The sequence below is a fragment of the Apium graveolens genome, chromosome 7 (assembly GCF_009905375.1).
Source record: "Apium graveolens cultivar Ventura chromosome 7, ASM990537v1, whole genome shotgun sequence".
NCBI classification, from domain to species: Eukaryota; Viridiplantae; Streptophyta; class Magnoliopsida; order Apiales; family Apiaceae; genus Apium; species Apium graveolens.
In genome coordinates, this window is record NC_133653.1 from 209082419 (window position 1) to 209154507 (window position 72089).

At 33.8% G+C, this 72089-nt stretch overlaps 2 protein-coding genes across 2 annotated transcripts; both read left to right on the forward strand.

The window, feature by feature from the left end:
- The first annotated feature begins 15282 nt into the window (after window positions 1-15282).
- Window positions 15283-40727, forward strand: LOC141671765 (alpha-N-acetylglucosaminidase). Its single transcript, XM_074478105.1, has 19 exons — window positions 15283-15645; window positions 15771-15844; window positions 16556-16770; window positions 17672-17793; window positions 18387-18472; window positions 19497-19591; window positions 33796-33877; window positions 34053-34159; window positions 34501-34531; window positions 34618-34735; window positions 35442-35492; window positions 36196-36305; window positions 36574-36676; window positions 36938-37036; window positions 37411-37521; window positions 38468-38709; window positions 39409-39646; window positions 40212-40290; window positions 40414-40727. Exons 1-19 carry the CDS (start codon window positions 15433-15435, stop codon window positions 40647-40649), a joined length of 2412 nt encoding a protein of 803 aa, XP_074334206.1. The 5' UTR covers window positions 15283-15432; the 3' UTR covers window positions 40650-40727.
- Window positions 40728-41624: 897 nt separating this feature from the next.
- Window positions 41625-43354, forward strand: LOC141672275 (putative ribosome biogenesis protein C8F11.04). The gene has a single exon (XM_074478835.1). It carries the CDS (start codon window positions 41746-41748, stop codon window positions 43096-43098), a length of 1353 nt encoding a protein of 450 aa, XP_074334936.1. The 5' UTR covers window positions 41625-41745; the 3' UTR covers window positions 43099-43354.
- The last annotated feature ends 28735 nt before the right edge of the window (window positions 43355-72089 follow it).

Consider the following 72089-nt stretch of genomic DNA (forward strand, 5'->3'; position numbering starts at 1 on the left):
TAGTTTCTGGATTGATCTAAGCAATTTGAGATTCAAAGTTCACGTTTCTGGATTGATCGTGTTCTTTTGAAATATCCTCTTCTTCTCTTATCCCTTTTCTTCTTCTTCTTTTCTTTCTTTGTGGAGAGATCCACATCATACACCGCATATAAAATTATTGCCAACATTATTTTAAATAATAATAAACATAGACTGATTGATTTAACACATAACAAAATAACTATATAATATTATTTTTGAATATTTTCCCAGTTCACTCGATCCCCAACTTGTAAAATGAACTCAATTTGCCGATATTAATTAAATGTTCGGCTTTCAAATAAATTTTGAAAGAAGTAAAAATAATTAAGTACTTTTACAATAACGGCATGGATCGATACAACATATCAACTAGCACGTTAATCCACTTAAAGACACAAACTCAATATCATGAATAAAATATCCATAATTTTATTACTTTCAAATCGGAAAATTACATAAACATATTCAAAGAATAATAATAATTTATTCTGAAAAATACGTGATATCACAAACCCTATCAAAAGAAAAGGTTTTATGATTACACATAAACTGTCTACAAATTAAATATATGTATATTTACAGAATCCAGAAATCCAAGCTAATCGATTAAGGTATCGAATCACGATTTATCTGATAATTTTAAAGAAAATTGAATATTTATCAGCAAATTATAAATCAATCAAATATTTATAACTGATTTATCCATAATAAATATGTATTTAATAGAGCACGCAAGAGCTCCAAAGGCCATACACAAACTCAGTAACATCTTGAATGGGGGTGTAAAAAAAAGTGTCAAAATGTCATGTGACATGACACTCTCCTACTCATTGGAGGCTTAGGGGTGCCAACTAAGAGCAAGTCCATGAGATGCCTTAAAACATGTCCTAAATCAAAATTTAGGGTAACTGACAAAAATCAGAGCTCCAACAGTGTCCTAAACATGTCTTAAAATGCTAGGACATCTTTCAAGTGCCTTATTTTTAGGGCATCACAATACATGCCCTATTTCATTTCTACCGATAAAAAATTTGTTTACCTCTTTTTTTACACATCTCTCTCCGCTCATCTTTACTCTTCCCTCCAATTTTAATTCAAATAAATTATTATTTTAATAATAAGGCATGGCTATAAGGCAAATCGTTGGAACTGATATATCAAATTAATGTCTAAAATTACTAGGACAACATTATTTATTATATTTATAAGGTATATGTTAGGATATTGTTGGATTTGTTCTAAGGTAGTCAACTTTTGGGGCACCTTACGCCCTCTTAAAATGGTAACAATATCATATATCCAACTAAAAACGTGTACTTTAATATAATTTTTAAATTATATTTATATATGAATAATTTAACAATTTTGAGTGCTAATAATTGAAATAAATTTTTATAAAAAGACTGCAAAAAGTATAATTAAAAAAATAATAATATATTAATATTATTAGTGAGTTGTCATAACTAGGGGTGAGCAAAAAATTTCATAACCGTTCAATCCAACCGTTTCAAACCGCCCAAACCGAAATTTAATGATTTATAACGGTTTGGATCGGTTATGGTTTCATTTTTCCAAAACCCGAAAAATAACGGTTTGGTTTGGATTTATCTTTTATACCGCCCGTTATATCCAAACCACCCGAGTCTATTAAAATATTTTAAATATATATTTTGAGGATACATATATTAGATAAATTATTAATTGTTAGGTCACACACACACTGTAGAGGGGGTGAATACAGTGTATAGTACACTCAAATCGAACTTTAAGAACTTAAGTAACAGAAAACAAACTTTATTGAAACAATAAACTCTGTTACAGTATGGAACTGTTACCTCTCAGTGATAAACAAATATCACGAGAGCTGCTAGGGTTACAATGAATAATCTTTTCTAATAATGATAACACTTTTTAGTGTAAACCCTATGTCTATGTTTATATACTACACAGTTACAAGATAATCGCTAATTGATATGGAATATAATTCTGCTTCCTAAAATATATCAATCAGATATCTTTTCTTCCAAGTATTCCATTCTTCACGGAATTCCTTCTTCATGCATATCTCTTCTTATGTTTATCTCGATCTTCTTTCCTTTAATCAGCTACTGTCCTTATCTGATTGTCCTTCAGCAAGTAAGTTCTGATATCTATCTTCTGATGATTATCTCCTGATAATACAAGTACTGATATCCTTAAGTCCTGACTTCCAGTATAAGTACTGATCAACAGTTAAGTACTGATCTATCCTGTTCACGCAAGATCTGAAAGCTAAACATAAAACATATTAGCCATGACATTATCAAATATATCTAACAATCTCCCCCAACTTGTAAATTAACAAAATATACAAGTTTAACAGATATTTGATGATGTCAAAAACATTAAGTACAAATGCATGAGAAATAGACTAGATAACTACAACTTACAGTCCTTAAAGTTTTTACCAATTTCAACTTCTGATAACAACTTCAATCTGTATAAATATCAGAATTTAAGTAGTTGTAGATCTTCGACTTGGCTTCTTCATTTTCTGATCTCTCTGATGTCAGGAGTTGTTCTGAGATAGTTCTTCAACAAACATTTCTCAGCATATCTTAGTTCATCAATTATTCTCCTTTTAACATCCTTAAGCTCTGCAGTATCTTCACCAGTTTGAAAGATTACAGCTCTGAGATCATTAATCTTTGCTTTTCTCAACTCCTGATCTAGTCTTATGACATAAGCTTTGTCAGACTCAAGATTGAATTCAAGTCCCTTAATACCAAGATACGTTCTGATCTGTGCAGTATTAGGCTTCATATCAACAATATCACCATTGTAATCTCTGTACTTTGGAACATATCTGCTGTCAGACTTAACAGAATAAAGCTTTTTCTGTTTCTGAATTTGTCCTTTCAAGAAGTTTGCAGCAGTCTCTGTTATTCTGTCATCCACTTGAAGTAAGAAAAGTACATGCTCCAATTCTTCAAAATACTTCAAAGGAATGGCATTTTGTCTTATATGATAAACCCTACCATCTGTCATGAAATACAACATGATGTATTCTTTCAAGTAGGTATGGTAAACCATCTGTACAGATTCCAGTTGATTCAATCTCTCAGGAGTTGCTCTAATACCTGGTTCACTCAAGGAAGTTGGATCATCGGTAGTGTTGTGTACTCTTCTTTTATCAGCACTTCCCAATCCAGTTTTATCTCTAGCTTCCTTTCCAGTAACTACTCTTGCTTCAAAACCACTTACAGTAGTCTTCAAAGATTGAGTCTGTTTTACTTTAGTGAATCCTGGTAGGGATGTCTTTGATCTATTTTCTGATATCAAGTTAACTTGAGCTCTGTCAGAGGTTACTTGCTTCTTCTGAATATCAGAACTTACAATTTCTTGACTCTGAACAACTTGAGCCATGTCAGAGGTTGTTTTAAGAACTTTTCTTGAAGTCAGAGCAAGATCATCTTTTTCATCAGCAATTTCTTCTTCCTCAGGAGGTACATAAGCCTTGATAGGTTCACCAACCTTTTCTTTACCCTTGGATCTTGGATCTATCTGTGGTTATGATCTAGCCAATGTTGCTTCAGTATGTGTCCTTTCTTTGATCACAATGCCTTTAAGTGTTGGAAGTGACTTTTTACCAGAAGCTTCAGATTTAGATGTGACTTTCTCTGATTTAAGTCTGGCTTCTTCTTCCTTTAAACTTTCCAAGTCCATTCCTGGATTTTCTTGAAGAAACAACTGTCTTGACATTTCCTCATCAAGATCTAGAAGTTCATCAAAACTTATCCTTTTACCAGCAGCAGAACTTATTCTTTTCCCAGTATCAGAACTTGTTCTGTGACTAGCTTATCTTGATGTAAACCTTCTACCTTGACTATGACCACTACCCATTCCAGAGTTTCCTTGGTCATCTTTTCCATCATCCTTTCCTTGCAGTGTCTTGTTGGTTTTGCATTTGGACTTAATTACCTTCTCCCCCTTTTTGGCATCAGCAGGTAGTAGAAGAGAGAGAAGTAATTCCACTGAGGTCTGGATTTCAGTAAGTTGCGATTGTTGAGAAGCTTGATTTGTCAGAATTTGATCAATCTGAGCTTGTTGTTTCTCTTGAGTTTTCTCAATATAAGCAATCCTGTCAATGGTAGGTTGAAAGAACTTTTTCTTATCAATTTTCCAAACTTGTTCCCGTTTGATAAAGTTCTCCTGAATCTTGTGTAGCTCTGCATGAGTAGTTGAATGAAGACCTTGTAGATGTTTAGTACTCAATGCAGTGACTCTAAGCTGGGTTTTAAAATCATCAGAATTTAACATTTCATCAGCTTTAGTCGAGTGCTCAGCAAGATGTAAAGCATTTGGAACACATGAAACTGAGTTCCATTCCTTAGTCCACTCCTGACCTGCAGGAGTTTCACTCCAAGGCACTGGTGCATCCCCGGTAACAAACTTCTTAACCAGTTCAGACTTAGGAAGAGTCTGTTGAGAAGTATGTCCTGAAGGACCTGCTTCATCAGCATCTACAGTTGGAGCAGCTTCACCAGTATCTCCAACATTTGCAGCATCAGAACTTAAAGAATTAGTATCTTCTGATAAGACAACAGTATGAGTAGCAATGGAGGCTTCAGCATCCTCTAATTGCTGATCTGATACTAAGTTCTGATCAACAGCCATATCCTGATGCTCACCTAAAATCTGATCATCAGCATCTTGATGCAGAGAAGGTGTTGTTGATAACTCTGGAGTGTGAACAGCATCAGTAACATGTGTTGTGGAAGGATTATTTGCTGTTGGAGCTTCTAAGAAAAGTATTTCAGGCACAACCAGGTTCTGAATATCAATTTCAGCACTTATGCCTGGATCAACAGGAGACACAGATGGTGAGGGAGCCGTGTCAGATACAGCTTCCTGAGATGGAGTTGATGGAGAAGAAGTGACTGGAGCAAATTCCTTGTCTTGTGAGATCAGAGATTCCTGATCCCCTTCCTTAGCTGCTTCCTCTTCATCATCTGAAACTGGCCTTTGTGCCCTCTGTTTCTTATACTTCCTTGTTGATTTGGATTCCTTGGGAGTTTCAGGAACTGTCATTCGTCTAAGCCTCTTGAAAAGCCTAGAACCCCCAATTGCAGAATCCTTCTGAGAAGTTGCCTTCTCAGCTTCATCTACAACAGGTTCTGAAGAAGGAACCTGTTCCTCAGTATCAGATTCATCTCTCAGTACTGTCCTCCTCCTCTTTTGAGGTGTTTGAGGAATAGTTTTTGTCCTCTTTGGCTTGGAGGATGAGGGTTGAACAGTCTGGGAAGAAGAGAGATAGGATTTGAGATAAGTCCTGAGGGTAGGTTGAGTAGTATGAGTGGTAGGTGCGGAAGATGATGGTTTTTGGTTGTTTTTGGTTGGTTGGACATCAGAGTAAACAGATCTATAAGTATCAGGATCAGCATTGACTAGAATCTATTTTACAGACGGAGGAATCTGTAATGGTCTAACCACTATTTTCTTTGTATCAGCATTTACCAGATCATTAAAGTATCGTTTTGCAACTCTAAAAGGTGGGGTTGAGGAACTGACTAATGGAGGTTCATCAGTACAAAAAGTATATATAAGTTGACAGAATCTAGCAAAATAGACAACATTTCTATCCTCTGTCATCCTATCCCCAATAGAACCAATTATTCCAGTTGCAAAATCAAAATGAGTTTGATGGATAATAGCATACCCTATGTGCTGACTCAGAATTGGGATAGCATCAAAATTCGAACATTTGTTCCCAAAAGCTTTGGTGATGCAGTCAAAGAAGAAACTCCATTCTCTTCTGATATTAGCCCTTTTTAACTGCCCAAGCTTTGCCAAACTCTTTTCATATCCCAAATCAGCCATTAACTCCTGAAGTGCTGATTCCTCTGGAGTTGAAAAAGTACAATTGTCTGGGAGATGTAGAGCTTTGCGTATTGTACCAGGAGTGACTGCATAAGATGAATCACCCACTTCAAAAACAATACTGGGAGTGCCATGTTTACCACCATCATCAAAGTGCCCAGTCCGCCAAAACGTCAGAACTTGTTGACTTGAAAAGACTTCAGGCTGAGTTAATGCATACCCAATCTCACTGTGTGCAAGAAGATCTTGTACAAAATGCAATTCAGATGGAGCTTCAGCATGATCAAGAATTGCAGCATAGTTGTTTGGAACAAACTTAGCTCCATCAAAGATTAAATCCTTTGGTGCCATGTGAAAAAATTGAGAATTAAGTATGCCTGTTAGGTGTTTGATATAATGTCATTGGACACCTGTCAGACATGCAGTAATAACGATCAGTTACTGGGCTCGAGAAAATAGGAATCATTACTTACCCAGTTGCCTTGTTTCAAGGAAAAACCGTTCCATTAATCAAGAGAAACAGTTTTAATTCAAAATTTAAACCATTAGTACTGATTGAATTATTTTTCACTGCATCATTGATATTCTGAAAATACATCACATGAAAATGACCAAGATAAATTAGATGAGTAAGTGCTGAAAATGAATCAGAACTTAATATACAACAAAATATATATGGTCATCAGAACATCAATCAGGATTTATCAACATAAGATGAAATGACTCAGAGACAAAATCTTGAAGTAAAAACAACTTTCATTAATATATCAAGATAATACATTTATGAAATGGAAATTACATCAATACTTATACAAGATTTTTCCTAAGCTCCTAATCCTAACATCAACAGCTTTAGTCCTAGCTAAGAAGCCTGACAAAGCTGAGGATGAAGAAGAACAGGAAGAAGACAAGATTAAGTCATCTTCCTCTTCCTATCTTTGACGAACAAGATGGCGAGTTGTATGATTCGCTCTTGCTGACGGATAGCTTCCCGCCTTTCCTCCTCCAATCGCTCCAGATGGCGATGGTAATCCATCTCGAAGAATAGAAGGTGAGCCAGCACCTCCTGTAGGACAGAGTCCCAGATCTCCTCAGGAATGGCTGTTACATGCCATTCCTGCTGCCACTCGGCACAACTTAGCTCCATAGTGAAGGTTTGGGTGTTCAAAAACATGTTGTATCGAACCATTGTGTTTTTGACAGAAGAAGGAGGATAAGTGTGTGAGAAGAATGTGATGGAAAGACTGATGTGAAGTGGTTGCTTATATAGGCAAGAGAATGCCAAGAGACGCAAAGATATTTAATGCTGACAGGTAGAATTAATTCTACCTCGTCTCCCTAGACTTTGAAAAAGAATAACAGTCATTGGAAAGAGGAGTCATGGTCTAGACCACACAAGACACAAGAAACAGTGGACTGTTCAAGTACAAATACCATTAATCCTAATCATAGTGACTATTAATCTTCCACTTCAACATATTCTAGTTCGAACTGAGACTGTTATCAAATTTTATTCACAGATAAGCCAAGTAAAGGATTAGACTGAGAAATCAGAACTTAGACCTATACCAGAACTTAACAGTCATCAGAACATAATTTCTTAACTCGAAAAAGGATTGTGCCCATCTTAGTAAATCCTCATACAAGTTCTGAGTTATGGACGTCAGAACTTAATCATCAGAACGTGTAACTTAGAACTTGTCCTCAGAATTTGTGCAATAATGACACACTGACTGTTTATCTAAAATAACATAGACCACCACAGAAATTTTCATCATTCAGATGGAGTGATTAGTGTGTGCATTAAGCTAAAAACAGACAAAGAGTAAAGTCTGATTCACTTCAGTACATCTGAGAAATAAGGCATAACTAAAATTTTGTTAAAGATCTGTCATTGTCCTGAAACCTACTGATGAATGAGTTCATGCGTGAGTCCACCTCAACTGTTTTGTGCTCATTTTATGCATCTTTTGAAATTCTATTTTATAGTGGCTTCTCAGTGTAAGTGAGTCACGACTGTTTATCAGAATTTATGCTATTATCAGAGTATTTCTCCAGTAATCATAGAGTGTGAAAAGTCACCAAGAAAATATTTTGCTTTTCTAATGCATATTTACTTAATACCAGCAATGCACTTGGGTCGTCCCTTCCACATTTTTACTCTAGATCTCAAAGGAGTACCTGATTTTATTCTTTGATCTTTTTGCTTTTTCTTTTGATAAGTGAGGTTTATCAGCACTTAGTACATTCAGCAGTTTTACTAGTATCAGAACTTAACAGATGAGTAGCATTATTCTAATTTGTGACTTAGTAATAAGATATACAAAGTAAACTTAACTAAGCTCAATTATCAGAATTTGCTAGTGTCATAAGATTTCCACTGAAATAATTACTTCTTCCATGAAATCATTTGTTTATTGAAGACTACTAGGTTAGTTATCTAGCACAGTTATCCTCATAGGATTGATTAGGTACTAGAACAAACATATCACTTATCAGAGTTTAGAAACATATATCAGACAACAGTCAGTACTTAAAGACATTTATCAATTAAGCACAGAATATACAATGAGATTAATTCTGTAAATACTGAGCATAAAGTCTGATAACACAGAACAAGTCTAAGCAGATTTAGAGAAAGAACCTGAAACCATTCCAAGTTCATTTACCAATCTTGTAAAAGTAGCTTCACATAATGGTTTTGTGAAGATATCTTCCAATTGTTGATATGTGGGAACGAAATGCAATTCCACTGTACCTTCATCCACATGTTCCCTGATGAAGTGGTACCTGATGCTGATGTGCTTTGTCATTGAGTGTTGAACTGGATTACCTGTCATAGCAATAGCACTTTGATTATCACAGTAAATAGGGATTTTGAAATATGTTAACCCATAGTCCAGTAACTGATTTTTCATCCAAAGAATCTGTGCACAACAGCTTCCTGCAGCAATATACTCTGCTTCTGCAGTTGATGTGGAAATTGACTTTTGTTTCTTGCTGTACCAAGAAACCAATCTGCCTCCAAGAAATTGGCAGCTTCCACTTGTGCTTTTCCTGTCAATTTTGCAACCTGCAAAATCTGCATCTGAGTAACCTATTAGTTTAAAATCTGATTCTCTAGGATACCATAATCCCAGAGCAGCTGTTCCTTTAAGATACTTAAAGATTCTTTTTACAGCTGTTAAGTGAGGTTCTCTTGGATCTGCTTGAAATCTTGCACAAAGACAGGTAGCATACATGATATCAGGTCTACTAGCAGTTAGATAGAGTAGAGAGCCGATCATACCTCTGTAGTCAGTAATATCTACCGATTTACCGGTATCCTTATCCAGTTTTGTCGCAGTGGCCATTGGAGTGGATGCACTTGAACAATCTTGTATTCCAAATTTCTTTAGCAAGTTTCTGGTGTACTTGGTTTGACAAATAAAAGTGCCTTCCTCATTCTGTTTGACTTGAAGGCCCAGAAAATAGCTAAGTTCCCCCATCATACTCATCTGATATCTTGACTGCATTAGTTTGGCAAACTTCTTGCAAAGTTTGTCATTTGTAGATCCAAAAATGATATCATCAACATAAATCTGGACCAGAAGTAAGTCCTTTCCATGGTTGAGGTAGAACAGTGTTTTGTTTATTGTTCCTTTGTTGAATCCACTTTCCAGAAGAAACTGAGCTAAAGTCGCATACCATGCTCTAGGAGCTTGCTTAAATCCATAAAGTGCTTTATCAAGCCTGTAGACATAATCTGGATGTTTGGTATCTACAAAACCTGGAGGTTGTTCAATATATACCTCTTCCTCCAATTCTCCATTGAGAAAAGCACTTTTTACATCCATTTGAAAGACAGTAAACTTTTTGTGAGCAGCATAAGCCAAAAATTTCCTTATGGCTTCTAACCTAGCAACTGGTGCAAATATTTCATCATAATCAATTCCCTCCTGTTGAGAATATCCTTTTGAAACCAGCCTTGCCTTATTCCTTGTAATTATGCCATCACTGTCAGTTTTGTTTCTGAATACCCACTTTGTACCAACAACAGATCTATTCTTTGGTCTTGGCACTAGGGTCCAGACTTTGTTTCTTTCAAATTCATTCAACTCTTCCTGCATTGTTTGCACCCAATCAGCATCTTGAAGAGCTTCTTCCACTTTCTTTGGCTCAGTCTGAGAGAGAAAAGAATTGTATAGACACTCATTTGAAGTACCTGTTCTAGTTCTGACACCTGCATCAGGATTTCCAATTATCAAATCAGGTGTATGTGATTTTGTCCACTTCCTTGCAGATGGAAGGTTTTCTCTAGAACTGGATGCTCCCCCATGATCCATGCTATCTTCATTTTCATTTTCTGATGCTCCCCCTGAAACTATGCTCTCTGAGTTGGATTCTTCAGTATTTAGATTTTCAGCACTATCAGAACTTGGCTTATCAGAACTTGACGAATCAGAACTTGAAGAGCCAGATGCATGTTCTGATGTTTCTTGAGATGTGGTAGGATCTTGAGTATGCTCCCCCTGCTAGGTGCATCTTCCTTTAACGTAGTCACCACAGTTTCAATAACATCAGAGTTTAATCCATCAGAGTTTGCAGTATCAGGACTTAGACTGTCAGGATTTTCAGTATCAGAATATGAGTCTTCATTTTCAAATCTCAGCTGATCATGGTCAATGAAATCTTTAAGACCAGTGATCTTCTTGTCATCAAAAGAGACATTGATAGATTCCATGACCACTTTTGTTCTCAAATTATAGACTCTGAAGGCTTTTGTGGAAAGTGGATATCCAACAAAGATTCCTTCATCAGCTTTTAGATCAAACTTTGATAGTTGTTCAGGATGAGTCTTGAGAACAAAACACTTGCATCCAAATACATGAAAATATTTCAGATTTGGCTTCTTTTTCTTCACCATCTCATATGGTGTTTTTCCATGCTTGTTAATGAGTGTTGCATTTTGAGTAAAACAAGCAGTCTGCACAGCTTCAGCCCAGAAATAGGTTGGAAGCTTTGCTTCTACAAGCATTGTACGTGCAGCTTCAATGAGAGTTCTATTCTTCCTTTCAACAACTCCATTTTGCTGTGGAGTTCCAGGAGCAGAAAATTCCTGCTTTATTCCATGGCTTTTGCAGAACTCTTCCATTATCAAATTCTTGAACTCAGTGCCATTATCACTCCTTAAAATTTTCACAAAATCTTTGACCATTTTATCCAGCTGTTTGACATGATCAATCAAGATAGATGTAGTTTCACTTTTTGTGTGCAAGAAATACACCCATGTGTATCTGGTGAACTCATCCACTATGACCAACACATACTTCTTCTTTGCAATAGACATGACATTTACTGGGCCAAATAGATCAATATGTAAAAGGTGATAAGGCTCAAGAATCGATGATTCAGTCTTGCTCTTGAATGAAGATTTTCTTTGTTTAGCTTTCTGACATGAATCACAAAGACCATCAGGAGCAAATACTGTGTTTGGCAATCCTCTCACAAGATCTTTCTTGACCAGTTCATTTATATTGTTGAAATTTAAATGAGAGAGTTTCTTATGCCAATTCCAGCTTTCTTCAATTGATGCTCTACTTAACAGACAGATTGCAGAACCATCAGTACTTGTTGAAAGCTTAGCTTCATAAATGTTACCACGTCTATATCCTTTCCGGACAACTTTGCCTTTAGATTTACTCACAATTTCACAGTGTTCTTCAAAGAAATCAACATGATAACCTCTGTCACAGATTTGACTTATACTCAGTAGGTTGTGTTTAAGTCCTGAGACCAGAGCTACTTGTTTAATTATGACATTTCCAAGATTGATATTGCCATATCCCAATGTTTTTCCAATGTTGCCATCTCCATAAGAAACACTTGGGCCAGCTTTCTCCATAAAGTCTGATAGCAAGGCCTTATTTCCAGTCATATGTCCTGAACATCCACTGTCCAGAACTAGAATATTTTTCCTGTTGCCCTGCAATCACAAAGACCACTAATTATTAGTTTTAAGGACCCAGACTTGCTTGGATCCTTTGGTCTTTTTAAGTTTGTTAACATTTGCAGCGGATTTAGCATCAGAGTTTATGTTAACATTTTTTTTATCAGAACTTACACTATCAGACTTTGAATCAGAATTTACACTAGAAGGAACAATGGAAACTTTCTTCAAAGAAGGTTTTATTTGATAATAATCATAGTACAAACTATGATATTCCTTACAAGTATAAATGGAATGCCATAAACTACCACAATGAAAACAAGGATTTTGTGGTTTGTATCTAACAGACTGACTCTTAACTCCTGATTTTGAAGGTAAGGAGTTAATATTCTTATTCTTCCTGTAAAAAGAAGCCAAATGGTTAGAACTTCCACAGTTATGACATGTTTTTCTAGGAGCATCAGGAACAGGTTTATAATCATTGCTTTTATTCATACATTCCTTTCCATTCCTATTTTTCCTAGGTGATTTTACCTTGTTTGCATTCTTGACATCTTTCAGCTTATACTTAAGCTGCTTCTTTGTCATTAAGCCTATGTTTACTTCACCTGTCTTTTCCTGTTTTAGTTTGTCAGAAGTTAATTCCTCTTTAACTTCTGATTTCTCATTTTCAGACTTTACAGTTATAAACTTAACAGGTTTAAACTTTGGCTTTTGCTTAACAACAGGCTTAATTTCTTCAGTTCCTTTATCATTCTTATCTTCTCCATAACCTAAGCCCTCTTTCCAGTTTGCACTACTTAGCAAATTTTGAGTTGTTTTACCAGAGTTAGTCCAAGTCCTGATAATCTCTCTTTCCTTTTCTAACTCAGTTTTTAGAGATTCATTTAATTTTAGCACTTCATCCCTAACATAAAAAGCATCATCTCTATCATTCTGAGTTTGATGGAACATGACTAACTCTTTTTCTAAGAAATCATTCCTTTTCTTAAATGCAAGATTTTCAGAAGTTAATCTTTCATATGTTAAAGTTTGATCTCTATAGCTAACAAACATGGTTTTAAGATATCTTCTCAACTCATTAATATCATCAGTATGAAAAGCATAAGTAGTCTGAGGTACCTTTGTTTCAGCAGCTTCAGAACTGCTCTCAGCACTTTCTTTATCAGCATTTGCCATCAATGCATAGTTCTCCTCACTTTCAGAGTCTGAGGTGTCTGTCCAGCTTTTCTGCTTTGTGACAAGAGCCTTGCCTTTGTCACCCTTTACCTTTTTGCAGTCAGGAGATATGTGGCCTTTCTCACCATAGTTATAGCATTTAACATTGGTGTAATCTCCTCTGTCAGACTTTCCTCCTCTGCCTTCAGATCTTCTGAAATTCTTCTTATCAGAACTTATGCTTTTCCTGGAAAACTTCTTTCCCTTCCTGAACTTCCTGTATGCAATCTTTGTGATTCCTTTCACCATAAGAGCACACAGCTTCATCATCTCCTCATCAGCATCAGTCTCAGGAAAGCTTTCAGAATCTGAGTCATCATCACTCTCAGAGCTTGATGACTCAGTATCAGACTTTATGAAAAGAGCTTTAACCTTGTCTTTCTTTGAGGAAGCTGCTTTGGGGAATTCTTCTTCAGCCTTAAGAGCAACTGTCCTTGACTTTCCTCCTTTCCTCTTGCTTCTTTGTTCCATCTCCAGCTCATGAGTCTTGAGCATTCCATAGATTTTGTCAAGAGTTGTTTCATCAAGATTGTAGTTGTCTCTTATTGTCGTTGCCTTCAAGTCCCAGCATTCAGGAAGAGCTAACAGGAACTTAAGGTTTGAATCTTCTAGATCATACTCTTTATTAATCAATGACAAATCATTCAAGAGTTTGACAAATCTATCATATAAATCATTCAATGACTCATTAGTCTTTGAGTCAAAGTGTTCATACTCTTGAGTGAGTATTGTCTTCCTGTTCTTCTTAATTGTGTCAGTTCCCTGACACCTTGTTTCCAGAGCATCCCATATCTCCTTAGCAGTCTTGCAGTTGATTACCCTGTTTGACATTACATTATCAATGACATTATGCAGTAAGTGTCGTACCTTAGCATCTTTAGCAATTGATGTTATGTCCTTAGCAGTATAATCACTCTTCTCCTTTGGTACGGTCTTTGCTGCTTCACCTGCAACTGCAACAGCGAGTTTGGTTGGTTTGTGGGGACCTTCCTTGATTCTATCAAGGTATTCTGGATCTGTTGCTTCCAGGAACATGGTCATCCTTACCTTCCATATGGGATATTCAGATGGTCTCAGTATGGGGACTCTGATTGTCTCATACCGACTCTGAATTTGTGTCTTCGGTGGTTCCTCAGTTTTGGTAGGCTTAGTTGGAGTTTCTGTGTCCGACATGATTGTGTTTGGATCTTTAACTGTATGTATGTTAATAGATAGGCTCTGATACCAATTGTTAGGTCACACACACACTGTAGAGGGGGTGAATACAGTGTATAGTACACTCAAATCGAACTTTAAGAACTTAAGTAACAGAAAACAAACTTTATTGAAACAATAAACTCTGTTACAGTATGGAACTGTTACATCTCAGTGATGAACAAATATCACGAGAGCTGCTAGGGTTACAATGAATAATCTTTTCTAATAATGATAACACTTTTTGGTGTAAACCCTATGTCTGTGTTTATATACTACACAGTTACAAGATAATCGCTAATTGATATGGAATATAATTCTGCTTCCTAAAATATATCAATCAGATATCTTTTCTTCCAAGTATTCCATTCTTCACGGAATTCCTTCTTCATGCATATCTCTTCTTATGTTTATCTCGATCTTCTTTCCTTTAATCAGCTACTGTCCTTATCTGATTGTCCTTCAGCACTTAAGTTCTGATATCTATCTTCTGATGATTATCTCCTGATAATACAAGTACTGATATCCTTAAGTCCTGACTTCCAGTATAAGTACTGATCAACAGTTAAGTACTGATCTATCCTGTTCACGCAAGATCTGAAAGCTAAACATAAAACATATTAGCCATGACATTATCAAATATATCTAACATTAATATTTATAAGTAGTTGAATCCATGATATGTTAAGTGCACTTGAATGTTACATATTGAAGTTAAAAGATCCAAATTATTACATAATGAATTTGTTTAGTTGATAATTTATTAACTTATTAAATTTTTTACCTAGTAAATATATGTACATATTTTTCTTAACGGTTTAAACGGAAACCGCCCAACCCGAACCATTATAGTTTGGATGGTTTGGTTATATCAGTAACGATTATGGTTACGGTAATGGTTAAGTAAAATGTAAAACCGCTAAATTTGGTTCGGATGGTTATGAGCTCTAAACCCGCCTATTTCACGCGAAACTCACCCCTAGTCATAACTCATAACGTTGATGTAGCAACCCAATTGAAATTGCTCTAACCACCTTCTAGCTGCACACGTGTCAAAATAATCAAGTGGACCCCAGGTTGGACCCCTTTCTTGGCTTTTATGGGAGACCCTTGTTATTGGCGTCAGTCTCAAAGTTGTAGATAATCAACAAAAGCCAACACTTGCAGAACACAACACTGAGACGGTGCCTAAAAAAATTCAAACCCAAATTATGTATCTATACAAGTTACTGTATCTATTTTTTGCACTATTATTACCACCTATATCATCTTCATCATCATCTTTTGAAGCAATTGAGTCTTTAAGCAAACGTTTAGACACACAAAAATCATCTTCATTTGTTCAAGAACATGCAGCCAAAGCTGTTCTTGAGAGATTGCTCCCTACCCATCTGTCTAGTTTTGAATTCAAGATTATACCAAAGGTGCAATTTTTATTCTTGGTTTAAGATGCATTTTGTTAATTGTTGTGAAATTGTATTTGGGTTTTTTGTTTTTTATGTTTTGGATTGATTTTAACTGGAATTTTGCTGTTGACTAATGTTGATAGGTTGTTTGTGGTGGGAAAAGCTGCTTTTGGATTACAAATTATAAGAATTCGAGCACGAATTCTCCGGAAATAATGTATGTATACTACATTGACTGATGAATCATTGTTTACTTGAGGCCTTCTGAGATTGAGTGAGTGACCTACAATTTGAAAATTTAAACAGTGATTTTTAAAAAAAATTATGTGTTATGTAGCTAGATCGTAAAGTTGTTTCAAGGGTTTGATGTTTGAACTACTGTAAGTGTGGTCCTGTTTTTATTTTAGAAAAAATCATGAAACTGAGGTTTAAAGTTCAAAGTTTGTCTCTGTTAATTACCTAATCTTGAAAAGAGAAGAAGATTATACTAGAATTTGTAAGAAGATAAATTATTGTCGATGCAAACTTGGAGACTATATTTTGACGTGATTGCTTGTAAAATGCGATGGTCCTCGCTGGAAATGTAGGTTATTGGACAGTACATAATTTGAATTTCATAATAGAAAGCACATAATTTGTAATTTATAAATGTAGTTAATTTGATGCCACTTATTTCTTCCCTCCAAAACGCAAATATGATTACCTTTTGACTTTTGAGTAATCAACCTATTTATTGAACTAAGAAGGATTAAATGATTAAACTAGTTAAAATTAAATTTTGTTTGCTACCATCTTGATGAAGAAAATTAGAAAGGAGAACATATGCTATTATCTAAATGAAGGACTTAGAGGTCTAGAATTTTAATACAGGTATTATATCTATTCTAATGTCTGTGCTTATGTTTATCATAGTGTATACTTTGTGCAGTATTAGAGGCACTACAGCAGTTGAAATCACATCTGGACTACACTGGTATTTAAAGTATTGGTGCGGTGCTCATATTTCATGGGACAAGACTGGTGGAATTCAGATTGCTTCCATCCCAAAATCAGGAGCTTTACCCCGTATCTTAAAAGAGGAGGGAGTGATAATTAAGCGACCAGTCCCATGGAACTATTACCAAAATGTTGTCACTTCTAGTTGTAAGTATTGGATTTCATGAGTTTATTTTTTAAAATGCTAATGAGATGTTTGACCATCCTCACTGATTAAGTACTGGATTTCATGAGTTTATTTTTTTAAATGCTAATGAGATGTTCAACCATCCTCACTGATTAAATTGAAGGGAAAGCAGAAGTATGATAATTGCTTGTCATAAAGATCCAATGTGGTTTTCTAGCCATGTAGTTCTCAGAAAGAATTAATAAGTCACGTCAGTGAAGAAAGGATATCTTATTACTAAGAATTTCGAAGTTTTATAGGGACCAGAAGCATCAGATGCTGATTTAGAATTATCTGACGGGAAGAATGAGTAAACAATTGTTCAATGTGATAATGTCCATGTGATATGGAGTCATAATAATTTTATTTAAATGATTGTCTATATATGCTCTTTTTGTTTTGTTATGTTTAGTACTCTAGTTTAGAAATGAATCCACAAGATTTGTTACTTTCCTACAGAAAGACCAGCCTTTGTTCATTTAAGTTACTTAAATCATGTCATCGTTAGTGCTATAATACTCTACAGTCTATATCATAATGCTGCTAATCAAGAGTTAACTAGGTTTGCAGCATACTTCACTACATCTATCTAAGGTGGTGATCATGTTATTTTTCAAGTGCCATATTTATGTTCTATAAACTATCTTATCCTTAATCCACTAGAATATTGCAAAAAGAAAAAAATACCAAAAGCTGTGATTTGTAGATGGTTCATAAGATTATAGTAAGATGGACCGTGAACTGTCTTGTTATTAAAATTTACTTAAACTTGAGAAGTTATTTATTCGGTAACTGGTTATGTTATATATATATCTGTGTGTGTGTGTTCCTGACCCTTTTAGTTAACTAGAATACAGTTATATCTTTTATATTCATTTGCAGATTCTTATGTTTGGTGGAATTGGGAAAGATGGGAGAAAGAGATTGATTGGATGGCATTACAAGGAGTTAATCTGCCTTTGGCATTTACTGCACAAGAAGCAATCTGGCAAAAAGTTTTCATGGTGAACTAACTTATACGTTTTAGATTGAACAAAGCTATATATTGAGCCTAAGAGGTCAAGCTCCATAGGCTCATGACCTCATAATTGTTTAACTAATGTGCATTTGCGCATTGTTGTTCTCAAATGCGAGGTTGTAAGACTTGTGAATGTATTTAGGCCAACCTCATGATATTATGATATAAAGTTTTGTCTTAAGTCCGAGGACCCCAGATGCATTCCCTACTTTGTGAATGCTGGGCTTGTCGTGACTCGTTATTTTAATTGGAAGTAATAATATAAATGTAAACAGGGGTTCTTTAGAATCTCTAAGTACCAAACGGAGTATGTAATAGGGTTTCTGCTGATGGTTTGCTGCTTTAAAGATTTGATGTTGCAAGTTAAGGAATTTTACACTACCCCTGAGGAGTTTTGTTGTGTGTGTTTAGAGGGGCGGGGGGTTGATGCGAAGAACCTAAACATATTGTTTAAAAGGATGGGTAACTATAACTGACAGCTGCATATATACATGTTACATAATGTTACTGTGGTTTCTCCTATCTTACGTGAGATTAGTTATATGATATATACACACATGTTTTCTGATGTTTGTTCAGGGATTTAATATTAGTAAGCTGGAGTTGGATGATTTCTTCGGGGGACCAGCTTTTCTCGCCTGGGCTCGCATGGGAAACTTGCATGGGTAGGCATATGCAACTTGTTTACCTTTTTGGTTTCTTTATGTCTAGTGTCGAGTAAGAACAATCATACATCAACAAATTATTTTTTCTTCTTTAATGCAAACTCAGTCCCAAAAATGTGTTTCAAGGTCTAGAGTAAGAACAATCATACATCAACAAATTCTTCTTTCTTCTTTAATTCAAACAGTCCCAAAAATGTGTTTCAAGGTCTAGATTAATATAATAGATCATTAGTTGAATCAAATTAGCACTGAAGGAAAACAGAAGATGACTCCATTGTCGCAGGTGATGGTTTAAGTGAGACATTGTCCAGGATTGGTAAATCTGGCGGATAAAAATAGGCTGGTGCATAGTGTAGAGAGAAGATGGGTTTTGGGGATAAGTACTGTCAAAAAGAGAAACGAGAGGAGAGAGGGGAATTGTGATCTTGAATAATTTACCGCTTTGAAATTATTCTCATTTCTTTGAAGCCTTGTGTGCTTAAATTGTGATCTTGAATAATTTACCACAACATTCTGCTTGAAATATGGACTAATCTTCCACATGACAGCCCATTGGAGGTAGTAGAATCCACTTAAGCCACATCATTTTCGCATAACCAGTATATCCTTTAGTATCTAACAGGACTGAGACATCAGAGTGTTATGGTGCCCCCACTTCATCCAACAACTACATAGCAAAGACCTTGAACAAGCTGGAGAATGAGTCCACGAAACTTTTTTGTTAAGTGACCCATGGTTGAGATTGATTTCCCTTCCAGCTATCCGACAGTTTGAATGCTTATTAAAATTTAATACATGCCTGTGGACCTCCAAAGGACAAAATCTCAATCTCTCAACCACTTCTAATGTATAGTTTTAGTCTTTTAGATATTGTTTACAATTTTATTAACTGATAAGAGCAATACTATGATTTTTATGTCTATCCATCTTCTTTACATAAAAAATGATGATGTAATAGCTACCCTTCATGATGTGTTTGTATATTCATTTGTCAACTGGTTTAATATAATTTGCACTATCTCAGGTGGGGTGGGCCTCTATCACAAAACTGGTTAGATAATCAGTTGGGGCTGCAAAAGCAGATATTATCTCGGATGTTAGAGTTAGGCATGACTCCAGGTACATATTCTAATATGAAATAGAGGTTGAATATTTGTTGCATGAGAACTACTCTATACTCTGTAGTAAAGCAACATCAACATCTCCTTATCTGTACATTGCTAATACTAGCCTAAAACCCGTGCGATGCACGGACTAAATAGTCGGTTTTGATATTTATGTTTTTTTATATAATATAATCATATATTGTTTATTTGTAAATTGATAATATTTTATCAGTTATTTAATTGAAAGATATCTAACATTTTTTTTACAATAGTACACTTGATTGAGTTTTGAGCGGATTGAGTTTCGATGGCTGGCCGCTCACGAGACTGGGTGAATTTATGACGCGTACAACGAAGTTCAATGAGAGTATAATAAAAAATGTTGCACGTGTTTCTGGGTAGGATGTATTTGAGTAGGATGAGGATTTTTATTTTACTTATAATTTAATGAGAAGATTTATTTATTTTGAAAAGTGCTATTGAACTATAAAATTGATTTGTAGAGTTTGTCATTATGTTAAACAAAAATTAAGTATTTTAATAAATTACTTGAGTTTAGTATTTGGAAGGTGGTAACAATTTTTTTTGTGTGATACACAGATTGATTATAATCTTTGTAATCCTATTATTTTAATATTTTATAAAAATAAATTGTTATTTATTATTGAGATTAATAAAGTTAAAATATTTACGCATTATTTTGTATGTATTATATTATTGAATAATTCAAAATTTGTATAGTTAAATCTTAAAAAGTTCTCCTACTACAACATATAGGTTGCTTTGGTGCGCAAGTGCAGAGCCTATAAGAAGTGGGAGTCTCGAAGAGCAGTGGTCTATGTGGTTGATTTGGTATTGTTTTTTTTAATATTATTTTTTATATTTTTTTTATTATTTTGTTTTATTATAATTTAAATTACTAAAATTAATTTTGGAAGTGTTTGGTCGGAAAGTGGGAGTTTTGAATAGCAGTGGTCTTTGGGGATGATTTGGTATTGTTTTCTTAATATTGTTTTTTTAAATTTTTTTCGATTTATTAATTATTTTATTATATTATAATTTGAATTAATAAAATTAATTTTGAAAGTGTTTGGTTTCCTACAAAAGAGGTAAGAAAAAAATTGGGTGCCACGAGAAATTAAACTCGATAATAATTTATAAAGTTTGTAGTTATATTAGACACGTGACTTAATTTTTTAATTAAGTTATATTTGTTTAAAAATTATTTTGGAAGGTGTTAACATACTTTTCAGGAAGGTGTTAACCAACCGAACAAACGAAATCATGTTTAGTTGAGTGCCATTAGAAATTAAACTCGATAATAATTTATAGAGTTTGTAGTTATATTAGACACATGACTTAATTTTTTAATTAAATTATATTTTGTTAGGTCACACACACTGTAGAGGGGTGAATACAGTGTAAAGTACAATCAAATTGAACTTTAATATCTCAAGTAACAAAAAACAAACTTTATTGAAACAATAAACTCTGTTACAGTATGGAACTGTTACCTCTCAGTGATGAACAAATATCACGAGAGTTGCTAGGGTTACAATGAATAATCTTCTCGAATATGATAACACTTATAGTGTAAACCCTATGTCTGTGTTTATATACTACACAGTTACAAGATAATCGCTAATTGATATGGAATATAATTCTGCTTCCTAAAATATATCAATCAGATATCTTTTCTTCCAAGTATTCTATTCTTCAAAGAATTCCTTCTTCATGCATATCTCTTCTTTGTTTATCTTGATCTTCTTTCCTTTAATCAGCTACTGTCCTTATCTGAACGTCCTTCAGCACTTAAGTTCTGATATCCATCTTCTAATGATTATCTCCTGATAATATAAGTACTGATATCCTTAAGTCCTGACTTCCAGTAAGTACTGATTTATCCTGTTTAAATAAGATCTGAAAACTAAACATAAATCATATTAACCATGACATTATCAAATATATCTAACAATCTCCCCCAACTTGTAAATTAGCATAATATACAAGTTTAACAAATATTTGATGATGTCAAAAACATTAAGTACAAATGCATGAGAATTAGACTAGATAACTACAACTTACAGTCCTTAAAGCTTTACCAATATTTAACTTCTGATAACAGCTTCAGTCTGTACAAATATCAGAATTTAAGCAGTTCTAGATCTTGACTTGGCTTCATCTTCTGATCTCTCTGATGTCAGGAGTTGTTCTGAGATAGTTCTTCAACAAACATCTCTCAGCATATCTAAGTTCATCAATCATTCTCCTTTTAGCATCTTTAAGCTCTGCATTATCTTCACCAATTTGAAAGATTGCAGCCCTGAGATCATTAATCTTTGCTTTTCTTATATCCTGATCCAGTCTGATCAAATAAGCTTTATCAGACTCAAGATTGAATTCCACAGCCCTGTAACCCAGAAAGGTAGTAATAATCTTAGCAGTATTGGGCTTCATTTTAACTATATCACCCTTATGATCTCTGTACTTTGGAACATATGTGCTGTCAGACTTAACAGAATAAAGCATTTTCTGTCTCTTAATCTGATCCTTCAAATAGTTTGCAGCACTTCCTGTCAATCTGTTATCCACTTGAAGTAAGAATAGTACATGCTCCAATTCTTCAAAATACTTCAATGGAATGGCATTTTGCCTTATATGATAAACCCTACCATCTGTCATGAAGTACAACAAGATGTGTTCTTTCAAGTAGGTATGGTAAACCATTTGTACAGATTTCAGTTGATTCAATCTTTCAGGAATTGCTCCAATACCTGGTTCACTCAAGGAAGTTGGATCATTGGTAGTGTTCTGTATTCTTCTTTCATCAGCACTTCCCAATCCAGTTTTATCTCTTGCTTCCTTTCCAGTAACTACTCTTGCTTCAAAACCACTTGCAGCAGTCTTCAAAGGTCGAGTCTGTTTTGCTTTAGTGAATCCTGGTAGGAGTTTCTTTGATCTATCTTCTGATTTCAAGTTAACTTGAGCTGTGTCAGAGGTTTACTTGCTTCTTCAAAATATCATAACTTACTGTCTCTTGACTCTGAACAACTTGAGCCATGTCAGAGGTTTTCTTAAAAACTTTTCTTGAAGTCAGAGCAAGATCATCCTTTTCATCAGTGATTTCTTCATTCACAGGAGGCACATAAACCTTGATAGGTTCACCAATCTTTTCTTTACCTTTGGATCTTGGATCTATCTGCGGTTGTGATTTAGCCAATGTTGCTTCAGTATTTGTCCTTTCTTTTATCACAATGCCTTTGAGTTTTGGAAGTATCTTTTTACCAGAAGCTTCAGATTTAGATGTGACTTTCTCTGATTTAAGTCTGGCTTCTTCTTCTATTAAACTTTCCAAGTCCATTCCTGGATTTTCTTGAAGAAATAACTGTCTTGACATTTTTTCATCAAGATCTAAAAGTTCATCAGAACTTATCCTTTTACTAGTAGCAGAACTAATTCTTTTCCTGATGAGAAATCTCTACCTTGACTATGACCTCTACCCATTCCTGAGTTTCCTTGATCATCCTTCTCATCATCCTTCCCTTTCAGTGTCTTGTCAGTCTTGCATTTGGACTTAATTACTTTCTCCCCCTTTTTGGCATCAGCAGGTAGTAGAAGAGAGACAAGCAATTCCACCGAGGCTTGGATTTCAGTAAGTTGAGATTGCTGAGAAGCTTGATTTTTCAGAATATTATCAATCTGAGCTTGTTGTTTCTCTTGAGTCTTCTCAATATAAGCAATCCTGTCAAAGGTAGGTTTGAAGAACTGTTTCTTATCAATCTTGTGAACTTGATCTTGTTTGATAAATTCTTCCCGAATCTTGTGTAGCTCTGCATGAGTAGTTGAATGAAGACCTTGTAAATGTTTAGTACTCAATGCAGTGACTCTAAGCTGTGTTTTGAGATCATCAGTAATTAACATCTCATCAGCTTTAGTCAAGTGCTCAGCAAGATGCTTTGCAGTTGGAACACAGGAAACGGAGTTCCACTCCTGTCCTGCAGGAGTTTCACTCCAAGGCACTGGTGCTTCTCCGGTAACAAACTTCTTAACAAGTTCAGATTTAAGAACAGTTTGTGGAGGGGCATGTCCTGAAGGACCTGCTTCATCAGCATCTGCATTTGGAGCAGCATCACCAATTTCTCCAGCATTTGCAGCATCAGAACTTACAGAATCAGTATCTTCTGATAAAATAACAGTGTGAGTAGCAATGGAGGCTTCAGCATCCTCTAATTGCTGATCTGGTTCTAAGTTCTAATCAACAGCCATATCCTGATGCTCACCTATATTCTGATCATCAGCATCTAGATGCAGAGAAGGTGTAGTAGATAATTCTGGAGTTTGAGCAGCATCAGTAACAGGTGTTGTTGATTGATTAATTGCTGTTGGAGCTTCTAAGAGAATTACTTCAGGCACAACCAAGGTCTGGATATCAATATCAGCACATGTGCCTGTAGTAACAGGAGATACAGATTTTTGAACAGGAGACACAGATTGTGTATTGGCCTTTTCAGTAACAGCTTCCTGAATTGGAGTGGATGGAGAAGTAGTGACTGGAACAGATTTCTTTTCTTGTGAGATCAGAGATTCCTGATCCCCTTCCTTAGCTGCTGCTTCTTCATCTTCCTTTTCTTGTGAGATCAGAGATTCCTGATCCCCTTCCTTAGCTGCTGCTTCTTCATCATCTGAAACTGGCCTTTTTGCCCTCTGTTTCTTGTATCTCTTTGTAGATATGGATTCCTTGGGAGTTTCAGGAACAGTCATTCTTCTAAGCCTCTTGAGAAGCCTAGATCCCCCAATTGCAGAATCCTTCTGAGAAGTCACTTTCTCAGTTTCTTGGACAACAGGTTCAAATGTAGAAACCTGTTTCTCACTGTCTGATTCATCTCTCAAAACAATCCTCCTTCTCTTTTGAGGTGTTTGAGGAACAGTCTTTGTCCTCTTAGGCTTAGGAGATGAAGGTTTCACAGGAGGTTCTGAGGATGAGGGTTGAACTGTCTAAGAAGTGGAGATATATGATTTGAGATATTGCCTGAGTGTTGGTTGAGAAGTATGGGTGGTAGGTGCTGATGGTTGTTGTGATGTTTGGGAGGTGGTTGTTGGTTGGACATCAGGATAAACAGATCTATAGGAATCAGGATCAGCATTTACTAAGATCTGTTTTACAGACTGAGGAATCTGTAAAGGTCTAACCACTGGTTTCTTAGTGTCAGCATTTACCAGGTCATTAAAGTATCGTTTTGCAACTTTAAAAGGTGGAGTTAAGATACTGGTTAGTCGAGGTTCATTAGTACAAAAAGTATATATAAGTTGACAGAATCTAGCAAAGTAGACAACATTCCTATCCTCTGTCATCCTATCCCCAATAAAACCTATTATAGCGGTTGCAAAATTAAAATGAGTTTGGTTTATAATGGCATACCCGATGTGCTGACTCATTATGGGGATGACATCAAAATTCGAACACTTTTTCCCAAAAGTTTTAGTGATGCAGTCGAAAAAGAAGCTCCATTCCCTTCTGATATGAGCCCGTTTCAACTGCCCAAGCTTTGCCAAACTCTGTTCATACCCCAAACTGGCCATTAACTCCTGAAGAGCGGATTCCTCTGGAATTGAAAAAGTACATCCTTCTGGGAGATGTAGAGCCTTGCGTATTGTACCAGGAGTGACTGCATATGGAGAATCACCCACTTCGAAAACAATACTAGGAGTACCATTTTGACCACCATTATCAAAGTTTCCAGTCCTCCAAAGTGTCAGAACTTGTTGGCTTAAGAAGACTGAAGGTTGGGTCAATGCATACCCGATTTCACTGTGTGCAAGAAGATCTTGCACAAAATGCAATTCAGACGGAGCTTCAGCATTATCAAGAATTGCAGCATAGTTGTTTGGAACAAATTTATTAGGTGCCATGAAATTAATCGAGATTTATAAGTGCCTGTTAGGTGTTTGATAGAATGTCTATATGAAAAACCAACGTTAGAAGAAGAAAGAGAGTAAAAGCAAATAAAGAGAAAAAGTATGAAAGGAAATAAAAGATTAAAAAATCCTCTCTCTGTCTTACTTATACTTTTAAAAAAATGTAACCGTTGGACACCTGTCAGACATGCAGTAAAAATGAATAGTTAATGGGCACGAGAAAACAGTAATCATTACTTACCCACTTGCAGTTTTTCAAGGAAAAACCGTTCCACTTACCCAGTTATTCCATTAATTAAGGTGAATCAGTTTTAATTCAAAATTGAAACTGTTCCCACTTATTCAAAATTAATCAAGGTGAATCAATTTTTCACTGCAACATCAATATTCTGAAAAAAAATTCGAGTGAAAATGACCATAATAAATCAGATGAGCAAATACTGATAAAGTAAAATCAGAACTTAAGTTAAAACAGAATTTATATGGTCATCAGAATATGAATGTATCAGGATTTATCAATGCATTACAACATATCTCAGAGACAAGATCTTGAAATAAAAACAAATTTCATTAATATATCAAGAGAATACATTCATGAAATTTAAATTACATCAAAATTTTTTACAAGATTGCCCTAAGCTGTTAAACCTAACGTCAACAGCCTTTGTCCTAGCTCAAGAAGCAGGGCAAGGCTGATGATGAAGAAAAACAGGAAGAAGAAAATAAATCATTTCTTCTTCCTACTCTCGACAAACAGAATAGCGAGTCGAATGATTCGCTCTTGCTGGCGGAGAGCTTCCAGCCTTTCCTCCTCCAATCGCTCCAGATGGCGATGGTAGTCCATGTAGAAGAACAGGAGGTGGGTAAGTACATCCTGGGGAACGGAGTCCCATATCTCATCAGGAATGGCAGTAACGTGCCATTCCTGCTGCCAATCGGCACAGCTCAGCTCCATGTTAAATTTTCGTAGTTCAAAAACATATTGTAATTGACCATGGTGTTTTTGATATGAAGGTGAGTTTGTGATAAAAGATTTGATGGAAAGCCTGATGTGAAGTGGTTGCTTATATAGGCAAGAGAATGCCAGGAGACGCAAAGAAATTTACTAGCATCAGAACTCAACAGATGAGAAGTAATATTCTAGTTTGTGACTTAGTAATAAGATAGACAAAGTAAACTCAACTAAGCTCAATATCAGAATTTGCTTGTGTCAATGAATTTCCACAGAAATAATTACTTCTAACATGGGATCCCTTGTTTATTGAAGACTACTAAGTCAGCATCTAGCACAGTTATCCTAATAGGATTGAATAGTTACACAAACAGACATAACATTTTTAGAGTTTAAAAACATATATCAAACAACAGTCAGTACTTAAATACATTTTTCAATTAAGCACAGAATACACAAAGAGAGTAAATTCTGTAAATACTGATCATAAAGTCTTATGCATCAGAACAAAACTAAGCAGATTTAGAGAAAGAACCTGAAACCATTCCAAGTTCATTTACCAATCTTGTAAAAGTAGCTTCACACAATGGTTTTGTGAAGATATCTGTTAGTTGTTGATTTGTTGGAACAAAGTGCAATTCCACTGTACCTTCATCCACATGTTCCCTGATGAAGTGATACCTGATGCTGATGTGCTTTGTCATAGAGTGTTGAACTGGATTACATGTCATAGCAATAGCACTTTGATTATCACAGAAAATGATTTTGAAATATGTTAACTCATAATCCAGTAACTGATTTTTCATCCAAAGAATCTGTGCACAACAGCTTCCTGCAGCAATATATTATGCTTCTGCAGTTGATGTGGAAATTGACTTTTGTTTCTTGCTAAACCAAGAAACCAATCTGCCTCCAAGAAATTGGCAGCATCCACTTGTGCTTTTCCTGTCAATTTTGCAACCTGCAAAATCTGCATCTGAGTAACCTATTAGTTTAAAATCTGATTCTCTGGGATACTTATGTTGATACCACAATCCCAGATCAGCTGTTCCCTTAAGATACTTGAATATTCTTTTTACAGCTGTTAAGTGAGGTTCTCTTGGATCTGCTTGAAATCTTGCACAAAGACAGGTAGCATACATGATATCAGGTCTACTAGCAGTTAGATAGAGTAGAGAGCCAATCATACCTCTGTAATCAGTAATATCTACTGATTTACCAGTATCCTTGTCCAGTTTTGTTGCAGTGGCCATGGGAGTGGATGCACTTAAAGAAGCATTCCAAATTTCTTCAGCAAGTTTCTGGTGTACTTAGTTTGACAAATAAAAGTGCCTTCTTCATTCTGCTTGACTTGAAGACCCAGAAAATAGCTAAGTTCCCCCATCATACTCATCTGATACCTTGACTGCATCAGTTTGGCAAACTTCTTGCAAAGTCTGTCATTTGTAGACCCAAAAATGATATCATCAACATAAATCTGGACCAGAAGTAAGTCCTTTCCATGGTTGAGGTAGAACAGTATTTTGTCTATAGTTCCTCTGTTAAATCCACTTTCCAGAAGAAACTGAGCTAAAGTCTCATACCATGCTCTAGGAGCTTGCTTAAGTCCATAAAGTGCTTTATCAAGTCTGTAGACATAATCTGGAAGTTTGGAATCTACAAAGCCTGGAGGTTGTTCAACATATACTTCCTCCTCCAATTCTCCATTGAGAAAAGCACTTTTCACATCCATTTGAAAGACAGTAAACTTTTTGTGAGCAGCATAAGCCAAAAATATCCTTATGACTTCTAACCTAGCAACTGGTGCAAATGTTTCATCATAATCAATTCCCTCCTGTTGAGAATATCCTTTTGCAATCAGTCTTGCCTTATTCCTTGTAATAATGCCATCACTGTCAGTTTTGTTTCTGAACACCCACTTTGTACCAACAACAGATCTATTCTTTGGTCTTGGCACTAGGGTCTTTGTTTCTTTCAAATTCATTTAACTCTTCCTGCATTGCTTGCACCCAATCAGCATCTTGAAGAGCTTCTTCCACTTTCTTTGGCTCAGTCTGAGAAAGAAAAGAATTGTAAAGACATTCGTTTGAAGTACCTGTTCTAGTTCTGACACCTGCATCAGGATTTTCAATTATCAAATCAGGTTTATGTGATTTAGTCCACTTCCTTGCAGATGGAAGGTTTTCTCTAGAACTGAATGCTCCCCCATGATTCATGTTGTCTTCAACTTCATTTTCTGATGCTCCCCCTGAAACTATGCTCTCTGAGTTGGATTCTTCAGAATTTAGATTTTCAGAACTATCAGAACTTGGCTTATCAGAACTTGACGAATCAGAACTTGAAGAGCCAGATGTATGTTCTGATGCTTCTTGAGATGTGGTAAGATCTTGAGTATGCTCCCCCTGCATAGGTGCATCTTCCTTTGGCGTAGTCACCACAGTTTCAATAACATCAGAGTTTAATCCATCAGAGTTTACAGTATCAGGACTTAGATTGTCAGGATTTTCAGTATCAGAATTTGAGTCTTCATTTGCAAATCTCAGCTGTTCATGATCAATAAAATCTTCAAGTCCAGTAATCTTCTTGTCATCAAAAAAGACATTGATAGATTCCATGGCCACTCTTGTTCTCAGATTATAGACTCTGAAGGCTTTTGTGGAAAGTGGATATCCAACAAAGATTCCTTCATCAGCTTTTAGATCAAATTTGGATAGCTGTTCAGGATGAGTCTTGAGAACAAAACACTTGCATCCAAATACATGAAAATACTTCAGATTTGACTTCTTTTTCTTCACCATCTCATATGGTGTCTTACCTTGCTTGTTAATGAGTGTTGCATTTTGAGTAAAACAAGCAGTCTGCACAGTTTCAGCCCAAAAATAGGTTGGAAGTTTTGTTTCTTCAAGTATTGTACGTGCAGCTTCAATGAGAGTTCTATTCTTACTTTCAACAACTCCATTTAGCTGTGGAGTTCCAGGAGCAGGAAATTCCTGCTTAATTCCATGGTTTTTGCAGAACTCTTCCATTATCAAATTCTTGAACTCAGTGCCATTATCACTCCTTATGGTTTTCACAGAATCTTTGACCAATTTATCCAAATGTTTGACATGATCAATCAAGATAGATGCAATTTCACTTTTTGTGTGCAAGAAATACACCCATGTGTATCTGGTGAACTCATCCACTGTGACCAACGCATATTTCTTCTTTGCAATAGACATGACATTCACTGGACCAAATAGATCAACATGTAGTAGATGATAAGGCTCAAGAATTGATGATTCAGTCTTGCTCTTGAATGAAGATTTTCTTTGTTTGGCCTTCTGACAAGAATCACAAAGGCCATCAGGAGCAAATACTGACTTTGGCAGTTCTCTCACAAGATCTTTCTTGACCAGCTCATTTATATTGTTGAAATTTAAATGAGAGAGTTTCTTGTGCCAATTCCAGCTTTCTTCAATTGATGCTCTACTCATCAGACAGATTGCAGAACCATCAGTACTTGTTGAAAGCTTAGCTTCATAAATGTTACCACGCGTGTATCCTTTCAGAACAACTTTTCCTTTAGATTTACTCACAACTTCACAGTGTTCTTCAAAGAAATCAACATGATAACCTCTGTCACAGATTTGACTTATACTCAGCAGATTCTGTTTAAGTACTGAGACCAGAGCTACTTCTTTAATGATGACATTCCCAAGATTGATATTTCCATATCCCAAAGTTTTTCCAATGTTGCCATCTCCATAAGAAACACTTGGGCCAACTTTCTCCACAAAGTCTGATAGCAGGGCTTTATTTTCAGTCATATGTCCTGAACATCCACTATCCAGAACTAGGATATATTTCCTGTTGCCCTGCAATCACAAAGACCACTAATGATTAGTTTTAAGGACCCAGACTTGCTTGGATCCTTTGGCCTTATCAAGTTTGTTAACATTTGCAGCGGATTTAGCATCAGAGTTTATGTTAACATTTTTCTTATCAGAATTTACACTATCAGACTTTGTATCAGAATTTACACTAGAAGGAACAATGGAAACTTTCTTTAAGGAAAATTTTATTTGATAATAATCATAGTACAAACTATGATATTCCTTACAAATATAAATTGAATGCCATAAACTACCGCAATGAAAACAAGGATTTTGTGGCTTATATCTAATATACTGACTCTTAACTCCTGACTTTGAAAGTAAGGAGTTTATGTTCTTATTCTTCCTGCAAAAAGAAGCCAGATGGTTAGAACTTTCACAGTTATGACACGTTTTCTTAGGAGCTTCAGGAACAGGCTTATAATCATTGCTTTTATTTACACCTTCCTTTCCATTCCTATTTTTCCTAGGTGATTTTACCTTGTTTGCATTCTTAACATCTTTCAGTTTATGCTTAAGCTGCTTCTTTGTCATTAAGCCTATGTTTACTTCAGCTGTCTTTTCTTGTTTTAGTTTGTCAGAAGTTAATCCCTCTTTAACTTCTGATTTCTCATTATCAGACTTTACAGTTACAAACTTAACAGGTTTTAACTTTGGCTTTTGCTTAACAACATGCTTAATTTCTACAGTTCCTTTATCATTCTTATCTTCTCCATAACCTAAGCCCTCTTTCCAATTTTCACTACTTAGCAAATTTTGAGTTGTTCTGCCAGAGTTAGTCCAAGTCCTGATTATCTCTCTTTCCTTTTCTAACTCAATTTTTAGAGATTCATTCATTTTTAACACTTCATCCCTAACATAAAAAGCATCATCTCTATCCTTCTGAGTTTGATGGAACATAACTAACTCTTTTTCTAAGAAATCATTTCTTTTCTTAAAAGCAAGATTTCAGAAGTTAATCTTTCACATGTTAAAATTTGATCTCTATAACTAACAAACATGGTTTTAAGATATCTTCTCAACTCATTAATATCATCAGTATGAAAAGCATAAGTAGTCTGAGGTACCTTTGTTTCAGCAGCTTCAGAACTGCTCTCAACACTTTCTTTATCAGCATTTGCCATCAAAGCATAGTTCTCCTCACTTTCAGAGTCTGAGGAGTCTGTCCAGCTTTTCTTCTTTGTGACAAGAGCCTTGCCTTTGTCACCCTTCACTTTCTTACAATCAGGAGATATGTAGCCTTTCTCACCATAGTTATAGCATTTGACATTGGTATAATCTCCTCTATCAGACTTTCCTCCTCTGCCCTCAGATCTTCTGAAATTCTTCTTATCAGAACTTGTGGCTTTCCTGGAAAACTTCTTTCCCTTCCTGAACTTCCTGTATGCAATCTTTGTAATCCCTTTCACCATAAGAGCACACAGCTTCATCATCTCCTCATCAGCATCAGTGTCAGGCAAGCTTTCAGAATCTGAGTCATCATCACTTTCAGAATTTGATGACTCAGTATCAGACTTTGTGAAAAGAGTTTTACCCTTGTCTTTCCTTGAGGTAGCTGCCTTGGGGGATTCTTCTTCAGCCTTAAGAGCAACTGTCCTTGACTTTCCTCCTTTCCTCTTGCTTCTTTGTTCCATCTCAAGTTCATGAGTCTTGAGCATTCCATAAATTTCATCCAGAGTTGTTTTATCAAGACTGTAGTTGTCTCTTATTGTTGTTGCCTTCAAATCCCAACATTCAGGAAGAGCTAACAGGAATTTAAGGTTTGAATCTTCAAGATCATACTCCTTATTAACCAGTGACAGATCATTCAAGAGTTTGACAAATCTATCATATAAATCAGTCAATGACTCATTAGCCTTTGAGTCAAAGTGTTCATACTCTTGAGTGAGTATTGTCTTCCTGTTCTTCTTAATTGTATCAGTTCCCTGACACCTTGTTTCCAGAGCATCCCATATCTCCTTAGCAGTCTTGCAGTTAATTACCCTGTTTGACATTACATTATCAATGGCACTATGCAGTAAGTGTCGTACCTTAGCATCCTTAGCAATTGATGCGATATCTTCAGCAGTATAATCACTCTTCTCCTTTGGTACGGTCTTTGCTGCTTCACCTGCAACTGCAACAGCGAGCTTGGTTGGTTTGTGAGGTCCTTCCTTGATTCTATCAAGATATTCTGGATCTGTAGCTTCCAGAAACATGGTCATCCTCACCTTCAATATGGCATATTCAGATGGTCTCAGTATGGGAACTCTGATGGTTTCATACCGACTTTGAATTTGTGTCTTTGGAGGTTCTTCAGTTTTGGTAGGCTTAGTTGGAGTTTCTGTGTCAGACATGATTGTGTTTGGATCTTTAACTGTATGTGCGTTAACAGATAAGCTCTGATACCACTTGTTAGGTCACACACACTGTAGAGGGGGTGAATACAGTGTAAAGTACAATCAAATCGAACTTTAATATCTCAAGTAACAGAAAACAAACTTTATTGAAACAATAAACTCTGTTACAGTATGGAACTGTTACCTCTCAGTGATGAACAAATATCACGCGAGCTGTTAGGGTTACAATGAATAATCTTCTCGAATATGATAACACTTATAGTGTAAACCCTATGTCTGTGTTTATATAATACACAGTTACAAGATAATCGCTAATTGATATGGAATATAATTCTGCTTCCTAAAATATATCAATCAGATATCTTTTCTTCCAAGTATTCTATTCTTCATAGAATTTCTTCTTCATGCATATCTCTTCTTATGTTTATCTTGATCTTCTTTCCTTTAATCAGCTACTGTCCTTATCTGAACGTCCTTCAGCACTTAAGTTCTGATATCCATCTTCTGATGATTATTTCCTGATAATATAAGTACTGATATCATTAAGTCCTGACTTCCAGTAAGTACTGATTTATCCTGTTTAAGTAAGATCTGAAAACTAAACATAAATCATATTAACCATGACATTATCAAATATATCTAACATATTTGTTTAAACATTATTTTGGAAGGTGTTAACATACTTTTTAGGAAACTATGTTATTATTTTTAGGTATTATTTTTAGGTATTATTTTTAGGTATTATTTTTAGGTATTATTTTTAAACTATTTTAAAAATGTTATTATTTTAGGTATTATTTTAGGTATTATTTTAGGTATTATTTTAGGTATTATTTTAGGTATTATTTTTAGGTATTATTTTTAGGTATTATTTTAGGTATTATTTTTAGGTATTATGTTTAAACTATGTTATTATTTTTAGGTATTATTTTTAGGTATTATTTTGGAAGGTGTTAACCAACTGACCAAACGAAACTATGTTTTCCTTATAATAGTATAGATATGAAATTTGTAGATGGTACATCTGAACTTCTGAAAGGTTCTTTTGGTTGCAAAGTGAACTTTTTTGATAGTTTTGTAATGCATTCGTTTAAAAATTTAATAAGTTTTCTAAATTTTTTATTCATTTGTCTAGTCCTCCCATCATTTTCTGGTAATGTTCCGGCAGCACTGAAGAAGATATATCCTTCTGCGAATATAACTAGGCTCGGGGAATGGTATAGCTCTCTGCTAGCATAAAATTTAAAATTTTAAATCTATACTCCAGTTCAACGTCATGCTATTGTTTAATTTGTTAGTTTCTCTGCTGAAAAAAAACACTATAGATTATTAATATTGTTCATTCTCTTTATTCATAATTTAGCATATTATTTTGCTATTCAATAACCTCAGGAATACTGTTACTGGTGATCCTCGATGGTGCTGCACTTTCCTTCTTGACCCTTCAGATCCTTTGTTTATAGAAATAGGGGAGGCATTTATTAAGCAGCAAATCAAAGGTTTGTTACATTTTTATGTCTGTAGCAATGTTCCAAAATTGTATACAAGTAGAAGTTATATATTGCCTTCTGAATTATATAGCAATATTACATATATACTTTTATATTTGTTCTTATTGCGAATCATAAAGATGTTGTGCACTTGCTGATGCACCCACATACACAAATGTATTGATTATTACTTTATATGTTTCTTCCATATTGCAAATGATATAGTTACTTCCTTTAAATGTTAAGCATTTTTTGTGTAACTCTGCAAAATATGTGATGTGTTTTCTCTAATTATATATAAATGACTGACTTAGCTTTGTTGTTTCATCTTTTCTGCATGTTCCTTGCAGAATATGGAGATGTCACAGACATTTACAACTGGTATTGTCCCCCTTTCTAAAAAAAAATATGACCAAAACACTTGAGTATAAATGAGATATAAAAGGATAATGTAATGTTCATTGCAGTGATACATTCAACGAGAATTCCCCACCTACAAGTGATCCTGAATTTATTTCTTCTCTTGGTTCTGCCGTTTACAAGGCAATGTCTAAAGCAGATAAAGATGCAGTTTGGCTTATGCAAGTAGGTTCTTCGTTCATGCTACCTTTTCCACCATTATGATTCCTCTGTTAAGATAGTTAGAAAAATACTTATATTTTTCTTAAATCTGATGTATTCATTGCTTAGACTTGCTCCCATGAGTTTGTATATTTTTAGCAAAAGACAATTGTAAATGTAAACTGCATTACTGCACTGTATTTCTATACGGCTAAGGTTTTTGTACTTAGAAGGTTGAAGAATGTCAAATTGAGTTACATATGGCTGGAATTATAAGAATATTTCCGGGTAATTCTTTGACAGGTCAACCCAACAGGGTTTGGACTGAGATGGTTAGTAGGTAATGAAGTCTAGATTATGAAAATATAAGCATATTTCCTCTGAAGACATCTTTAGATGCTTGTGATGTATTTCTCTTGTTGTTTACTTGGTCAGAGCCATGAGACAACATATAAATAAATTTAATTCCTCCCTGCATTTCGGAAGTAAAAGTTTATGGGGGAGTTGTATTCATTCCTCTAAGAGATGTTTTTCCGAACCTTGGACTGTGTAACCATCTTGCTCTATAATTAAGTTGACTTCTCTTGAGAAAGAGATTGTGGCCCACGTAGTCCTTTCAGATAAATCAAAAATAGATATTGTAGGCACTGATCGTAATGACTTTGGAATCTAAGCTTCAATTTTGTGGTTCGTGAACCAACCTAATCTAATCATTTGTACCAATTTTCAGGGTTGGCTGTTCTATTCAGACTCATCGTTCTGGCAACCACCACAAATGAAAGTATGCACTTCGGAAAATTCCTCTCATTTTGCTCTGTTCACTGATGCACTCCTCTTGTCATCGTTTTTTATTTTTGCATTGACATACTGAGCTACTCAAATGGATTGGTCTGGTCATATATATGGGAGAAATGAAGAAGAAACAACCTTAAGTGAAAACGTGTATTCACAAAAGGCCACAGTTATTATAAAAAATTTCGAAAATTAACTTAAAACTGAGACAATTGGAAATTTATATTTAAAATTCACGGAAATAGACCTCAGCAGCCACAACATTCACAAAAGGATGTGTTTTGTGCTGTGAATTTTCCGAGGCCATTTTTTTCTTGATATTCGACCCATAAGTTGATTCAATTAGGTTACTTTAATATCTGGTCCTATGTATATATCTCCCAAATTATTAAGATTTAAGCTTGATCTTTATTGGCATACAATTCAGTCATTATACCTTTTAGTAATCTTGTTATAGGTTTGTTATATAATTCAAGAAAAGATCTTTAGAAATATCACAAAGTAATAGTGTTCCTTTGCTTTTCCTATTGTCCCTAAATTATCTTTTGGCTTAACAGTGTGGATATATAGTTATAAATTTTATTATGTTTTGTTAATTAGGCCAGTCGTAGAGGCATGGTATACATATTATTAACATAAAATAATTGTAACTTCTATATTGTTGAGTTATTTACACAGCTTAAAATGGACAGGCACTTCTCCATTCGGTTCCATTTGGTAAGATGATAGTCATTGATCTATTTGCTGATGTCATGCCCATATGGAAGTCTTCCTCTCAGTTTTATGGTACTCCTTATCTCTGGTAGAGCTCCACACCTATGCTTTTTCTTGTTTTTGTGAGAGATTTTATATATTAAAATTCTGGGTACTTTATTAGGGGGGGGGAGTCTGAGAACCAACTCAGTTGTAACTGCAGAGCAATTTTTTCAGTCCAATATGTAACTTTCCACTAAAATAAGTTGGTACTTGGTCACTCACCTCCCTTGTTGATTATTCAAAAAGTTATTATAAGATCAGTTATTATGTCTTAGCGGTGCACTTGGCATTTCATAATTTACAATGTACATTAGGTGTATGCTGCACAACTTCGGTGGAAATATTGAGATGTATGGAACATTGGATGCAGTTGCTTCAGGTCCAATTGATGCCCGTCTCAGTGAAAATTCAACCATGGTATGCAGTAAATTATTTCACAATGGTAGTATGATTAACAAGATTGTGGGTAAAGACTCATAACGTCTGTAGATTATCAGGTATTAGGTTTCCTTAGAAGATAGTAGCATATATATGGTTATCTATCAATATGATTAATTTAATGGTAATATTGTTGGTTCATGTTTAAGAAGAACACAGAAGATAGAATTTTATCTTTTTCTTAATGTAATCTAGCTGTGTACATGCTTATTTTATCCAATATCCTTGTGTTGTATACAGGTCGGTGTTGGCATGTGCATGGAAGGCATAGAACAAAATCCAGTAGTCTATGAACTCATGTCTGAAATGGCATTCCAAAGTGATAAAGTCAATCTTGAGGTAATTGGAGTTGTAGAGTCTTTTGATTTATCATTTTTTTTTGGGTGAACAGACTGGAATTTAACCCGTGCATGGTAGAATCCCAGTTTACTGCCTAGATCCACTTGGCTACATCTGCCCCTCCAGTTTTTTAGAGAAAGGTAAATATAAACTCATGGTATCTCGAGGTCTGAAGAATCCGCAATATACAGAAGTTCTATTGTCTAATACGATGTTTAGATATTAGTACTGTGAAAAATCTGTAACATAACGTTACCCACGTTTTTGAAGTATGACAATGTCCATTTTTTGATAAATCATGCATCAATCTCTCGAAATTGTAATAAATATTTTGCTGTTTTCGGATAAAGATTAAACTTGCTTTACCTTGGCAGGAGTGGTTGAAAACTTACTCAATCAGGCGTTATGGTAAAGCAGATAGTGAGGTTCAGGAAGCTTGGGAAATTCTGCATCGTACAGTTTACAATTGTACAGATAGTATTGCTGTATGTTTAACCGAGTTCAATTAGTTACTTTCTTCTTCCTCATATTTCTTTTGTTTACATATATGCATTAGAATAACTTTGCGGCAGTAATACATAGATACACACTTTGTAAGATGTATACAGAAGGGAAAGGAAAAAACTTTAGATAGAGTATGTACTCATTAAACCCCCCCCCCCCCCAAATCAACTTTCACACGTCTACATGAAACTCTAGTGTAATAAGAGTATCAAGTATAAAGTTCCTTTTTACATCGAAACTAGAAATTTTGTTGCTAATGTCATTTTACGTTGAAACCTTTGAACTCGATATATTATGCAATTCATTGTTTAGTAATCCTTTTCTTTTGGTTAATTGAGAGTGACATGGGGAATCATTGTACTCATTTTTAGTTTAGCAACCATAAAGTAAACTAATGACAATGACTGTAGTACAATGAGTTCAAGTAGAAGGGATATACCTCATATTAATGAGTATGATTAGCGGTACAAATTTGAAGAGGGAGCTGGTTCAAGGTTGAACCTAAGGGGGGACCCTGTATAGGTTGCTGCAGTTCCTGCATCTTGGTTCCTGTCAGACAACATGGCTATACTAAAATGAAAGATCAACTCTCTATCTAATTGAATGCATGAATGAATCTGTTTAGTCGTATGAACATATGAAGTGCTGGTCCAAAATTTGTACCTTTGACCTGTCAAGGAAAATGTACCCATGTTATTTCCTTTCTACGTTTGTAAGTTATAAATATAATGCACAATTTAGAGCGTGCATATATATTTTCACCTGGGAATATAAGTTTTACATTTTTCAAGGCCCATCTGGAACTTGTTACACTTTAGTAGTAATATATATCATTTCGTCTGTGAATTTAGTCTATACAATATTGACTAATACACTGATTCCTAATCCTCAACTTTTAATTTTATTTATGTAATCAAATATATGCAGGACCATAACATTGATTTCATTGTTAAGCTCCCTGATTGGGATCCATCGTTAAGAACAACTTCTCATACGAAAAAGAAACAGATGCCAAGAATATTCAGACCGCCCAAAAAAAGATTCTCTTATCATGAAACGACTAAGCCCTTGCCGCAGTCGCATCTATGGTATCCTACTCAGGATGTCATTAGAGCATTAAGGCTGTTTCTTGATGCAAAACAAGCTCTTGCTGGAAGCCTAACATATAGGTAAACATCCAGTGCTCTGAATATTCAAACCTCCAGTACTGTGTGATGACAGTATATACAATGATAATCTGCTCGAAATTTGTGTCATTTTTTTATCTGAAATGGTACTTGGAATTTTCTTTAAAACATATGCATAGTACAGAAGAAAGGCACTATTTTTGCATTAATGAAGTTCAGTAGAAACAATTTTTGATTGAAGTACACTAATATCACGAGAAGATTTTCTAGAATTTTTGAACTTCTGGCTGAAATACTTTGTACTACCTCCATGGCACAGTTCCACCCAAACATTTACTCTTTCTTTTGTGCCTTCTAGAAATACTTTCTAAATCTTAGACAGTGCATAATAAAAAATCATGCAGATTTTACAGTTGTTTATTTCTAAAATGATTCGGCTAGTTGTAAATTTGTATGAATTGGACCGTACAATGATTCTTGAATCATAAATAGAACAATTACACACAAATCTTTCAAGTACCCTACAGGTGGAAATTAGCACAAGGTCTTACAATAGAAATTAAGAAAGCATCTTGCCGTAGATTTTTTGTTAGAACATAACCTAGCTAGCTTCAGTCAACAGTAGTTTCTGATAGTGACCTGTCCTTGTCGCTCTTATTTCATTAGCTAAAGCTAGCGTGGATGACTTTTTGAATTTGTATACATCATAAGAGGTACTAACAATATATGGCCTTTTTACAGGTACGATTTGGTAGACTTGACTAGACAAGTACTGTCTAAGTATGCAAACCAGGTTTACTTGGATGCTATACATGCCTTCCGAGTAAACGATACAAAAACTTTTAATTACCAAAGCCAAAAGTTTTTGCAACTCATCAAAGACACTGAAGAGCTTTTGGCTGCTGATGACAATTTTTTACTTGGAACATGGCTTGAGAGTGCAAAAGATCTAGCAATGAATCACAAGGAGAGGAAGCAGGTGAGAATTAAATAATTCTGCCCTCCTATACTTGCTTTCTGCTTATCACTGATCGATATATTTTCTTGCTCCATAATGTTATATTCGTATAACTAATGGAAGAGAAGGACAAGTTAATAAAAATGAACTAGGACCTGTTTTCATGGGTCAAAGGGTTGAGTCAAAGGGTTGTTCCTGGATTGTTTTAAATTCCTTGTAGAATTATATTCTTCATTTTATCTCAATTTTGGTCTAATTTGTAAAATTGGGTCCAAAATTTGTTCCGTACTTAAAGATCAGTACAGAAAATGGGAATATTAATATTGGATACTTTTTGGGTAAATACATGTAAAAAAGATGAGATATCTTTCATCCATCCTCTTTTAATCATTCCGTTTAAATATACTTGCATGCAGGACAATATTAACAGTTTATACAGATTTAATTTTATTTTCACAAGCTGCATGTTTTAATCAAATTTTACTTCATATTTAAAATCTGCATGCTTTTTTTTTAATTCTAAATTAATTTTTACAAGCTGCATCATTCATGTCTTCTAATATGACTTTGTTCCAAATGATCCCAGTATGAGTGGAATGCCAGAACACAGGTGACAATGTGGTTTGATAGCACAAAAACAGTACAGAGCTCACTTCATGATTATGGTAAGATTTTCTATATTAGGAACCCCATATTTTGATTTAATGAATGCCGGAGAAGTGTTTTTTTTTTTTAATTTCATGAATGCCAGAGAAGTTACTAATGCAATTCGAGTGTTGTCTTATCAGCAAACAAGTTTTGGAGTGGTCTACTTGGAAACTACTACCTACCGAGAGCATCCATGTATTTCGATCACTTGTCCAGAAGCCTGACAGGTAATGAAGACTTCAAGTTGAAAGAATGGAGGAGGGAATGGATAGCATATTCGAACAAATGGCAGAGAAGCAATGAGCCTTACCCTGTGAAAGCCGAAGGAGATGCTCTTGCTATATCAAGTGTATTGTATGAAAAATATTTTGGTTGAAACCCGGATAAAATCCGATTGTAAGAAAAATAAAGAGAATTATATATAAAGCATCCGAGTTTTGATCCGTTCACATAATGTCTTAAAAAATGGTTGTGACTGAGAGTGCTAAAGCTCTTCAAGGTGATTATATGTTACAAAAGCAATATATACAGGAAAGATTCCAAGTGCTATGAAGACATGCTAACATTGGATACATTGGTAATTAAATTAATCCAATATTGACTCATATAAACAACATAAACTTTTTAATGTGTAACAATAAATTTGAGAATTTTCAAAATACATGTGTTTAAAATATACAGCGAAAAGTCATTTAAAAAAAACACTATTTGCGGCCAAATTTTAATAAAATATAAATGTTTTCTGAAAAATAACATTTTCAACTATTTTCAGAAAATGCTAGAAAAGAGTAATTGCAAATTTTTAGAAGGTAATAATAAAGTTAAAAAAGAACTTAGATTTTTTTTTAAAGCAAGAACTTATTTATTTTTAATTTAATATTCTTATTTTTTTTATAAGGAACGACTTATTCATACATAAATTATATCTGTAATATTCTTATTCATTTAGCTATAAACTATACTTTGTAAGTTTATATTCTCAATTTTGTTGAAGTTAAATCTCGATAAATAAATACATTCGGGACCGGAAATTTTTATTTATTTAACAATATTATTCATTTATTAAGATAAGATACACATTATTTTTATTACGTTATGATGAAAATAAATATTAATTTGATGATATTATTTGTATATCAAATATTCATTTATCTAAATTTTATCGTATAATTTTATTTTCACAAATCTATATTATATTGTGATCGAAAACAAATATTAATTTGACGAGATTACTTGTTTACCAAATATTCATTAATTTTTAAAATTTCATTGTACAATTTGATTTCCACAAATCGATATTTTAATTCTGATTTTATTATAAACTTGGGGAAAATAAAATGAATAGCAATCATCTCATCTGCCCTAAAACCCAATAAAACCCCCAACCCAAACCCTCTAAAACCCTAACAGCCGTCACCACCACCAACCTATACACACAACCCTCCAAACCTCTACACACACCAAAACCCAGCATGTCCGCCACAAGGGTCACTCCAGAAACAATCTCATCTGCTGTTTCTGCTCTCCTCAAATGGAAAGAATCCAAATCATCTTCAGAAAAGGCTCAGCTTTTACCTCAAGAAGAGTTCTTTTACTTAACTCTCACTCTCAAACACATTCCTCAAAAGGGCTGTAGAGTTAATCCTTACAAGATCCCTCTTCCTCATCCTCTTGTTCAAGATTCTGAGATTTGTTTGATCATTGATGATAGACCCAAGTCAAAGATGACCTCCAAAGAGGCCAAAAAGAAGGTGCAAAATGATGGTATTCTTGTCTCTAAAGTCTTGAAATTTACTAAGTTGAAAACTGATTATAAGGCTTTTGAAGCTAAGAGAAAGTTGTGTGATTCTTATGATATGTTCTTTGCTGCTAAAGGGGTCATACCCCTTTTGCCTAAATTGTTAGGGAAGTCTTTTTTTAAGAAAAAGAAGTTGCCTTTACCCATTGATTTGAGTCATAAGAATTGGAAAGAGCAGATTGAGAGAGCGTGTGGTTCGGGTTTGTTTTATATTAAGTCGGGGACTTGTAGTGTGGTCAAAATTGGGAGGGTTTCGATGGAGGAGAGGGAGGTTGTGGAGAATGTGGTTGAGGGGATTAATGGGGTTGTTGAGTTGGTTCCCAAAGGGTGGGAGGGTGTTAGGTCTTTTCATTTGAAGTTGTCGGGGTCTTTGGGTTTGCCGTTGTATCAGGCGGTGCCGGATGTTAAGTTGAAGATTGAGGGGCTTAGGGAGGTTGTCGAGGAGGGGATGGAGGGCGTGGTTGAGGGTTCGGAGGGGAAGAAGAAGGATGGGAAGGTGGGGAAGAGTAAGAAGAAGAAAGGGAGGATTCATGAGGTTAAGTATATGGATGTGAGTGGTGAGGATGAGGTTGCGAGTGATGTTGATGAGGGTGAGAAAGAGAGTGAGGAGGTGAAGGTTGAGAGTGAATTGGTTGGGAAGAAGAGGAAGAAGGGAGGTTCGGTGAAGGGAAAAGCTCGTGGTGAGAAGGTGAGCGAAGAAACAGATGATAAGGAAGATTTGGAAATCAAGAAAGTTGAGGTTACAAAGAAGAAAAAGAAGGCCGATGCTGAAGGACAGGTTACTGCTGATAAGATTGTGGAGAAGTCAGCAAAGAAAATGAACACGAAGGCTGATGCAAAAGGACAGGTTACTATTGATAAGAGTGTGGAGAAGCCAGCAAAAAAAATAAAAAAGAAGGCAGGTGCTGATGTAGAGGAAAAAATTGACTTGCCTGTATTGAAGGAAGAGTCTGCTGAAAAGAAGGGTAAGAAGAAGAGTGGTCTTGCGACAACAGTGAAGAAGGCTAAGATTGTTAAGAAGAAGTAGTCGGTTGACATCTTGAAGGGACTTCATTACTTCTGGATTGTATTCAATCAAGTAAAACCCTGTTTCTGTTCTTAAGCAAATTTTGGTCAAGTATTATTATTAGATTTTTTAATGCTGTGTTTGGTTAATTGCTTGGTAGTTTATGGAGCAAAAAAGTTACAGGCTCAAGATCCTGAGATTGAAAAGATTGGTCCATGTCACATTCAGTATTGAGATTTATACATATGCATTCCATTGGCTACTGTTTATTTATCTATTTATAAATGCATTGCTTGTCTTCCTTTTGAATTGGAATTATACGTGTTTCCAGTGATTTGCCTATAACTGTATAACTAGCCTAACCACCCGTGCAAGACATGGGTGGGCCTTCTAGCACCATAATTTTGCATGTATACAGAAAGTTCTATAGAATGTTTTTGCACCGATATGTGTGTTTTAACCCCTGTTTTTAACAGTTCGATGTTTTCTTTTATTTGTATGCCGATGAGTTTGTCAGGAAACAGGACGGCACAGAAAGAAGGTAGAGTTTGGTAGGAAAAAATATGCGGACATATTTGTAAGAATGGTCTATAAATCAATCTGAAATAGGTGTACCCCTGTTTAAAATTGGTTGTTTTTTAATTAAGTTTTTTGAGGACTTCCCTACAAACCAAATATGTAATTTCTGTTAATACTAAGCACCAGTGAATACACTGGCCACTGTGTTGATGAATGGGTTGCGTTCTCTTGAACCTCTGGCACAATAATACTTTTTAGTTTCCAATTTAACCTTTGTAGTTACCGTTGGTGTAACAATATAGCTGTTGTGTTTTATCGGCCTAGGTGTACAATTTAGATGGCTGATGTTTACTGAAGGACCTTTTTTATAACACTTTTAGTTTTTCAGTTGCTTCTTTATAATGTTTTTGGCTTGTCAGTTGCTGGAAAACTATAATTGCCTAGTAAAGTAAAAATTTTAAGTGTACTTTAATTTTTTGTAAAGCCTTTGGTAAATATTATGTTTGCGCTAAAGGGTCTTTGTATTCCAGTGTTGGGAGGGTGTTACAAAACTACAGAAGTGTATAGACTTTGGCCTCCCAGTTATAAAAGTATCTGTAGATGATCTATAAACCCTAATTTATTAGCAATATTTGTGTTCGTCCTTACGAATTGGAACGGTTTGTTTGTGTTGCACATTGTGTGGTATTATTTTAACCATGAGTTGTGATGAGTGCTTTAGCTATGGTAGCGTTGACATGATATGATATATTTCCATCCGAGACCATGGCTATATACGGTATATAGCCGAAAATAAGAGAAGCGAGTATGTTCAAATGTGAAGTTCTTTTAGATTAGGGTATTGCAAAAGCAAGCTAAAGATACACAACACCTTATTCATTCAGACATAATATTAGTTTCTAAAGATCCTTATCAGAGTAAAGATGGATCCAAATTTGGGGATGGTTGCTGAGAGGTAAAGGAGTAATCATTGATCTATACATTTATTCTACAAGGAAATGACTCGGGACCTTTCTCTGTTCCTTATCCATAACTAGTTAAATATGTTTCAAAGGGTGAAATTAGCTGGGAGAGGGACTTCCGGAATTGTGGATGATGCGGGTGAACCTGAGACGGGAACAAGTTCAACCTGAAACACCCAACAACAATTGTATTGAGCGAAAAACCAAGGACATTGTGGCTGATGGCGAGGCTTGAATTACAACATTGCTTTGAATTATAACATTGCATAGAGGAACAACCCAGAAGGGTATTTTTGTAATGATGCTGCTGTAAAATTAACATATTGAATGCCTTCTGCAGCATCCAAAATGCTTATCTGATACTGACTGTCGAAAATATCAACTGAGTTGTATATTTGGATGGATGTTAAATTTTTATGTACTCTATTCATATCATTATATTATCAATTAATCATAAACCCTTAATTTGATAAAATTTGGGTGAGTTAGTTAGTGTCCGTTAAATATATACATTTTTTGACCGTAAATTGTAACTAACATTCATATGTTTCATTTTTTTACCAAAAATCATTTTCTATATATTATAACAATAATAATCAATATTTGGTGTCATATTATTAAATAACTATAATATTTTGATTACTAGACTGTCGTTAGGAGTCATGTTTACAGATTTCAGAAACCGGAATTATTCAGTTGACATACTGATTTATGATTTATCGGCTGATTTTAAACTAATCATAAATCAGATAAATATTTTTTATTAATTTTTAAACAATTTATTGACGAGTATTGAAAAATCGATCGGTTTTTATAATAATGTTGGTAACCGATTAATTTAGTGTGGCTGCTATGTTCCTAGACTGAGACAACCTAGTCCAGTGACCTTAAAAAAAAGGAGGAGAATCTTCATTAAATAAATATTTGGTAATTAGATAAACATCTCTGGCCTCATAACGCTGGACATGTTACCACCAACTCCCTTATCTTATTACGTCATAATTTATTTAATTCTTAGCATAATTTTGTTGTCCCTTTACTTGATATTTTATTTAAATAAATTCATCTTTTTTTGTCAGGACATAAATTTTTCTTTATTTAAAAAAAATGATTTATAATTTTATAAATGAGTATTTAATTCTAAAAATATTTTATAAATGAATATTTATTCTTAAAAATTCTGGGTGTAAGGTAAAGTGAAACATCGAGCACATTTCTGTGGATCCTAGCTCGTAAATGGGAATAGGGGTAAAGATATATTTAGGTTGAATTTGTAATGGGAATACAGTGGTAATAATAACAAGAGTTGTTGGTGTTGGGTAATGATTAAAGTCTTCTGTTGACAATTAGTAGTAGTAGTGGCTAAAAGGTCAATTAGGGCTTAGGTAGCTGCAAAGAAAGACTCATACAACAAATGTCATTACTCCTACCCACCGGCTTAATTAGGATGCTGTATCTACACACCGCGTCTTGTTTATTGCAACTAATTACACATTAATCGAACTCGTTCAAAAAATACACTAGTTTATACAACTCATTAATCGGGCACATGCTTATCTACTGGTATTCTTCAATGTTAATCATTCAATTAGGCCACATTGGCATACTTTGGAATATTTTTGTGAAATAACCAAGAATATGGGATTGTTAAATTCGATCTCTCGATTTTCTTTTACAGAATAACTCCAACTTGTTTTCGTGATCGTAAGCTCTGTTATAGAATTAGCTGAATTTTTAAAAATTATCGATAAATGGATTAAAAATATTTGATAATTTTTTGATAAATTAGCAATAATTTTTTAAAAATTATTTGATAAATTAACAAAATAATTTCGATTCTGAAATATGTAAACACGCAGTATTACTCCTGCTCATTAGTTGCACCCACCCTCCGCCTTGATGCCGCTCTTGATGCCGCGTAAATAGAATGCTGCCTTGTAGAATAACTACAAGAGTTTGTCCAAATTTGGACCGAATCCCTCTCCAACTTCAACAGTTTGGTCTAAATTTCGGTCCAAATCTCAATATATTTATTTAATTATTTTAAAATTTTATAATAATCAATATATTATTTTTGTATGATATAAGATATTATCTTTATATTTTATTATTATTATTAATTACTTGTTTTATTTTAAAATTGTTAATAAATGAATAATAGAATTCTAATTAAACTTCAAATATATATATGAAAATTAGTAAACACATTTAGTTATAATTTTTATAATAAAACCGTTAATAAAACATTACATTCAAATAAGAAAAGTATAAATATTAATTAAATTTTAAAACATCGTTAACTAATATTAATTCTCATAATTAGTATATTGTGAGAAAGAAATGCTCAATTAGTGCATCTCAATTAGTGCATCTCATAATTAGTTCTAATCGCATTTTTATTTATGTTGTGTTTCAAATTAAGTTTTATGTGTTATAATCTTTATTGTAATGTTTGAATATATTCGTAATTTGAATTCAAGAAATGCAATGATATTTATTTAATTACGTTTAAATATTTTTTAATTTAAATTATTTTTTAAATAAATAATAATAATATCCTAATATCGGTTAATTGCATTTATAAATACCCGAAATCAAAATTTTATGTAATAAATTAAAAGAAAATATATTAAAAGCTATTATTTTAATCTCAGTCCAAATTTGAACTGATGAATAGTGTAGGCCTAAATTTATGCCACTGTTGGGTCAATTTGGACCGAAATCGGTCCAAATTGGGACTTTTAGGTCACTCTTGGAGTTGGTCTTAAATCATACGCTAACGTTTTGTTAATTGAGATGGGCTCAAATATATACTGCCATTTTCATTTTATTTTTATTTTTTTATCGTAGGTAACCCGCAGCCGCTACCCTTTGGGTGCGCACTGGGTAAACCCTACGGACACACGCAATAGACTGCAAACCACGTGAATCAAGATAAACTGCGTCATTATTTTCCTTTTAAGTTACACATAACAAAAATATTCCAAAATTCATATTTAATCTGAATACGTGATATATTTTTAATATAAAATTATATTACCGAATTCCTATCTCTCAAAATTAAAAAAAAAAGGTACACAAACGTTGAAAATTTTAATTAAGAATATGTAAAAGTATATGATCAGATCCTAAAATTCTTTTGTTAATAGCCTCAAATACCAAGTTTCTTAAAATTACAGATTTCGGAAATTGAAATTAATTTGTTGAGTAACCGATTTGTAAATTATTAAACAAGTTTTAAAAAATCGGTGATTTATTAACAATTTAATAAATTGATCAAATATTTTTACCAATTTATCAATAATTTATCATCAAATTTTAAGAAAAGTGGACCGATTTCTATAACAGATAATTTCTAGAATAATCTGTATGTTGTCGAAATGAGAAAGTATATAATAAAATCGTAGATTCTTTTTCATCCTAAAATTCTAGAATAATCGTATATGTTCCATTTCCGCATCACACTTTTTTCCATAAATCACAGCACGTGGACATATTTCTCTCCATTACTCTGTTCGTCCCAATTTATTTGTTCTATTTGAATTTTTGTAGTTAAATTGTTCAAATTTTAACTGAAAAATTCATATAGCACATAATCGAAAAAAATTATAAAAATTATATCACTAGAAAGGACATGTAATTTACTTTAATACGTATTTTTCAGTTTTTCAAAATAATGAAAGATTTATATTTAATTTACGGTCAAAATTGAATCAATTTAACAATAAAAAGTTAAACATGACAGCTAAATTGGGACGGAGGAAGTATAAAAAATCACCTAACACAAATATCAAAAACTACAAGGGCATATCAGCAAATACCCAAAATAAAAAATCACCCACAAAACCTAGCAGTATATAAAGCACACGCCTCCTCCAAGTTCCTCTCAAGCAAAGCCATTTTTCCCCATTTCATGGGCTCTGACGTTTGGGAGTTTTCCTAGCCTTTCCTTTCCTTTCTTCTTCCTTCTCTCTCCTCCCTCGAAGCTATATTCTAGAGAGAGAAAATTTTACATACACAAATATTTACATAGATTTATTTGGTTTCAGACAGAGATATTATGGCAAAGTACATGGAACTGTTAGATGCAGGTGTTAGAATAGTTGCAAGAACCTATTCTCACTGCCCTCAGACGGCGCGTATGTACTACCACCCACCTGCTGATAGTCATCACCACCAGGATGCCCACCACCACCACGGCGGCTCCGGCGAGGGTTCGGGTCGGGTCAAGCATAACGGGTCGAAGATGGGCATGAGCATGGACACTGCTGACGTCATTCTTTATTCTATTGTTGGGTGATTTGTTTTCACCCACCGGCGCAAGCTTATTATCATTATTAATATATTTCAGGAAATTATTCTGATTGGTGGTGTAATTTATATCATCGATTTATCTGAGTTGCTACTTTTTTAAATGAATTTTATATTTATGACGTCATGGGTTTTAAGTTGATGGTAATTTTTATATTGTTTAGGTAATGGTTTTGTTACCATCAAGCTAGTTAAGTTAATTAATCTAATATCGAGTTTCGGAATTATTTTGAGATTGAATATATTTTTTATTCAAAATATTAATATACATATTGGAAGATTCATAATTATAAATTTCGAAAATCGAGATTATTCAATTAAGGTACTAATTTAGAATTTATGAGGTGATTTTTAAAAAATTAAATAATTTATTAAAAATTTATTAAAAATCAATTAAATTGGATAAAAAAATTTGATGAATATATATTGATAATTAATTATTAAAAATCTGAATACAAATAACTCCCGGTGATTTTTTTTGTTATCCTAGATCCTGTGTCGATTCCTGCCACAAAAGAACTCAACTTTCTTGTGGGTTGTGGCTACTATTTCGTTCCACGCGGCAAATTTGTTCAACTGTGACACGATGAGAGCATTTTATGTTGTTCAATTGTAACCACTTCAATTGTAACCACTGCTGGACACTAAGACCTTTACCCGCGTACTAGCAAAAAAAAATATTAATTTTATTATTTTTTACGATTAGCATTAGGGGTGTGCACGGTTCGGTTCGATTCGGTTTTTACTGAAAACCGTTATCGAACCGTGTACATCGGTTCGGTTCGGTTTCTATGCATTAACCGTAACCGAACCGTTTGAAATGGTTTTTTTCGGTTCGGTTAACTGTGTGTCGGTTTCGGTTTTTAATTTTAAAATTAACAGTTTACTAGAATACTAAAAAAAAATATTTTACATCATTCATTTTACCCTATCTTACTCATTACATTAACCAATAACATCAAAGTTTTAATGGTAGCCTTACAAATCAATAGCTAATACAGTAAGATAAAAAGCTAAATAGACTTGAAAGTTAAATAGTTTTTTCATTGCTCCCAAAAGTCATGACCAAAATATATCTGCCTCACTGTCTTTCATTCTTCAATAATAACTTGATGCAAATACTTGGGACCTTTTGAGAATTCATCTGCAAAATAAAAAAGAGATAAACTTTAATTTTCTTTATACAATTTTTAACTTAATAATTCATGCTCTTTGTTTTAATAATGATTGCAGGAGCTAATATGCAACATGATTTAATTTTTTATGACGACCATGCAACAATTATGAGATAAAAACCACTGGACGCAGAACATGTTGATGGAACAAAAACTGGATAATTTGTAAAGAGAGATAAAATACGTACCCAATTCAACTTCTTCAAGGTTTTGTCTAATCTCCTCAATAACACCAAGCGGAGTCTCGATGTCAGCTGGTTTAGACCTTAACCAGTCCTGGGCACATATTAAAGCTTCAGCAGTTTTCGGGGTCAATGAACTCCTGAATGGATCAATTACTCTGCCACTTGTACTGAATGCAGATTCAGAAGCAACTGTCGTGATTGGCATTACTAAGACATTCTTTGCTATAAAAGAGAGAATCGGAAATTTTATGGAATTTGTTTTCCACCAAAGCAAAACATCAAAGTCATCAGTTGCGCCTCTTTCAACACCATAAGATAGATAAATATCTATCTCTGATTTGTTTTCTTTAGTTTCTTCAGCTTTTAGGTGTTTTTGAAAGTCCATCTCCAAGTCTGCATCGTCTTCATCATCGTTTATTACCATTGGTGTAGTACCAGATGAGCTTGAGGCTGTTTTTTTTGTTCTCATATCGGTAGACATGTTCTCCTGCAGTCTCACATAGTCCCTGTAAAGTGCATCAAGTGTAGTTTTAACCTTTTCTTTCATCAAAATTTGTTTCTCTCTATCCTCAGCATATAATTGAGCAAAACAAAACTCCACATACTGCATTTTTTTTCGAGGATCTAAGAGGACAGCAACATAAAGCAAGAAATTAACATTATCAATATTCTCCCAGTATTTATCATACTTTTCCTTCATGCGTCTTGCCATGTCAAAGCATCTAGGTTCTATACTAGAGCACATTCTCCCAATATTAACATGCATTTTCACAAGCTCGTTAAAAAATAAATTTGAAGTCAGGTATTTTGAACCAGAAATTTTCATAATGACCTTATAAAATACTTTCAGAAATTCAACAAAGTATTTTGCGTTTTCCCAATCATCCAAACCTGGAGAGCCAACTACCAGATCCTTTTTCTTTCTCTTCCTAGTGTTGGTGGAAATATCTTCATCGTCACCGCCATAAAAATATTCCCCAAATGCATTATCATCTTCCAACAGCCTATAAAATGCTTTTTCATACTAAATTGCAGTCTCCAACATAAGATATGTGGAGTTCCACCTGGTCTCCTCATCTAGTGATACCTTTTTATCACATTTAATCTTTTCTTTCTCCACACATTCTTCAAATTTCAGAAGACGAGATGGTGACGAGCGAACATACCTGATTGCTTTGCGAATTCTTACAACCGAATTATGCTGATCTTCTAATCCATCTTTCACAACGAGATTGATTATATGTGCGCAACATCTCAAATGCATGTACCCACAATCTAAAATAGCATCAGGCCCTTTAAATTGTTTTTTCAAATATCTTATAGCGCCATCGTTAGAAGAAGCATTATCAACTGTAATAGTAAAAACCTTATCAATTCCCCACTTTACTAGGCAAGCATAAACCAATTTTCCAATTGTTTCCCCTTTGTGATTTGAAATTTGACAGAAGTTCAAAATTTTCTTTACTAATTTCCAATTGTTATCAACCCAATGTGCTGTGAGGCACATGTAGTTAATATTTTGGACAGAAGTCCATGTGTCAGTTGTAAGAGACACACGCTGACCTTTCAAAAGATTTCTAATGACTTTTGCTTCCTCTGCATAAATTTTTAAACAGTCTCTAGCCACAGTCCACCGCGTAGGGAGTTTAAATCTCGGATTTAAGTCCCATGTATATTCAATAAACCCTTCATCTTCAACAATGCTAAATGGTCTATTATCTTTGATACACATTCTAGCTAAAGATTTTTGACATCTCTCCTGACTAAACTCATGAACCTCTAAAACATTCCCACCTTCAGACTTACAAGTCGGAAAACACTCTAAGGTCTTCTGTTTCTTGTTACCAAGTTTTCCCTTGTACACGGGAGATGTCCTACAAGTAGTTTTTAAATGATTTCCCAAAGCACTTGTCCCATTTTTCTTAACATGACACCTAATTAATTTCTTGCAATACGGACAATTAGTTTCAGTCATATTCTCCACGTACGTAAAATGATTCCAAACCCAAGATTTTCTACCATTATTTTCAGGATTGTTTACCTCAGGAGTGGCTTGTTCAGTAGTTTGGGGTCGTTTGGCTGACGAATTAACTTGTTCAGTACCGTCCTTATCAGTAGCAACATCATCGCGAATAAGAGTGTTAAGTGTTTGTTTTTCTCCTGTATCCATCTGATCTAATATACAAAAACAGAGAAATAATCAAAAATCATTCTTTTTCTCAATCTTTGGATTACCAAATTTATTCTCATCAACAACATAAACGTATAATGCAGAGATGTGAATATGAAATACATAAATCTACAAGAATTGGTTCAACCTAATTAAGTACCCATCATCATTTCAAAAGAGAGTAAAAGTTATACAATTATAAACTAATATATCCATATAATAACCCAACACGTACCAAAACAGAGTAAAAGGGATCTCTAGAATCAAGCATAACTTCACACACAACATACAGATTACAGAGTGTGCTCCAATTGACAAGGGGATTTTGGGGGGCTTGGTAACGAAAGAATGAATATACACACAACATATATACATATCATTTACCCCACACACAAACACATATATAAACCCTAACATGCGTCGATTTGCACCAAGTGGCGGAATAAGAGTATAAGTGGCGGAGTAATCGTCGATTTTCTTGAATTGTGAATATGAAGCTTTGATTAATAAGAAATTTGGAGATTGAGATTGGTTTTGGAAATTGAGAGTTGAGACTAGGAAAGAAAGAGGCGTGAGGAATTAGGGATTTAGGTTATATCATATATGTTATAAGTTTACACGTATAAAATTATGTATAAAATAAATATATTAAAATTTTTAAAATATATATATAATATCGGTTCGGTTTCTCGGTGCGGTTTTAGGGTCGATACCGAAACCGGAACCGAACCGATTCGGTTCAGTTACGGTTTTTTTACGGTTTCTTCGGTTACGGTTTTTTTCGGTGCGGTTTTTCGGTTTTTCGGCTCGGTTTCGGTTTTTCGGTTTTTGTTTGCACACCCCTAATTAGCACCAAATAAATTATTTTACCATTTCTTTTTATTATTTGAATATTTTATTTTTCGCGGAAAATCATGGTATTGAGTTTTGGTAAAAGTATCTCAAATAATATTGTCACGAATAGTTGTGATATGATGTTAGTTTTATTTTTTGTTGCTAATATATAAGAGAAAATGAAAGTTTCAAATTAGACAATAGCGTAAATTACTTAATGTGGTTTAATTTTATGAAAAAAATGTATAGATACCAAATTGGGGCCAAATTAAAATACAATTGACGTATCTCCTATTCTTTTATCATGCAATAAAAAGTTTCAGTTATTATTTTTACTACAACTACAGAGTAACTATCACTTGAATAAAAAACGGAGGTATTATTGTTATTCATCGGGTCCATTTTGTTACTTACTCCTCTATATGCACCCTTAAATCATTGATTTTTTTCCACATTTGCTATTGCATATGATACTTTTGTGTATATATTTAGGGTGTTGAACATTAGTGATGAGTGATTAAGTAATTGTTCAAATCTGATTTTATTCATCCATGCATGTTCTTCATATCATAAAATTAAATGGCTATTAAGTAAACATATAATGATTTAACATTTATAGATGAAATGAAGTATATTTAAAACTTGGGGATTGAGTTTGGGTTGATAGAATATTTTGTACCTGTAACACCCTCTTCTTAGAATAGAAGGGAAATATTACTTAAAATCCATAAACATACAAACAGAGCACTAATATATTTCTAACAATAATTAAACAGTCTAAAATCTCCATCATAATATTAAATCTCCAAAATGTCTAAACCAGATATATAAATGCTGAAATCTCTAATAAGTAATTAAGTCTAAATAATGATAGAAGTCTGAAATCCTAAGAACGAAATAAAGGGAGCTCTCCATTCATATAGTATCAGATCCCCCTAAATACCTGCCAGAAAAAGAATACGGCATGAGCCAAACGCCCAGTACGGATTTGGAATACAATTTATAAAACAAGAGATCAGAAATAAATAATCAGCAATTTATAATTAAACAACAATTTTAAAAATAAGTAAGGCTGAAATAATGAGGGCTAGGATATTTCATACCGAGATCAGAACAGATACAAATACACACATCATAGGGTACCTAATGTGTGCAACAAAATGGATAACGTGTACGGCATATACCACGTCACCATAAATCAAATCACAAATCAAACTCTTGGTGCACCCACGTATCCTGAACAAATATCAAATGCGCAAAAGCTCCTCCCAAGAGCTAATAGAAGGATACGCCATGACCAATCACACTGTCACGAAAGTGTCATGTCACTGGTGCCGCAATGAAATGGCTGTAGTACCCCTACAGCTGGTTAACTCGGTATACCCTAAATAACTCTAAGGGTTCAAAATAAAAATATTCTCATAAAATTTAAAATCACTTGAGACAAATAATTCAGATTTCCAAAACAGAGGGTGTCATAAGTAATTTTGAAAATCGCATAAACAGATATTTATAATTTTCCAAATCAATTTTTAAAACAATTTTCCGAATTCAAAATATCCAAATAATTTTAATGGAGCGAATAAAATATGAAATTCAACAAAGCGGAGATATTAAATTTCTAAGAAGAGGAGTGCTGAATAAAAACGGGACAAAATCCGTACCTCAAATATCGCAGCAGCTAAAATACTAACATATTCGATAACGATCCGCTAACTCCCTGACTCGTGATCTATATAAAAAAATTTATAATTTATTGTTAGAGTACATTCTTTTACATCTTATTCTATTTATTTATTAAGATATTTATTCGTAAATAGTCATGCCTACATAAGCACATATACAACCTACAACCAGTCGACAAGTCTTGAATATTAACAAATAGAAAGTAGTATTATTCCGAGTCCCTGACTTTGCTCTGTGTTACACTTGATTCACAAAATGAAGCCACCTAGTTATTACAATATATATATATATATATATATATATAGAGAGAGAGAGAGAGAGAGAGAGAGAGAGAGAGAGAGAGAGAGAAGTTCTATGGAGACCACATTTTCATCGGAAACCTTGGAGACCACATATGTTCTTCAATCAAAACACTATAAAATATTTTATTTTGTGAAGTATGTTTTACGAGTATCACTAATTTATTAAAATTATTGAATATCATATAAGTTTAATAAGTAGAATGTATATGTTCTGTAAGCTGAACAAATGTTCTGCAAACTTAACATGTTTTGCAGAATAAAATATTTTTGTAATATTTTATATGCAATACATATATGATGTTCAAGATTTTGAATAAAATAAGGATCTTTGTAGAGCATGATTCGCAAAATAATATGTTTTGCAATGTTTTTATGCAATATTTAACTTGCAGAACATAAGTGGTCTCCAAGATCTCCAAAAAAGTGGTCTCCATAGAACTTAACCCTATATATATATATATAAATATTGTCTGCCATAGCATTTAGTTTTTAAAAGTTTCGAAAACTTGAATAGTAATCTAGGTACATCCTGCTAGACACAAGGATCTATAATTAGCGTAATAATAATAATAATTATAATAATAATAATAATAATAATAATAATAATAATAATAATAATAATAATAATAATAATAATAATAATAATAATAATATCAATTAGCTAGCATGACCAATATGCTATAATCAAAAGAAAGTACAAAATCCATTCAACTGAATTCATAAATAATGACTAATGACACATAAATATTATATACCGATTATAAATCAAATTTATACAAATTAATGTGAATAAAAGTTCTCGAACAGAACTACACGTGCTTGCAAAATATTGTGAAATTGATGAATGTTAATATTAAGTAAGATCTGACGCATATAAAATTAATGTACAACAAAAAAAAATAGATTGTAACCTTAATATTTTAATATATGATTTCCTGTAACTTCAAGACTAGTACTCTACTAGATAGCTATAAAAAGACAAATCAATATTTAATTATCAATTAAAGAATCAAGAAGCATAGACATGAAAGTTGCAATTACGATGTTTCACTTACTCTTCTGTTGAATACCGAAACAAAGTATGGACCTCTACACTCTTTCTCTTAGTTGTATTAGCCTCTGTTTTCTCTTATTTTCTTCAATCTGCCGCTAGCTGCCTCAACTGATTTAGGTTTTTTTTTATTAACCGTAGATAACGTGTCTATATATACTATACTAACAGTCCTACGATTATTAGAATTTTAATAAAAAAAAACTGAATAAGTCCTTTTTCTTTTCTAATTAGTAAATATTAAAATCATTTATTATTATTCTATTCTCAATCTTATTATTATTATTATTATTGTTATTCTTATTTTTGTTATTATTATTATTGTTAAGTTCACGTATATTACATATATACCCCCTTAAAAAGGATTCCGTCCCCGGAATCAAGCGAAACTAAATACTCGTACCTGATTCGAATAAATGTGGATATTTCTCACAAATAGATTCTTCTAACTCCCAAGTAGCCTCTCTTTCTGAATGGTTTTTCCACAAAACTTTCATAAATGGAATGGTATTCTTCCTCAAAACTCGCTCCTCTCTAGCTAAGATAGCCTCAGCTTCTTCCTCACAAGAAAGATCTTCTCTAATCTTATGCAATGGATACTGAACTACGTGTAATGGATGATATTTATAACCCCTCAAAACAGACACGTGAAACACATTATGCACATGAGATAGTTGTGGCGGCAACGCAACTCTATAAGATACTTTCCCAACTTTCTCCATAACATCAAAAGGTCCAACATATCTCGGACTAAGCTTTCCCTTCATACCAAAATGCTTCACACCCTTACAAGGTGACACCTTTAAGAACACATGATCACCTGATTCAAATCCACCAAACTTCCGATGTTGATCCGCATAACTCTTTTGACGCGATCGAGCCTCCTTCAAACTTTTTTTAACTTTATCTACCTTCTCATTGGTGATTCTAACCAACTCTGGCCCTTCAATTACTCTCTCACCAACCTCATCCCAACAAGATGGTGCCCTACATCTCCTACCATACAAAGCCTCAAATGGTGGCATACCAATACTCGCTTGCCAACTATTATTGTACGCAAACTCAACAAGATACAAATATTTATCCCAATCACCTATCCACTCTAACGCGTAAGCCCTCAACATATCCTCCAATGTCTGAATCGTCCTCTCTGACTATCCATCGGTCTGCGGACGATAAGCTGTACTGAAATTATGCCTCGTACCCCAAGCTTGCTGGAATCCCTTCAAAAAACGCGATGTAAACCTCGTATCTCTGTCAGAAACTATCGACATAGGCACACCATGAAGTCTAACAATATCTCGCTGAAAAATCTCTGCCAACTCATGAATTGGAGTAGTCTCTCTAACAGGCAAGAAGTGAGCGGACTTAGTAAGTCTATCAACCACCACCCATATGACATCGTTCTTCTTGAAAGTCCTCGGCAAATGAGTGACAAAATCCATAGTAATGTTTTCCCACTTCCAAACTGGAATATCTAGCTGCTGCAACAATCCACTAGGCCTCTGATGGTCTATCTTCACTTGTTGACATGTAAGACATTTTCCCACAAATTCTGCTATATCTCCCTTCATTCCACTCCACCAGAAGTGCTTCTTCAAATCTCCATACATCTTGGTGGAACCTGGATGAATAGAAAATGAAGAACTATGAGCCTCCTTCAAAATTTCCTCACGAATCGTTGGGTCTGCGGGCACGCACAATTTTCCACCCAACCATATCACGCCCTCATCATCAACACGAAAGTGTTTTTGCTTGCCATCTGCCACCTCAGATCTAATAGCTTTCAAACCCGTATCATCCTTCTGAGCTTCCTTAACCCTTGAAACAAGATTCGGTTCCACTTTCAAATTTGCAATGCTACCACTTGATCCTCTAACATACAACTCAACGCCCAAGCGCTCCAAATCTGAAATAAGGTACGGCTGAGTAATGAGAGATGCAACACTCCCCAAGTTCTTCCTACTAAGAGTGTCTGCCACTACATTCGCCTTCCCCGGATGGTACTGAATATTTGCATCATAATCCTTAAGAAGTTCAAGCCACATTTGCTGCCTCATGTTAAACTCCTTCTGAGTAAAGATGTATTTGAGACTCTTGTGATCAGTAAAGATGTGACAAGTCTCTCCATAAAGATAGTGTCTCCAAATCTTCAAAGCAAAGACCACTACTGCTAACTCCAAGTCATGGGTAGGATAATTCACCTCATAGGGTTTAAGCTGCCTAGAAGCGTAAGAAATCACTTTCCCATGTTGCATAAGAACACACCCCAATCCTCTCTTAGAGGGATCACTATACACCTGAAAACCTCCACTCCCTGATGGCAACACAAGTATTGGAGCTGACACCAACCTCTTCTTTAACTCTTGAAAGCTCTTCTCACGATCATCATTCCACTCGAACTTAATTCCCTTCCTCATTAGCTGAGTCAATGGAAAATCTATGGAAGAGAAACCTTCCACAAAACGCCTGTAGTAACCTGCCAAACCCAAGAAACTCATCACCTCCGTCACATTGCTAGGTCTGGGCCAATTAGTAATAGCTTCGACTTTCGCAGGATCCAACTCAATGCCCCTACCAGACACAATATGCCCCAAGAATGCCACTTCCTCCAACCAGAATTCACACTTGGAAAATTTCACAAACAACTTCTTCTCCCTCAAAATTTCAAGTACAGTACGTAAATGCTCCTCATGCTCCTCTCTGCTCCTAGAGTATATCAAGATATCATCGATGAAGACCACCACGAATTTATCCAGATAATCGTGAAAGACCCGATTCATCAAATCCATATATACCGCTGGTGCATTCGTCAACCCAAAGGACATCACGAGAAACTCATAATGACCATAACGAGTGCGAAATGCAGTCTTCGGAATATCTTCATCCCTAACTCGTAACTGGTGGTAACCTGACCTCAAATCTATCTTTGAAAAGTACTTCGCCCCTTGTAACTGATCAAACAAGTCATCAATGCGTGGCAAATGATACCTGTTTCTGATAGTCACCTTATTCAACTCTCTATAGTCAATGCACAATCTCATGGAACCATCCTTCTTCTTCACAAATAACACAGGAGCGCCCCACGGAGACACACTTGGCCCGATAAATCCCCTATCCAACAACTCTTGCAACTGCTCCTTCAATTCTAGCAACTCAAGTGGTGCCATCCGGTAAGGCGCCTTGGAAATAGGCTCAGCACCTGGAACTAGTTCAATAGTAAACTCCACCTCTCTATGTGGTGGCAAACCTGGTAGCTCATCGGGGAACACATCTTCATACTCCCTAACAACTGGATAATCCTCGATGCGAGGTTTATCCTTCGATCTATCCTTCACGAAAGCAAGGTAGCCATCACAACCCTTAGACAACAATTTACTCGCCTTTAGAGCAGAAATTAACTTAACATCCCCCTTCGGCTGAGACCCTTGGTATACAAATTCTGGTTTATCTGCATCCCCAAAGATCACCCTTTTTCCTTGACAATCAATTGTGGCACGACGTTCACTCAACCAATCCATGCCCAAAATAATGTCAAAGTCATGCATCTCCATGGGAAGCAAGTTAACCTTACAACTTCTATCTCCAACAGCTATCAGACAATCGTGATACACATCAGAAATAACAACAAAATTCCCCATCAGGGTAGAAATAGACATATGAGGATATAATAATAAAGGTGCAACGCATAGATGACGAACAAACGATAAAGACACAACAGAATGGGTCGAACCAGTATCAAATAACACATAAGCATCATATCTACCAATAAGAAGTGTTCCTGAAATGGTACCTGAATTAGCTGCTGCTTGATTTGCAGTCAATGCAAACACTCTGGTCGTAGGATTCTGCTGACTGCCACTACCACTACCACCGCCAGCTCCTCCTCCACCAGTGTTGCGGGGCACTGTACAATCTTTTGCCCTCTGGGACATGCTACCACACAAGAAATAAGCTCCAGTCTGTCTGTAACAAGCTCTACCTGGATGATGTCCACCACATGTAGCACAAGGAGCCACGGGAATCATATTGGGGTTTCCCCCATACACTGAGTAACGACTCTGCCCCTGCTGACGATTCTGCCACTGCCTAGGCTGCTTCTGTCTTTGAAACTGCTGATTCTGATTCTGACCAACATACTGATTCCGGCCGTGAAATGTCTGACCAACCCTATTCTGATTCTGTCTGCGCCACTGTCCCTGCTGACCATCCTGACCTCCATACCACTGTCTACCATGTACAAAACCCTGATCATCCCTAGCTCTCTTACTACCACTGTTAGACCTGGAAGTCCTGAAATTTATGCGCTCCTTCTCAACATCTTTTGCTGCATCAGCCGCCTCTGCCACATTATCAAATTTAAAAGAAATTATGGAACCCCTCAGATGAGACTTCAACCCCCATTTAAATTTATCAGCCTGCTGCGCAGCAGTCCCTGCAACTGTCCCAGCAAATCCAGCCAACCTTATAAACCTCGCCATAAATCAGTAATGCTCTCATCCTGCAGCTGCATAATAGAATAAAACTCCCTCAAATAAGCCTCCCTATCAGCATTAGAGAAGTACTGCTCATAAAATACTTCCTTGAATCCCTGCCATTCCAAAGCCTCTGCATACTGCTCCCCTCTAGTAGCTTTTACTCCTCTCCACCATCTCTGAGCATCACCCTACAACTTATAAACATCTAACCTGACCTTTTGAATCTCATCACAACCCAGTGCATCAAAAATCTTTTCGAGATGAACAATCCAATTTTCAGCATCAATAGGAGTCGGTGTTGCACTAAAAGAGTCTGGTTTCTGCTTCACAAACCTCTCCAACCATACAAACGGCTCCAGCTGATGGCCCTGACCATTCTGATTCTGATTCCCATTGCCATTCTGATTTCCTTGTCCATTCTAGTTTCCATCGCCATTCTGATTTCCTTGTCCATTCTGATTTTCCTCGTCATTCTGATTTCCTTGGTTTGCCAAAGCCTGCTGTACAGCCTGAGCCACTGCTTGCCCTATCATCTCAGTAAGCTGAGCGGGGTCAATATGAAAAGGATCACGTCTAGGAGGCATCTACAATATAAGATAGCGAACGAATGAAGATTACGAGAATAAATATGATGAAGCAATTATAAACAGATTTTAGAATGATGAAGCAGAATTAAATGATAAGGAGCAGAATGAAACAAAATTAAATAGAACACCTATACTATCGTCTACCCAAACTCACTGGTAAACCTAAGTAGGTTTTCTACAAGAAAGAACCTAGCTCTGATACCATCTCTGTAACACCCCCTTCTTAGAATAGAAGGGAAATATTACTTAAAATCCATAAACCTGCAAACAGAGCACTAATATATTTCTAACAATAATTAAACAGTCAAAAATCTCCATCATAATATTAAATCTCCAAAATGTCTAAACCATATATATAAATGCTGAAATCTCTAATAAGTAATTAAGTCTAAATAATGATAGAAGTCTGAAATCCTAAGAACGAAATAAAGGGAGCTCTCCATTCATATAGTCCCAGATCCCCCTAAGCACCTGCCAGAAAAAGAATACGGCATGAGCCAAACGCCCAGTACGGATTTGGAATACAATTTATAAAACAAGAGATCAGAAATAAATAATCAGCAATTTATAATTAAACAACAATTTTAAAAATAAGCAAGGCTGAAACAACGAGGGCTAGGATATTTCATACCGAGATCAGAACAGATAGAAATACACACATCATAGGGTACCTAATGTGTGCAACAAAATGGATAACGTGTACGATATATACCACGTCACCATAAATCAAATCACAAATCAAACTCTGGGTGCACCCATGTATCCTGAACAAATATCAAATGTGCAAAAGCTCCTCCCAAGAGCTAACAGAAGGATACGCCGTGACCAATCACACTGTCACGGAAGTGTCATGTCACTGGTGCCGCAATGACATGGCTGTAGTACCCCTACAGCTGGTTAACTCAATATACCCTAAATCACACTAAGGGTTCAAAATAAAAATATTCTCATAAAATTTAAAATCACTTGAGACAAATAATTCAGATTTCCAAAACAGAGGGTGTCATAAGTAATTTTGAAAATCGCATAAACAGATATTTATAATTTTCCAAATCAATTTTTAAAACAATTTTCAGAAGTCAAAATATCCAAAAAATTTTAATGGAGCGAATAAAATATGAAATTCAACAAAGCGGAGATATTAAATTTCTAAGAAGAGGAGTGCTGAATAAAAACGGGACGGAATCCGTACCTCAAATATCGCAGCAGCTAAAATACTAACATATTCGATAACGATCCGCTAACTCCCTGACTCGTGATCTATATAAAAAAAATTTATAATTTATTGTTAGAGTACATTCTTTTATATCTTATTCTATTTATTTATTAAGATATTTATTCGTAAATAGTCATGCCTACATAAGCACATATACAACCTACAACCAGTCGACTAGTCTTGAATATTAACAAATAGAAAGTAGTATTATTCCGAGTCCCTGACTTTGCTCTGTGTTACACTTGATTCACAAAATGAAGCCACCTAGTTATTACAATATATATATATATAAATATTGTCTTCCATAGCATTTAGTTTTTAAAAGTTTCGAAAACTTGAATAGTAATCTAGGTACATCCTGCTAGACACAAGGATCTATAATTAGCGTAATAATAATTATAATAATAATAATAATAATAATAATAATAATAATATTAATAATAATATTAATAATATCAATTAGCTAGCATGACCAATATGCTATAATCAAAAGAAAGTACAAAATCCATTCAACTGAATTCATAAATAATGACTAATGATACATAAATATTATATACCAATTATAAATCAAATTTATACAAATTAATGTGAATAAAAGTTCTCGAACAGAACTACACGTGCTTGCAAAATATTGTGAAATTGATGAATGCTACTATTAAGTAAGATCTGATGCATATAAAATTAATGTACAAAAAATAAATAAATTGTAACCTTAATATTTTAATATATGATTTCCTGTAACCTCAAGACTAGTACTCTACTAGATAGCTATAAAAAGATGAAAGTTGCAATTACGATGTTTCACTTACTCTTCTGTTGAATACCGAAACAAAGTATGGACCTCCACACTCTTTCTCTTAGTTGTATTAGCCTCTGTTTTCTCTTGTTTTCTTCAATCTGCCGCTAGCTGCCTCAACTGATTTAGGTTTTTTTTTATTAACCGTAGATAACATGTCTATATATACTATACTAACAGTCCTACGATTATTAGAATTTTAATAAAAAAAAATTGAACAAGTCCTTTTTCTTTTCTAATTAGTAAATATTAAAATCATTTATTATTATTCTATTCTCAATCTTATTATTATTATTACTATTATTATTATTATTATTATTATTATTATTATTATTATTATTATTATTATTGTTAAGTTCACGTATATTACAGTACCAAATGTTACAATCATGCATTTGAGCTGGATTCCATAGAATAGTTAAACACAGAACAAACATGTTGCAATCCAATTTGTACTTATGATACGCATATAATGTCTATATTGTGACATAGGTATTTGATAAATACAGTGTGGAAGAACAAAAATTAAGTGTTGCATCTCATGGAGGTACATATTTGTTGTTTTGTTAATTTACATGCAAAGTGTTTACCAATTAAACTACAACAACATAGTACGATCTGACAACATTTTACGATCTTGTAACGGAGGATTTGGAGAAGAACAAAATAGAAAATGGGCAAGATGAAGATGTAAACGATATATTTTGTATTTAAGATACTAATGTAACACCTTCATCTGTCTCAAACATCCTTGTAGTACTAAAATTTTCTTTTTTGTTGTTGTGTGTAGATGGAAATTGAATACTTAGATGTTACACGATTCATCACTATTCTCAATCCTTATTAAGATGATAATAATATTATGGTACGCCTATATGTACATCTAAGAAATCCCTATATGTTAAACAAATGTGTAAAAAATCCCATAATTTAATGCCTGAGAAATATGATCTCGTACTATGTCAAATAAACTTTTTTAAGTATTGTTGAAATAAAATAATTAAGTTATGTATAAATGATAAGTGCCATTTTATACCACTTAGAACGTCTTAAAATGGCTTAAATTGGTGTCTTGAAATCAAGTATTTTGTGTATTTGATGCGTTTTTCTAGTGTTTATGTATTTCAGGGTTTTAGTTGCATTTCGGGGGAGGAATCATCAAGAATAAGCCTTGGCATGTGTTCACCATTGCGAGAGGAAAGAGACGGGCAGATTACGGCGAAGAAACGGAGCGAAATCAGAATTTTTCCAGTAGAGGTCTGAGCGCCCGCTCAGCATTGCTGAGCGGCCGCGCAGGGTCTGGAAAAAAGACAAATTATTTTAGGACTTCTACTTCTGTTTGGTTTCCACTTCTATGTAATCTGAGTTTTATGGGACTATTATATAAGTAGATTTGAGACGTTTTCACAAGTGTGGATTAAAGAAGATTGTGTTTTTATGCAAGGAGCGAAGGAGATAAGGAAGAAGACCGATTTAGCACACCGCAACGAAGAGGAAGCATATCTTCTTGTGATTCTTGTTTCGTTGTAACGTTGGATGCTAGTTTTCTTGCTTTGAACTTATTTACTCTTGTGACGTATTCTGTTTTAATATAATTAGTTTAGTTATTATTTTCTTGTGTTTGTTTATCATGATTTCATATGAACCCATGATGACGATAAGTGCTATTATGGGCTAATCGTGATCATGGGGTTGCAACGGATTTATTATGGAATTCTTTAGTTAATTGTTTAATACTTTAGTGTGTGATGATTGCATGATATCTAGTATTGGTTGTGCGTATTCGTCTTATGTGCGTCGCGAACATATAAGATAGGGTGTTAATCTCTTGTGAAGTGACGGTGGATCTTGAGATTTAGAACTTGCCATGCTAGCATAGGTTCATGTACGTTGTGCATGATTAGTGGGTAACTCTAACAGTTTTATTTGCCCTATGTAATCAAAAGGAATAACTTGTGCTTAAATCGTTGTGTTGTCAATTTCTGTAGACATATGGGAACTCAACATAATTGATGACTATTCAACTTCTATCTTAATTGTGGATGCTTCGTAGAATGGTATTAGTACAATGAAAGTTGGCTTTTATCAGTTTCGTGTTATTCGATTAATATCATCACTGTCACATGCTAAGGGTAATAACAATGGCTACAAAAGGAAGTAATAATGAAGTTGTGATCTCATGAGTGTTTTATTATTGATAAATTGAAGTGTTAGTTAAGTGATTAATTAAGTAGTTAATTATAGTTAATATTTAATCAACAATTTTAAGTGTTAGTATCTTAACATTGAGAAGTAATCATACATTGGTGAGTGAGTTTAATTAGACAATAATTTAGTCTGAGTCTCTGAGGTAACGAACTAGAAAGTATTCTATATTACTTGCGAACGCGTATACTTGCGTGAATATTAGCGCGTGTTTTCGCCCTAACAATAAACAAAATAAGCTGTTTTTTATTTTCCTTATGTATAGATATATATGAAATTTCTATGAAGACCACTATTTAATCGGAGACCTCAGAGACCACTTATGTTCTACAATCAAAACATTATAAAATATATTATTTTATGAAGTATGTTCTATGAATATTATGAAGTATGTTCTATGAATATCCACAATTCATCAAATATATATATATATATATATATATATATATATATCTTAATATATATACTTCAAGTACTAAAATATGTATATTTAACAAAAAATATGAATTAAAAAATAATGCAAAATTTTGTAGTTCACAATTTCGGTCATTACATTTTATAAAAATCAAATCATGTCAATTTTTTGTTTAATTTTTTTCTCAATAATTTTGAAATTTGACTAAAATTAAAATCAGATATTTATTGATAATTACTCGTCGTCGACGACGCCTCGTATTTTATCACTAAAAAGATATAATAGAGGATACACCAGATATTTATTAACAGTTTCTCTGCGTCGTCGGTCGACGCCTTATATTTTGTAACTAAAATGGAATCAAATGGGAATTACATAATTTAGAAATTGGAATAAAATCAAATATTTTATTAGTTGAGTGTTTCTCGACTTCGTTTTCAAGGACGCCTCGTATTTTACAACTAAAAATTATAGTAGAGGATATACAATAATTTTAAAATTAGAATAACATCAAAATAATAAATTTATTGATAGTTTCTCGGCATCGTCGAATGCGACGCCTCGTATTCATCAACTAAAAAGGTATAAAATAGGACGTACAATAATTTTGAAATTGGAATAAAATCAAAATAATATATTAATTGATTGTTAGTCGACATCCTTTTCGATGATACTTCATATTCTATCACTAAAAAGTATAACAAAGGATATATAATAATTTTGAAATTATAATAAACTCAAGATTAGATATTTAATGATAGTTTCTCAGACGAAGACAATGCCTCGTGTTCAACAACTAAAAAAGTATAAAATAGGATTTACAATAATTTTAAATTGGAATAAAATTAAAATAAGATATTAATTAATTAATTCTCATTCTCGTATTCAACGATGCTTCGTAATCAATAACTTAAAAGTATAATAGAGGATATACAATAATTTTAAAATTAAAATAATATTAAGATAAAATATTTATTGATAGTTTCTCGGCATCATCGAAAATGACGCCTCGTATTCTACAACTAAAAAGATATAAAGAGGATATATAATAAATTTGATATTGGAATAAAATTAAAATAAAATATTCATAGAATATTTCTCGGTTTTGTTTTCGACGATGGCCGCGTATTCTGTAACTAAAAAGTATAATCTAGTATATACAATAATTTTGAAATTGGAATAGAGTCAAAATAAGATATTTATTGACAATTTCTCGGCATCGTCTTCGACGACGCCTCGTATTCTGCAACTAAAGAGATATAAAAGAAGATATAAAAGAAGATATAAAATAATTTTGAAATTGGAGTAAGACTAAAATAAAATATTAATTTACGGTTTCTCAACTTTCTTTTTAACGCCGCCTCATTTTCTATCACTAAATATTTTAAGTGTAGTGCTAGATACCCAAAATTAGTTTCAAAAATGGGTTTCAAAAATGGATTTCAAAAATGGGTTCCAAAATAACGTGTCGTTGACGATGTGGCAATTTAGGCTATTTTATTTAGATCACATTAATTTGTTGCTTAAATTTATTTCTCAATAATTTAAAATTTTAAATCAAATTAAAATAACATTTTTAGTGATGGTTTCTATTTTGTAATTAAAAATGTTTATTAGAGACGTGTCAATTTAAGTTTCTCTCCGCATCCCCTTCTCTTTCTCAAATATAGCCGCCGCCTGGGTTTTCACCGATATTTTCCGGTGAAAAGCCCCAATCTCTTTATTTTCTTTCAGTTTTCTTAGTCTTGTTATTAATCACGAGAGTATCTGGATTTTCTAACTTTTCCAATCAAGCACGTGCTTCTTCGTTTTCGAGGGGTCCGGGTTTTCTTGTTTTTGTGATTTTGTTTTGTAGATCTAAGCCTTACTTTTATTTTGTAATTTTAATTTGGTTGTAGTCTCTCCTTACTGAGAGTTTTGGTTTTCTATCCTTTATTAGTGAGGGCAAGAATATTAATTTAATGATAAAAGTTTTTAGGGTATTGCAATTATGGTCCATAGCTCAAACAGTTTCAACTTTGTGCTGCATTTTCAACAAATAACGTGATTGTATCTCCAAAATAGATGGATTAATCAGCTATTGTTTCTTTTTATAATTGTTCAAAGCGAAATTTATTATTACCAAATATAATATAATATTTTTTTATTGGTGATTTCTTCTTATATAAATATTAATATATATATATATTGTAACATTTAAAAATATACAATAAACACTCCTCATTACAAAAGATTTAAGCTAAAAAATTAAATATTAGTTACCTCTTCTTATAAGATTTTTAATTTTACATGTATAAAATGAATATTAGTGGACGAAAAAATAAATGAATATTTATTTTCTTATAAGAAAAAATATTATTTTATACAATTTTATCATAATTCACCATTTACAATGATAATGAAGCATAATTAATACTTCAAAAAAAGTCTTTTCAAAAGCTATTTTTCTATTTTTATTAAACAATTTTTATTTCCATATAGCATAACTTTTAAGTTCTAAGAAATAAGTGATATAATTACAGTTTTTTATTTTTATAAGATATATGCGCTTAATTCAAAAAAACAATTATTTTACTTTAATTTTTTAAAGATATTTGTAACCAATAAATCTTAAATACTAAAATGAAAAATATTAACTTCTTCAACAATATTTTTTCTATCATGATATTTCTATCTTTATTTTGATCATTTATTTCGTTCGACCTGGCAAATCTGTTCAACTCTGACACGATGAGAGCATTTTATGTTGTTCAATTGTAACCACTGCTGGACATACGGTGCGACAGATCATCCATACCTGTTTTATACCCCCGGTCACATAAAATTCTCTCCCCCTTAGTATTTTTTTTATTTTTTATTTGATTAAAATAGTTACGAAATATTATGTGTTAAATATTTTTTAAATAAACGAAGATGAATTTCATTTCATTATTTCAATAATATCAATTAAATTATGATATACTGTCACACCAGTTATGCTACGTTCATTTGATAATAATTTTTTTTGTATCTCTAGTATTATTTTTATTATTAAGTAGTTTTCATTTTTGAAAATTAAATGACAAAGATATAGTTTTTTGCCAACTCCAAAATTGAATATAACTAGATCTTTTTTTCTCTGTTTTACATTCGAACTAGATCTTTTTTTTCTCTGTTTTACATTCGATTTCCAAAAGTTAGTTGAATTAGAGTTAAAATGGCATAATATTAAACGAAATTGGGTGGTTGGTGTTAATTCTAAGCCAACAAGTTGTCAGAGATGGGGGCACAAGTTGCTGCATATAAATACGTTTGCTACAGTCTTAGAGTATCTCTAATAGGGCTTGCCAAATCTTATATTGTATAACACCTTGGTTGCCAACCTATTGGAGTTGCATGGTTGCCAAGAAGAGATTGCCTATCAAAATTGCCAAAACTTGGCAATTTCCCAAAATAGTTAAAATACATATATAAGTATAAAAAATATAAACCAATGATATCTTTTTTAGTTTATGAATCAATTACAATTTAATTTATGGAACCAGATAGGCAACTATTAAAGGTTATCAATCATTAGAGTGAAATATTGTCAAGTTGATATAAAATTAAATGTAAATAAATATTAATATATTTAATAATTTGACAAGATTGACATATATTTTGACAACCCCTTGTTAGAGATACTTTTCCGATAAATTCTTAACTACGGTAATGTTGGTATGTATTATTGTTGTTCACGGATTTTGAAATTTTCTCCTGTGCTTTCACTATTTAAACAGGTCAATTGTTTAAGTTTGAACGGCAACAATAACAATAGAATGAACCGATGAAATGCAGAGAATCACATGTGATGTTCTAATACGCGTGGACACTTACAAATCACAATTTACATATTGGTCCCCTCTCATTTTTCTGGATGCGTGCATTAGCAGCATTACCATCACGGCATCTAATTAATGGATTTTGGCCGCTAATTTCATACTTCGCATACCAAAAAAATCAAGGATTTTTAAAAATATCAAGCTGTTATGATACTATTGTATGATTCTCAGCTTCGTTATCAGCACGAAGGTGGTTTATAACAATACCGAAATAAATAGATTAAAATAGACACGAGCAGTACAAGGAAGAAAAAGGCGTACTCGATCATAATTAGGAAGCATGTTCATTCTACTAGTACTCTCTAATATTATGAAACATATTCCGGCCTACATTCATGCTAGTGAATTAAATAAATGGTTTTTGTTTAAATGCCTTTAGATTACTTATATGTCATTAAACTGATAATTGTTAATACCCTCAGTAATATAAAATATGTTAGTGTTTGGGTGAACTATAGATGCAATAAATTTTTTAGAAAAATAATGTCATTGCATGGATTGTTACTACAACGTAAATATTCTCGAGGCGCTCAAAATCTTTAGTTTTCACTTTCAATAGAAATTCCAAAACCTAACAACTAAATATATGTCTTAGTTCCGACGTTTACAACTGAGACTAGATATTGTCAATTGAACCAAACTGTTGTCAATTATAAAATACTAGTGATGCTTATCCATCTTGTTCAATTGTGACAGATTACAATAATATAATAAACAATATATTATGTTTCCTATTTAATTCTTATAGGTTAGTTCTTTGTTATAGTTTCTTTGCGTTGTTGGTTGTAATTTAGTTGTATTTTAATTCAAGAATTGTAAGTTATCAGATTTTTGAGAAGTTGTAAAATTTATCGGATTTTAATAAATTTTGGTTTTAAATAAGTATTATCTTGAGAAACCTTAATTAGTGGGGTTGTTAAATCCCAATTCATCTATACTATATTATAATAGACGAAACATTAAAAGTTTGGTAGTTGGTCGGTCGGTACTTGCTGAAATTACTTAATTATTCTAATTCTAATTATTGGGTCGATCAATTCTAATTATAATTAATATTGTAATCAATTTCTCTATTGATTTACCAATTTCAATTATATTTTATATCGAATTCTATATCATTATAATTTTATATTAAATTCAACTTTTTTTACCAATTTATATTTTAAATCATATTGATTTCTATATTATTCTAATTAGTTACTTCGGGCTAACTTAAGTTTAAGCAAATTAAATATAATTATTAAGATTTAGTTGATATATCATGTGAATCGAGTTAAGATAAAATAATAATACCAACAATCCTCCTTAAAAAATTATATTAATGAACTTGGATAAACAAAATAATATATTTTATTTATCTAGGATAAAAAAATACATTATACAATTGATTCAGACTAACACAAACTAATATAAAAATACAATTCGACCAACAAAAATAAAATCATATATACTAATTAATCAGTCTAAAATAAAATAATCTTATTGGTCCAGACTTTAAAAAAAATTAAAATTAAACTAAAGTAATTAGTTTGATTCGGTTGGTGTATTGGGCATCAGGCTAAAATAAAATAATATAAAATACTAATCAAAGATAAATCAAATTAATATTAGACTAAGTATAATTCGTATTTTATTGATGTGAAAAATCAAATTTTAATGAAAACATAAATATTAATTTTTTAAAAATACACATATAATTATCAATAAAACTATATCGTTTAATTAGTAATATTGTCTTTTTCAAATATCTTTTATAAAATTATAGTTTATCGATTAAGTAATCACCATTCCAGAATAATATTTTTTAAGGTCCCAACCTATTGGAGACATTATATATTTACTCTTAATAAAATAATAATTTCGTTATAATAACATTTTCCTTTTACCAATTCTATCACTTTAAATATGTTTAAATATTTTAAAAAGTTATGAACATATACGTATAATGTTATAATTATTATGAAGTCATATCTTTTTAAATTTTAAATGAACAAAATTAAAAAATTGAATTAAAAATATTTTAAAAATATATATACAATATTAAAAAAAATCTAAAAAATTCGTGCATCACCTAGTATCTCCTAACTCTGATTATCATTAACGCGGCTGTCCAACTATGGGCATGTTTGGCAGCGCAGCTTAAATGGGCTCAACGCTCATTTCCAAATTTACAGCACTGTTTGAGCAACTAAAGTGAATGGTCATTTCTCATCATAAATGGTTAAATTCAGAAAGTGGGTATCACGTACATTCTCCATTT

Coding starts and splice junctions, on each gene's coding strand:
- LOC141672275 (XM_074478835.1), top strand. CDS start 41,746: ATGTCCGCCACAAGGGTCACTCCAGAAACAATCTCATCTGCTGTTTCT.
- LOC141671765 (XM_074478105.1), top strand. CDS start 15,433: ATGTATCTATACAAGTTACTGTATCTATTTTTTGCACTATTATTACCA. Junction 36,306..36,573: donor TATGGTACTCCTTATCTCTG/GTAGAGCTCCAC, acceptor AATGTACATTAG/GTGTATGCTGCACAACTTCG. Junction 38,710..39,408: donor GCTGGAAGCCTAACATATAG/GTAAACATCCAG, acceptor GCCTTTTTACAG/GTACGATTTGGTAGACTTGA.